At 40.6% G+C, this 58,510-nt stretch overlaps 3 protein-coding genes and 1 long non-coding RNA gene across 8 annotated transcripts; 3 read left to right on the top strand and 1 right to left on the bottom strand.

The window, feature by feature from the left end:
• Window positions 1–698: 698 nt before the first annotated feature.
• On the bottom strand, window positions 699–2,476 carry LOC147137615 (uncharacterized). Its single transcript, XR_015089394.1, has 3 exons — window positions 2,112–2,476; window positions 1,939–2,016; window positions 699–1,231 (listed from the first exon to the last, which is right to left on the bottom strand). It is a non-coding gene; the product is annotated as an uncharacterized LOC147137615 (long non-coding RNA).
• A 5,621-nt stretch (window positions 2,477–8,097) lies between these two features.
• Window positions 8,098–37,898, top strand: grhl1 (grainyhead-like transcription factor 1). Of its 4 annotated transcripts, none has more exons than XM_086048621.1 (16): window positions 8,098–8,316; window positions 19,220–19,409; window positions 19,996–20,069; window positions 21,223–21,356; window positions 21,428–21,660; window positions 22,334–22,416; window positions 23,308–23,461; window positions 23,578–23,689; window positions 23,807–23,901; window positions 26,359–26,602; window positions 26,703–26,830; window positions 29,969–29,997; window positions 30,233–30,318; window positions 35,674–35,759; window positions 35,964–36,028; window positions 36,730–37,898. In XM_086048621.1, exons 2-16 carry the CDS (start codon window positions 19,344–19,346, stop codon window positions 36,842–36,844), a joined length of 1,704 nt encoding a protein of 567 aa, XP_085904747.1. In that variant the 5' UTR covers window positions 8,098–8,316; window positions 19,220–19,343; the 3' UTR covers window positions 36,845–37,898. The 4 variants fall into 4 exon arrangements, with proteins under 4 accessions (XP_085904747.1, XP_085904745.1, XP_085904744.1 ...); XM_086048619.1 differs by lacking the exon at window positions 8,098–8,316 and adding an exon at window positions 15,163–15,357 and having other exon boundaries at window positions 26,359–26,569; XM_086048618.1 differs by lacking the exon at window positions 8,098–8,316 and adding an exon at window positions 15,164–15,357.
• A 7,762-nt stretch (window positions 37,899–45,660) lies between these two features.
• klf11b (Kruppel like factor 11b) lies at window positions 45,661–52,266 on the top strand. The gene is made up of 4 exons (XM_086048624.1): window positions 45,661–45,891; window positions 46,531–46,818; window positions 48,172–49,036; window positions 51,546–52,266. The coding sequence occupies exons 1-4, from the start codon at window positions 45,853–45,855 to the stop codon at window positions 51,845–51,847; spliced, it is 1,494 nt and encodes a 497-aa protein (XP_085904750.1). The 5' UTR covers window positions 45,661–45,852; the 3' UTR covers window positions 51,848–52,266.
• Window positions 52,267–53,722: 1,456 nt separating this feature from the next.
• dnaaf2 (dynein axonemal assembly factor 2) lies at window positions 53,723–58,307 on the top strand. 2 transcript variants are annotated; one of them, XM_086049542.1, is made up of 3 exons: window positions 53,723–53,943; window positions 54,202–56,285; window positions 57,807–58,307. In XM_086049542.1, exons 2-3 carry the CDS (start codon window positions 54,294–54,296, stop codon window positions 58,158–58,160), a joined length of 2,346 nt encoding a protein of 781 aa, XP_085905668.1. In that variant the 5' UTR covers window positions 53,723–53,943; window positions 54,202–54,293; the 3' UTR covers window positions 58,161–58,307. The 2 variants fall into 2 exon arrangements, with proteins under 2 accessions (XP_085905668.1, XP_085905669.1); XM_086049543.1 differs by lacking the exon at window positions 53,723–53,943 and adding an exon at window positions 54,002–54,083.
• Window positions 58,308–58,510: the final 203 nt, after the last annotated feature.

Here is a 58,510-nt window from a genome sequence, read left to right on the forward strand (position 1 = left end):
ATTACTATAATAAATCTAAATTGGGTCCTGGATCACATTTTTGGGGTCACAGAGTGCAATAACTTCTAAATAATTCATTCAATATCAAGGGTGAGGTGGAGTCTACACCTTTTACACACCTAAATGACAAATTTGACTTTTTACTTTGAAAATCTTCTAGAAAATACTGGCAGAATTGACTTTCATTGGACTGTGGACATTGAATATGACTTGTTAAATGTGCACAGAGACTGTTTAACAAATGTCACCTTCTTTCGCTTCATAGATACAAAGTACAGTATCATACGTCTTTTACCCCCTGACATTGTCAAAATCACTCTATTGTGATATCATCGTTGGCTAAATATTGCTCTATTGTAGCAGTCGTTATTCTGCAATTCCTGGACCTATGTCAAAATGGCTGCTGCTTGAAGGGTCACTGAAATGCTATACTGTGTAAAAATATTAGGAAATGCCATCCATGTTTTACACAGCTTTACCTATTCAGAGTCAAGTGATGCTGTAGCCACAACTCGCATCAAACGCAGACTATAAGCCAACTGGACCTCCTCATTAGGTCACACCCCTAAAAGGTATACACTCAACACACAAATATAGTATACCCAAATACAGTATGTGCAGTAGTAGCATTTTACAAAATAAGTTTATTTCTTTACATTCTCTTTCATTGTGTGTGTTTTTTCCATATTACAGCACTCTTTAGTCCTTAAATGTCATTCTTTCTTTCTTTTTTTCTTTCTGTCTTCAAGTTGTCGCTGGTTGAAGTATACAAATGTTATGGCAATAGGCTATACTGTGTGAGATATTTTAGTAAGTTGGAACAGAGGGTTTTTTTTTTTTTTACATTTGAGTCTTGAACTGTTTCGGGAAAACCCTGTAATAAAGTACAATACAGCATTGCTCTGTTGTCAGCAGTTGAGCTCTGATGAGTGCGCTCATACACAAAGTTCATTTGTGTTCTCAGTTATACTGCTCTCATATTGGGAGTAGTGCAAAACAAATGTGAGCTTTTTGCACACTCAGACATCGTGATTCATCTGTGGCGAAAGCTCCTTTCTTCTCGCGGCACGTCACTCTCCCGCACCCTGACTGACTGTTGCCAAGGAGACCAAGGGCAGTTGGGGAAAAAAGAGAAGTCGCTCAGTGCATATACCTTTGCACAGCGAGGTCAGACAGGGAGGATGCCAGAAGAGTGTTGTCACTGCCGAGTAGACAGACTCGTTTCTTTAGTCTGACAAAGAAGAAGAAGATTAAATAGGGCGAGTCAGCGTCTTGTGTTGATTGTGCATTCATTTGTGTGAGCGTGTTTTATGTATGGTCGCCTGCGTGTGTGTGTGTGGGGGGGGGGGTATGTGTGTGGGTGTGTGTGGGTGTGTGTGTGTGTGTGTGTGCAAAAGGTTCAGTTCATTAAAAAATTTAAATGTTAATTTGATTAGTATTCATTAATTTGTTTGAGCGTCGGAATGATTTTTTTTTGCACTCCGCAGGATTTTGCCCTAAAATATCTTTACAATAGCCTTTTCATTTGACCATTTATGACTCAAACATCTTACAAATAGCAGATTAATACTTTAGTTGTTCACAATGGGTAAGCCTACGGAAAATAATTTTCAGACTAAAATCGGGTTCAAATTTCCAGCTCTCTTTCTGTGGATGTGACGTCATGCGCTTTCTCGTCGTTGTCTCACAGTCACGACCGGAAGCTGCCATATTCTACATGTACGTGAAACTGAACGCCAACGATGGATGAAATTGAAAAGTATGATGTTATGAATAAAAGACGTTCCATTCCGTGGTGTTCCATTCAGGCTAAATGTTACGACTGTTAGTTAGTGCGTGCTGTTAGAAGTACAATGACACGGTAGTAGATTTGATTATTTTCTCATTTCAAATAGCGAAGTTGACATGATATTGAAATACCGGTAATAGGAATCCCACCCTAGTCATGCTGATGACTGCAGCCAACATCCCTCCTCCCTGTCTTGTCGTGATAGTCACGTCTTCATGGCGCCATCCCTGTGAACACATAACTGGGGTAGTTTCCATGGTAACTGCCAGCATGCTGCCTTTACCAATGCGGAGGACTCTGAGGTGAATTAGCGTATCCTCACTTTTCCCGAGTTATTCCATTGTAGCCAAAGGTACAATCCTGGTGTATTAATGTGCATTTTAAATCCTTGTTGTTGTTATGAAAAGTGAGTTAGTTGCCATGACTCCCATTGCTTCTTCTTCTTCTTCATCGTCATTGTCTTCTTTAAAATTTTGTCTTAAGAAGATTGGGGAAGACAAAGAAGAAGAAATTCTTCCTCCGGATGTTGTCATGACTCATTACAACATACTTTTGCTTTGGACAACAACAAATTCGCCATTTTTTAACTGGTCGGATTTAGAAGGAAGAAAATGAGCAAAAAACCTCGTAAATAGTGAAGTAAAACTGCCATTGATGATGTTATGGTCACAAATGAAAATCCGCGATAGAGTGAATCTGCAATAATCTAATCATGATGTAGTAAGGGAACATTGTACATGGGAGCATCTGTTTGCAGGAGGAGAATGGGTTTTGCTGCACTTCCTGTCTTTATGTTCTGCTTCCTGTTTCCTCTGCTCTATGGATCCATGCATTCATCTATCCATCCGCTTCATGTTGTCCTGAACCTCGCTTTGATCTTCCAGGCCTCGATTTTAAATATTCAGCACACCTTTCTATAGTGGCAAGTAGTTATATTTTTATTCTAATCTAGAAAATGACACTCACATCACAACAACTTATTGTTAGACAATTTTACAGGGAAGACATATGGCCAAACGTCCATGTTCTCATTCCAGTATATTGCCACACACACACACACACACTTGCACACGCATAGTCGCACACTACTCTGAGCCCCTCTACTTTCATGCAAATGTCTTCCTGTAGGACAGTATGAATAATTCCTTGCCATTCATTAATTAGATTGTGACGTTTAATAAAAGAAAAATGACAGCTGGCTGGCCTCTTTTGCTGGGAGACCTTGTATAAAAGGAGTGCTCTTTTTATTTTATGCATTCACACAAGAACAAGAGTGTGTGTGTGTGTGTGTGTGTGTGCGCGTTTGTGTGTGTGTGTGTGCCTCTGAGCAGACACATTCATGCACTTATGAATATTTCACCATTTTGCAATCCCCATTTGAGTAGTCTCCTCTGGGCTGCACCAACATATTCTGATATACTGTTTTTGTTTTTTTGCTCACACTTTTCATCGAGAAGTGCTATTGATGTTTCCATATGTATAAAGCAGCACTTGCTACCCTCAGGTGAAGGATGTGGCTGCATTCATCATCATCATCATCATCATCATTATCATCATCACCACGGTGCGTCTTCCTTTTATCTGGGTGTGAATGGACTCTTAAAAACCTTGGTGTGATGTCTAAAAATAACTCCCATGCAGATTCAATGAGATCCTATACAAAAGCTATAAAATTAATTCCGCCTTTACAGAGATACTATGGATCACTTTTTCATTCAGCCCGTCAAATGTATTGATTTAATAATATGGTTAAGCTGTTGCAACTTTCATGAAGCTAGTAAGGTATTCAAAATATTTGTGCAGCCATCTTATACCTAATAAAGTGTCCTGATACACGATTAAAAAAAAAAGAAAAAAAAAAAGGAGACTATCCCAGGTGACTTTGGGTGAGAGGCGGGATACATCATGGACTGGCCCCGATTCGATCATAGTGCACATCAGACAAACAAGGGTTGACACTTTGATTCACACCTACAGACAATTTAGTCTTCAATGAACCTGTGGGAGGAAGCCAAAGTATCTGGAGAAAAATCACGCAAACATGGTGAGAACATGAGAGAGTCGAAACCAGAACCTTTTGATAATGAGACAGATGATTGGTTCATTTTGAACACAGCCACAATTCAGTTATTAGAGGGTGTGCACACTTGTGCAACCACATCATCTCAGTAGTTTATTTTTAATTCCCTTCATGCAAGCATAAAAAAATAGTTTTGTTTAACAGGATAAAGGTCATATTAATGGTGGAAAACGTTTTGAAATTATTTATCTCGGTTACTCTTTTACATCACAAAACATTTGAACAGGGTGTGTAGACGTTTTATATTCACTCTGTGTGACCATGTGTATGTATGTGTGCGTGTGTGTGCGCGTCTGTGTGTGCGACTTCTCCACTGGACATGTTGGAACAAATCAGTGAAGACAAACGTTATGCAAACTGTTTCTTTAAAAAAAATAAAAAATAAAAACCAAATTCTTCCACCTCCCTAAAATGAGCCTATACTGTACTCTAGTGGCTAATAGACCACAGTGTCACAAAGACGGAAAATCTCAAATGTATCGAATGTTTACGTGTCGTAGGGAAATGCGGGAAAAAACAACAACAAAAAGGCACCCCAAGTTACTGCCTTACTTACGTTTTCGTTTTATTTATATTAATGGCCTACAAATGTCATTACATCTATCCATTCTTTTTTTTTTTTAACCTCTTATTCAAGGTCAATTTTTTGGGGGCAGCATCTTAAATTTAAGCACAGACTTCCCTGTCCTCTCCCCAGCCACTTCATCCAACACTTTCGAGGGATCCTGAGATGTTCCCGCTTGTATCCATGATCTTACTTTCGGTAACTCAACTTTATTTTAAGAGCACTTTAAAAACAACCATAGCTGCATATTTCGTTCTATACGTAAAGTAAAAACAAGACATAAAAACAGAGACAGTTAAGACAATCAATTTGTAACATAAAAACAGTAAACAATAAAACAGTAAAACAATGACTGATCCAACTTGGCATCGGAGAATGTGTGTGAGACCTTTTTCACAAGATTCAGTTGAGTCAGGCGGCATCTAAAGGTTGCACAAGAATGAAACACTGAAACTCCTCTGTCAGGACCACCAGGAGTCTGTGTTCATCATCTGAAGAGATGCGAAAATCCACGCTAGCCACAAGTTCTGTCTCCTTGAAGTTGTGTATGTTACATGAAGAAACTTCTGCCATGTTGAAAGCATGATGAAGAAGAATTTGGCCTAGCTTCATCTCTTTCTATGAGTTGAGGAGGAGGTCAAGTTGTTTTGTTTCACTAGTTACTGTTGCACAAAAAAAGAGATTGAATTTATTTTAAAGTGAATGAGCATCACAAACTGGAGACAAGTTTGGGACTCATCATGACAACTTCTTTAGATGAAACTCGGCTTATTCTCTCACTCAACCTTTGTAGTAGTTACTTGTTCGTGTCAGTGAAGAGGAGTATTTGTCACATAAATCAGAATGTAGTGACAAGTGTTGATACAATGGGTCTCTTGTCAAACATAAGTTTCGCTGCTCCTTCGTCCCAATCACCTCCAAGCAGCAGCAACGGTTGGCTTAAAGACAACAGAAACTGGTGCACGCTTGTACATGTCCTCTGCTGACTGTATCAACCACAAACAAGTCAAGTCCGACACTGTGTGTGTGCTAACAAGTGTGTGTGGCGACTTTAACTCCACTGGTCACATAAAGACACTTTAAGACAGAAATGTATTCAAATGTTTTTCACAAAGTACCACTTATAAAAATACCACCAGCATGACCAACATTATGATCAAGTAGCATAGCACGCCTAAGTGTTCATCAGCAACAAGATAGTTTGTTTTTATTGCTTAAAAGTATATCGTCCCTGTCCTTTGAAAAACACTGATGTCCATTTTTTTTTCAATTTTTTTATTTTTACGTCAATGGTGTTCCCGCGTTACAGACATCACATTAACGTGAAAAAAAAATGGACAGATTAGATTGAAATTGGATATTCAATATATTTGTAAACCAGTGATATGATTATGCACAGGTTGAACATTAATAAGGTGCTTACATATATAGGAAAATAAAAACTGCACTGAAATGATGATTCAAGCAAAAAGTTCACTAGGATTAAGTGCAAATGTATAGAAATTTAAAGTTAAGTAAAGTGTCCTGATACACGATTAAAAAAAAAAAAAAAAGGAGACATTGCCTGCATAGCATTGCTAAAACAACGACATCCAGTAATAGTCTAAAGTCAACGATTTGTTTCTTTGTGAAAATTACATGTTAAGCAGAATTTAACTATTATTATGCAAAGTAATTGAACAGGTCTTGGATCCCCCACCCAAGTTGTCTTTCCTTAACAGCGGAATCAAAATGTTAATATCATTATTTTTTTTAAATTCGAATTATATGAATTAATCTCGTAAAATATTGATGGCACAAAACAAAGAGCATAGCAGTTTGCTAATGCTCAGTTTTGATTGAGATGAAAGGTATTCATCTAACAATATGTTTATTATCGGCTATTGGTGTTGCACTTTTCAGTGGAGGAGAATTGTCATCAATTTGAGATGTGTATCATGACGAGGGTAATAGTTGAATAAAAGTATCTAGACATTATAAGAAAAAGATCAATAAAAATGCGAAATGTAAATTGCAATAAATGCAAATACATTGACAAAATGCAATAAAATCCTGTGATGGTCTGTCTGGATACTTGTGTTCTGGATATTTGTGTACTGTATGTGCATGCACACATACGGAAGCACTGGGCAAAAGAAGGTAGGAAAGAAGCAATGGAGTAAACAGGCCGTGATTGTTGTTTTTCGCAAGGTGAGTCCTGATGAGTCGTTAGAAGAAACCAAACTTGACGGGTTAGAAAAGAGAGACCTGACGAGGTGAGAAAAAAGTGGCAGAGCTCGTTTCGGCAGTCCATCCCACGCTTTCATCAACGATCACTTTCACAGTTGGGCCATTTGTGAGTCAATATGATGATGTTGATGATTGACGCAGCCATTAAGTGTTTGCTGGAACGGTAAGGACTGATGACTTATAAAGTAGTCAAGCTCTATCTTGTCTCGCTGGACTAAACTTCAAGTGACTTTCTGAAAGTTGCGGACCGCGTATCTGTTAGCTCATCCTACAGTGGTGACTCGATTCACACCATCTCTTAATACTGCCACTATCACGTCCTCTTCATAGAAACTGTCAATACTATACGAAAACGCATATAAATATTCATTATTCAATATACGTATATTCATTCAAAATCAGGACAAAATCATAAAACATTTAAGAGCAAGTCAACCCAAAGATATTTTTTCCCCTAGAATATGTTCCCAGCAGGCCCACTAGTTGAAACAGAGCATTCTGGTTAATATTGTGTTTGAGGAATATGAGAAATCCACCTGCTTTTAGCTATGCCAGGGACGGCCATTTTGTCACTTCTGTCAAGTGAAGATGACATTGAAGTGTCTCTGGGCTCAGATAACGACCAATCATGGCTCACCTGTTTTCTGAAGCTTAGCCATGATTGGTTGTTATCTGAGCCCTGAGCAACTTCAATATCATCTTCAGTTGACAGAAGTGACAAAATGGCCGCCCCCGGAGCTATCTAAAAACGGCTGGATTTCTCATATTCCACAAACGCAATATTAATCAGAATTCCATGTTTAGACAAGTGGGCCTGCATATAACAAATTCTTTTGTGTGTTTGTGCCCTACGACTGGCTGGCAATCAGTCAGTCGAAAATGGATGGATGTTCGCTGGTCAGGTTGAACCTTTTACTTGTACTGAAATGACAGCAAGGTTTGCCCAGATCAAACATTCCGTTTGATGTTTCCTTCGGTTAGTGTAAAAACTGAAGCGGCAACTTTCCCAAGGATTGTGTGTTAAAATAACACCTTGTAGCGTCCACGGTCACACAGGAATGTTGCGCGTTGTGTTTGTCGACATTCCTCTGAGAGCCGGTTGGGCCGCTTCCTTAAAAGAAACTCTCATATAAAAAGTAAGATGTCGCTTCTCGGTGAACAGAGGAAAGCGAGGAAAGATGGAAAGATACTACATGCAAAGAATCGTGTTTTGAGTGTAATTTGATTGCAAACATTGTGGTATTTACCCATGAAAATGTGTGAGCCTGAAGGGACGTGACTTACTAAGATGCTGAAGGAGGAATACGAAGCATTTACGATCACACGCAAACTTAATGACACGTCAATCACCAGTTACCAAGACAACCCTTATGAGTCATAACCCTTGGAGTTTATTACAGTGGATTGCAGTCGTTGTTACATTTTGGTTCATTTACCGTGTCATTTTTCCCACGACAATTGGATGGCGATCATTCCATGGTGCAAAATAGTACAAGCACAAAAAAATGGATCGTTGGACCATTTTACGTCCATTTTTGAGCTCAGGGTGATTCATCAATTGGATCGTCCTTGTTGTGGACACTGTGCGGACCAAGTGTGTCAGTGAGCTGTGGGATCCTCTCACTGTAGAAATGTACAGTTGAAGCCACAAAAGTGAGTCACTCATAGCAATCGGTGCACATTATGATGTTGCTTCCCGAGTTTTGTCACCTTTTCATTTCCATTTACAATTTTTCTCAGTCACCTTGGTACATTTATCAGATCCGAACTGAAATTTACAGAACAGTAAGTGTATTTCTCAAAACAATTCATACAGATAGATAGATAGATAGATAGATAGATAGATAGATAGATAGATAGATAGATAGATAGATAGATAGATAGATAGATAGATAGATAGATAGATAGGTGAACTATTGCCAAAATGTTGTAGGGTATGATGAGAAACTTCAACAGAGAACCGTTACAATACATTTTGATCAACATAACATAGGCAATTGATAATGTCGGAAATAGCAGAGAACTGCACATAATCATTTGTATGTATGCGTCAAAGCACTTGCAAATTTTTCAAAGAAATTAGAAATTGCTTTGCCACACAATAAAGTGAAGACTAAACAAGGAGTTTTGAGGAATTCAATTCTGATCTGAGAAATTTACCAAAGCAATTGAGAAAAACTGTAATATTGAGAATGGAAAGCCACACCTTAGCGTGAATTCTTGTCTCTCAAAATAGCTTTTCATTCCAAGTTTCCAACGCATGAACAGCAAGCTAAAAAAAGAATAAAAGAAACAATCCCCATAAATAATTATTCTGTGCTAAATAGTTTGGATACTTATCAAATAAAATGGGTATAATTTAACTCATTCAGTGCCAAGGACATATCTATGTTTTGACATATAAATATGTCTTCGGGATTGAATGACTTAATCAATCAATATTTATTTAACTCATTCACTGCCAAGGTGAATGAATTTGCCTTTCACAGTCCAGCAATTCAATCCCAGGAATTTTCTTGTATATTTTAAAATATTTTTCAAATGTTAGGGTAACAGAGAAGGTCTGAAAATGTCTGGCACTGAATAAGTTAATTCGGAACATCAAGTTTCCCTAACGACCACAAAAAATGCATATTGTATGTATTGAGTTTGGGCCCAGTTTGTCATGCTATTGAATGAGTATGTGTGTCGAAACGGTCAACTTGTATTGTTTGAATATAGAATTATGACAAAGAAAACAAAAAATATGAATAAAAAAAAACACATTACTTCCAAGAAAAATGGCGCCAATACTTTACTGTGACAATCAATTTTGGTTCCTGGCTTTATATTACGAACATGAGTTGTTGTGAATGGCAGGCAATGTTCACAGCTCACAGGTCAAACATGGTCTTTGTTGTAAAGCAAAACACACACACAAACACTCCATTAAAAATCCCATAGTCCCACAACACTTGAGAACTTCTTAACTGTGTGTGTCTGTTTGCGTGTGTGTGTGTGTGCGCACGTGTGTGTGTGCGCATGTGTGCGTACGTTTATGTGTTAGGGAAAAGAATACGGGTCTGCCGTGCCTTTAGTGCCTCTGATTGTTTTGAGTGTCATCAATGTGAACGGCGAGATAGCATCAAAGCACCTCAGCAAAACACTCCAAAACATTATGAGCATTAGCTGTTTTGGACCTTAAGCTTAAACGGAGAACCGGTGCAAGGGATGATGTAATAGTATTAGTGAGATACAGACATACAAGGCCATGAGACTAGAAGACAGACAAGAAGCAGTTAGGGGGGAGAGCTGACAATCCCACAATGTCAATAAATGGATATTTGCGGATCAGATGTGTGTGTGTGTCGTTGAAATGTGAATAATAATCACTTTAACAAATGCTCTTGAAAGTCAACACACGATTAGAGTGACACCCATCTCCAGTCTGATAATCATCTCCACACACACACTACTGAACTGCTTCTTTATTGTTTATCCAACAAGCACTTTTATGGCTGTATGTAAGTGTGCTGCAGAGCTAACGGTCCCAACACACTTGTACACCTCAAACAGGTCGGGACATGCCGGAGAAGTGGATTTGCATGTTATTTACATCCCGGTTAGAGTGCACAGCCAGGGGAGGGGACATTTAAAAGCAACTGACTTCCAGGATGAGGGTGTAAAGATAAGAAGAAGTGAGGAAAGAGAGCAGGAGAAAAAAGTTGGAATTGCATCACCAAGCACAAAAGAGAGAGATACTGGGAAGATGGAAAATTAGTCATTGGAAATTGCAATGAAACATGTTTGGATGATCCTGTGCAATGCTGCTACATTATACACAATATCAGGGGTCACCGACCTTTTCAAAACTGAGAGCTTTTGAAATAAAAAATGTGCACTTTAATTTAATGTTATTATTAATAAGGAACCAGATAAATATCAACATGCAACAATATTCCTATAAATCTCACATTTTCAGATGATCATTTCTACATTACTATGAAATCACAATATCCCACCACTGCTGAGCTATTTTTAGAACAGACTGCTGATTGCTCCCACATACCATTCTGGGTTAAGAGTAACCCAAACTGAGTGAAATAGCTAACCCAGCACTGAGTCCAAAAGGGGCAGAGCCAATGCGGGTTTTATTTATACCCAGCCCCCATCAACATTTTCTAGGAATGTTACATGAAATTTACTTCACCTTGACAAAACTCCAAAACGGTGATCTGCTTGAGATCACTTCCAATTGCAACCCAATCTGTTAGGTCAAAAATAATTACCGGTACCCCAAACTTGGGTAAAAATAACCCAATCTGCTCAAAATCCACAGCTACCCCCCAAGTGGGTTTGGAAAACTTTTAGCACTTTTAGTGTGTGTGTAAATTGTCCATTGTTGTGAATGTTTGCTTTACGTGCATTACAATTGGCTGATGACCAGTCCCTGGTTCTCACCCAAACTTAGCTGCGATTGGATGAATGCATGAATGTTCTTCGACTTGTAGACCAGAGTATGTTTGTGTTTCTCTGCGAATGCTTACATTTTCAAATAATCATCTCTGCCTCTTCCTGTCATGAGATTTGGCTAATGGCTTCGGGCAGTTAAACAGTTAGGTGCGAAGTATGCTTTACTTTCTGTCACACGGCAATCATGAGTTAAAGCAAAATTACTCTATATGTCTTAATTTTCCTCACTTGTTGATGTTCTAATGCTTGGGATTAATTAGACATAGATAGGTGCAAAAACACCGTAAGCGGACAAGTACATGTAGTGTGTAGGATAAAGAAAGCATAAATATATGGACAAAAGTAATTTGAAAAGGAATTAGCCTACTAAAGAACATATAGAGTTGCAGCTATAAAAGCTGCTGTTCTAGGAAGACATTTAAGATGTTGTTCTCTGTTCAAGTTCAACTGAAAAAACGTGCTGTGTTTGAAGACCTTTGAGACTTCCACACAAGGCTAAAACGCAAAGTGCCTTCATGGACTTGGTGTGCACATGCTGTAACACAAAAGGGACTTCTCTAAACTGTCCCCACAAAGATTGAAGTACAAATTTATATGTCCCAAATGTCTTGGTAAAATGAATTAGGACGCTAGGTGAATTCAAGATTTAATTAAGTGACACCAACTACTGTAGTACAGCTGAACCAATTAGCTGCTGAGCCAAGGGTCAGCTGAGCCAAGGGTCAGCTGAATTTCATAAAAATCTGCATTTTGGCTAATAGTGAAAAAAGAGGCCAAGTACTTGCCAAGTGTTTACAGCCAATCCCAGTTTACTGTAACATTAAGCACAAACCTAAGCCACATAACCTTTCCTTACAAAAGTCAGCTAGCTTAATGCTAACACACGATGCAAATTGCCCTAGCTAATCGCTGACAAAACGAGCATTGGTGTTGCAGTGTTACAATAATACATACATGGTAGACAGACTACTCATAGTCATATACTACACGGTATTGTTTATCATCTGTGAAAAACAACTACTGGTAATATTACTGCGGCCTAGTTGTGACAGTCTTGTGAGTGACATGCTATTGGCCTACTGTATGTTTTTATAAAGTGAAATACTGTAACGTGTTTTGTTTTGTTTTTAATTAAGAATACATAATATACATTTTTATTGGTGTTTTTAGGGGGGCTGGAATGGTTTAATGGCATTTCTGTTCATTTCAATGGGGAAAGCTGATTTGAGATATGAGTGTTTTGATTTACAATGATGCTCATGGAACAAATTAAACGTGTAAGGCAAAGTGCCACTATACTTTGATAGCTTTAATGTGCCCCATTTCCTTAAATATCTGCCATCTTTTGAACAAATGCCAGACCCTAATTTTCCACTAGTTGCGTCACCCAATTAGGAGAAAAGAAACGCTTCCATTTTCATTGCAGAAAAAAAATTAAAAATGGTTTGAAGTGTAATTATCTCCGATTTTATGGTTCACACACCTTTTGGAGTTAACTGCTGAGACCATTTGGCCTCTATTGCTAACCAAAACAGCAGCACCCAAAATATACTGTCACTATTTGTTGAATTACACCCTGTCTTTTTGTGCCTCTGCCAAAATTGGACTATTTTATGTGCAAGTTTTAATATTTGTAACTTCATGTCAGGAAAACTGTAAAACTCATGAAATTAACTCACATGAGATGCACAACAGCACGAAAGCAACCAACATAAAACCACCATTCCCCAGGGTGATAAGATCTACTTTCAAAAGGTATAATTTAGCCTGATGCAAAGCGTTTGCAAGGCAAACAAGGATGAAGCTAGAAAAGTACCTTGGGGCACACCATAAAGGAGAGTTTCACATGAGAGCAACTGAAGAATTGGTGTAAAAAAACAGAATGTAGGAACTAAAACAGTCTGGTGCTTACCTATACATACACACCCAATACTCACGGGGGGACAAGATGCAAAACCATTTAATCCTGCGACGCCTTGGATCAATGTGCTCACTGAGCTTCTCAGTAGCGCTATTTCAGTGCAGCCGTCCCCAAACTTTTTTGGCCTGAGATCAGTTTCAATAGACAATTGACACAAATTAAAAACAAATGATTGAAACTTCAACACACCATTGCCGAATGAAGCTGTTGTCATTAAGATTGTCCCATGAAATTATACTTTGTTCTGAAGTGTGTTAAAAGTCCCCCAATAATTGGGATCCAAAACAGTTTGGGGCCAACAATCTTAAATTTTAAACATGTTCAATATTTACGACCAAAAAGCCTCATGTGTGTGCAGAGAACTAACTACAGAGTCACAGGTGAAAGAACCTGAATCTCAAAATAAAACTTATATCAGACTCTGATGATCCAAAGTTTTTTCTCATTTGGTTTCTCTGTGCAGCCCCGTACCAAATGACCCACAGACCAGCACCAGACCAGTCCACGTCCGTTGTCTTAGGCGAGGAACGGCATTGTAATGACTCAGTTTTGTCACAGGTTTCTGCGCTGAACTATGTCGAGTCAGCATTCAGGCGGACCCGCCACCATCAGCAACAAAACCTCATATTCCCAGTTGTCCCAAACTCCCGCCCCCATCCCCCCGACCTCCTCCCACGTATGTCGTTCTATCCATTCTTACTGTTCCATGTACTCAATGCAAACACAAACAAGCTCCAAGAGAAGCAGGTGTCTTTCCTCTTGGATAAATAAACAGTAAAGCAGGATTCAGGAGATGGAGGTTTGGGAGAGTTTGTCAAGGGGGATTACAGTTAGTTTCTATCCCAATGCGTGTGTGTGCGTGTGTGTGCGGGGCTGTGTGGGCGTGTGTGTGTGTGTGTATGGGAGGCGTCGCTGATAGCATCTCCTAAGACCCCTTTGTCTCCAACAAAGCTGTTTGTTTGCACCTAATGCATTGCTTTTTATCTCCGCCTTTGGGATTTTCATATACTATATTTATTTAGATCGCATTGTGACTCCCTCAATCAGCTGTTTTAGTGGCACGATAATAAACAAATTACCTAGATAGGCGTTTTAGTGCCCCCCTAGCTCACCTCTAGCCCACCCCCTGATTTGGATGCATGCTAATTCACTGTGCAATTTGCAATCTTTCACCAGTCTTGGCTGATTTGCATGCTGCTTTACCTGCAGGTTGATGCTAATCTACACTGCAAAATCGGGGTGCAGAAATTAGACCACTTCCCCTGGATGTACAATTTACACATTCATGTACCCCACTTTGCACTGCAAGGTACCTGTAATTAATGATACCATCCCAGTGTCCAGCTATTTAACACTAAAAGGATGATGATGTAATTTATTGAGTATGCTCTATTTTGGAGTGATTGAAAATGGTGCAAGTTGAAGGCTGATGAAAATTCAAATTTCTTAGAAAATGCACTGGAAAAAGTCATAAACAATACAATATGTATAAATTGACTGGCGACCAGGTTTGTGTACATATCACTCAGCTGGGTAAGGCCGTGACAGGAAAAGCTATACAGAAAACAGATGAATGAATGGAATTGTAAAGCAACATTATAAATTACCATTTGATTGGATTGTAGTTTCTCATAGGTAATGTTTGAATTTCGCAATAAAATCAATTACAGGACTGTTATAAAATAAATTGAATAAATGTATAGTTTCCTGGCAGTCTCTTGGACGTCACCCTATTGTTGTTGTTTTTAATATTGAATTGGTATAAGTAATTATTATAACATGCTTCATTTGTGCCAACTCTTGGCTAATGTAGTAGTACACTTATGAAACAACTATTAAAAGTGGATGTAAGACCATATTTTTTTTTTCAAATAACATTTTGCTTCTGTAATGATGTTTATTCATACTTAATAAATAACTTTAAAGATGACTATAACATTAAACAAAAACATGGTTAAATCTCAGTTGATATTATTACTGCTGGTTCACTGTTATGAATCAAGTAGGCAGCCTGCTCAGCCAATTGGGGCCTTGGAAAGTGTAATTGACAGCGCGGCCCCGCCCCCCGGACACCTGTAATCCAATCCGTGTCGCCTTCACAGGTAAAACCGGCCTCGATTTCTAAGTAATGCCCCCCCAAAAAAGCGAGTCGAGCCGACAAAACCCGTTCTGCTCCGCCGGGGACACCTTGTTTGTTGCCGCTGCCCTCATCCAAACGTTCGCGGCGCCGTTTTTCCACGCTTAAAAGAAGACGGATCGGATTTTCAGTACCAACTAGAAAGTCCAGTTCGACCGACCGAGATGTCACAGGAGCATGACAAGTAAGTTGTCCTGGCCTCGCCACTCTCAAGCCCTCACAACAAACCGACTCACACTAAATAGCCACACTTAATTACGACTTTTGTGGACTTTTCACCTCTTTTTCCCCTTCGTCCCGCGTTGGAGTTTAAACGTCCATTTTGGTTTCCCTCTGACCAGCTGCTTCTCCTTTTGACGTTTTTTTTCTTATTATTTTATAAAATTTCCCCTGAACGCACCACGGCTGTAGAAATGTCATTTCAGGATTATTTCAATTTTATATTGTTGCTAATGGTAAGTTTTTTGATGCAGACATCTCCTGTCATGTGTTGAAAGTGATTCACCTGTCATGTTGGAGCCTGTACAGGTGGATCAGCACCTGTCGTCAGAGCACAGGCGTCAGTTAGATAGAATCATAAGAATAAAGAAAAAAAAGAGGATTGTCCCGTGAGGATGATGGCTGTTTTGTTCATTTTGGGTTGTTTGATTTTGCCCAGAGCGCTAAACAGTTGGGCTCCATTATGTGTTTAGTCCTAATGATGTTTGTTCAGGAATAAACTGCAGCGGGGGTGATGTCAAGTGTCCTCATATCTCATGTGTAAAAAGTCATCAGCTTCTTACTGCTACATGCAAAAATAAAGTAGCAGTGTTTTAAACTTAATGACAAAGATGCTTAGTTCATCATTTTAATATTTTTTTTCCTCATGAGGGCAATGACAAGGAAACTTTTAGGAATGAAATTGTACACCTGCTAGGCGTTGGCTCTACTACAACAATGTAAGCAAGCACGGGGATCGTTGGAGATGAGTTTTCCCAAACTTTGTAGTCATCTAATTATTTAATTGATTGGAAACCACTATAGTGACACATCCACACTAATTGTTTTGCTTGTGAATGACATTTTCCCAAGAGTTTTATTGCCCCTAAATAATGCTTCTTATCAGGTTGCTGTTTAATGAAAGGCACAATTAGATCTAGGATTACTAATGATCACTTTGCATGAACAATTGAGAGGGAAAAGGGCGCATTTGTTGTAGATACTATGCATAGAAACTGAGCCACACGATCGTTTGTTTGCGGTGTTGTTCAAGATTGTTCACAGCAGGGGGTTGAGGGACCTTTATCCTGTCAGGGGCCGTTTTTGATTGATACAACAATCATAAACATTATTTTGGATTATGACTGTTTTGGGGGCTAAATGTTTTTGGACTGGGCAGTACATTGGACTAGTGGTTAGCATGTTGGTCTCTCAGTCGAGAGATCTTGGCTTAGAATCATTCGCTGGTTATCTGCAGGCATGCCTGCTTGTTCCCAAATTCCCCAAATTGCATTTTAGGTGCACTGAAGACTCTAAATCAGGGGTATCAAACTCATTTCTGCCACTTGTCACATCTTAGTTATGCTTTCCCCACAGGGGGTTGTTCGGACTATGAAATCTTACAAATGCGTGATGGCCTCATCGTACTTTGAAAAATTGATTGATAGCTAGGAAGGAAAAGTTTGGTTTGGTTCAGTTTATTTAAAAAACAGGTTTGGTAATAAAACTGCTTGCTGTATATCAGTGTTATCAAAAGTGAAGACAATTGCCATTTTGGTAAAAGTTTTGCATGTGAATGTGAGTGTGAATGTCTGTATTGACCCTGCGATTGACTGATGGCCAGCCTCTTGCTCAAAATCAGTTTCCATCTCACCTTTAACCCGAATGAGGCCAAGCGCAATAGAAAATAGATGAATGGCTGCCTTTGTCCCTTCATTCTGTGTCACTGCTATTTTACAGAACAGCAAAATGGAGAAAAAAAAGGGGGAAAACTTCAGTTTTTCAAGTTAGTATGAAAAGGTGGCGTTTGGTTAATAAGATGGGGTTGAAGTCAGGGTTTTCAAGTTTTTTTACACACCAAATTCATCAGTCAGCTGGGATAGGCTTTAGCTCAAAGGAAATGGACAGATGGATGTTTTTTGATTTTTTTTTTTTTTTTTTTTTTTTTTTTTAACAACAGTTCTCATAATCGCTTTTAATTTTTTTTGGGCAGGCCTGATCAAATGCTCTTGGGGGCAGCAAGTTCTCCACCCCTGCTGCTAATGTTAAACTTAACGAGAACTCTACTAATAATGTCACCACGGCCTCGTCATTACCGTTAACATAAGTAAATATATGCTGTGCAAACATGCCTGAGCCAATAGTGAAAAGTCCAATATTTTCCTACATGTTGATAGGTGTTTTATTTTCCTCTCGATTTGGAGAAGTTTAGGGCTTAGAGGCTCACAGTGATGACACAACAAGCCACAGGGGCTCGCACGCTATCCGAATATTCAGCAGTTGTGTTTACAAAGCAGCAGAGGGGCGGAGCAGGTCAAAGACGCTGGGGCTCATCGAAACGTACAGTAGTTGTCATTTTCCAGTATGTCTTCATCTTCTAAAAACAAAAGTTGTTAGAACGCAAGAATGTGGCCAGGTCGGATGCGTCACCTGCGGTAGGCGTGTGGGCCAATGAGGCGGCGGCGCCCCAGTTGTCACACTGGACAAGCCTGTAGAGCATCTTTTCTCAAGGTGCATCGGCTGTTCCACAACTGAGATTTGTTGCACAATCACAGAAGAGCCTGAACAACTGGTCCTGCAGATAAAGAACGCTTTCTCTTCCAAGTGTGGCTGTTTTGAGACAAAGTTGTGATTGACACGATGTTTTATTTTCAGTACATGCTTAATCCTCAAGAAAGTGGAGGAGGATAGGCTCAATAATTCATTAAATATTCAGTCTCAACTCATTTGCTGTCTATAGACATTCATGGGGGAAGTTGAGCCATGTCCGCACTGTCGCAGCATTATTCTGCTCAATACAACAATCCACTCCCATCCCATCCATCCAATTTCTATAGTGTTTGTCCTCATTGGGGTCGCAAGTAACTGGAGCCTGTCCCAGGTGACTTTGGGCCAGTGGCAGTGCACTCCCTGGACTGGTCGCCAGCCAATCACAGGGCACGCATATAGATCAATAACCATTAAGTCATGCTCATACCAATGGTGAAAAAATTGTAATGTTTTAGAATTGGATGTAAAAATAACTGAGATAATGATGCATAGGTGTACACACCCTGTTACAACTGTGAATGTGGCTGTGTTTAATTAACCAATCACATTCAAAAGACAGTCAGCACACAGCTCTCATCCTTTACAGTGTCTCTGCTTAACCCCACATAAAGTTCAGATGCTCCAGTAGGCTTTTCCTGACATTGCATGGTTCACAGAAAGTTTCCACATCGTTAGAAAAATGCCATTTTTCAAAGGGAACGGTACAAAATTATTTTCAGGGCATTAAATATACCATGGAACACAGTTATGGCAGTTGTCATCAAATGGAGAAAATATGCCACAACAGTTACATTAACAAGAATTGGACATCACTCTAAATCGAATGCGATTGGTTAATTATGAACAGAGCCACTTATGTAGTTTTAAGAGGGTGTGCACACTTATACAACCACATTTTTACTTCTCATTTCATTTTTTTCGCTTGAGTTATACAGGTTATTAGTCACGTAGCGGTGGACATTTTTTCGAACATTTTTCAAAATCATGGTCTCATTTTTTTATACCACAGAATTTGAGCAGGGATGTGTAGACATTTAATATCCACTGTGTGTGCTCTATATACTGAACTCACTAATTAAAATATACACATATTCTGCATATAAATAAGAGAGAAAAGAAAAATTGATAACCATACATTCTGTGACATTTTTGTTTGGTGGTGTGCTGTGAGATTTTTCTGATGTGAAATATGTGCCTTGGTTCATTAAAAGTTCAATAAAACACTACTCTCGTTGTTGCTAGCCGATGCCGGGCAGATCCATCTGTTCTGACTAAGTGTTGTCATCTTTGCTTTTCAGCAAGCGTGCCGTCCTGGTCCTGCAGAATGACCCCAACTATGGCGGCCAGCGTCGCCCCTTCACCACGGAGGATGAAGCCTGGAAGTCATTCCTGGAGAACCCCCTGACGGCAGCCACCAAGGCCATGATGAGCATCAACGGGGACGAGGACAGCGCCGCCGCTCTGGGTCTGCTCTACGACTACTATAAGGTATGCTCAATGGGCCATTCGCAGAACTTTCCATAAAAAAATTAATTGTGCATCAGGATAGTATTCGCAGCCTTAATTTTTACAAATGATAACCTTATTGCAAAATATATTAAATTAATTTATTTCCCCTCTAAATTCTACAGACAACAACCCATAATAAATTGGCTGGCCAATTTAATCAGACTATATTAGCTATTTTAAAATGAGCATAAATTGGCTGATCTTTATTTTAATTTTTTTAATCTTATTTCCTGTGAAAAAAACTAACATTGAAGCCATGATTATCTAAATAATGATTATGAAATTGGGTTGCCAAAGGAGGACATTAGTAACAGTTCAGGTCTGCAACTTGTCGTGCCGCAGCTCAGGTGACACAATCACAGTGGTCGTGTGTTCAATGAAAAGTGAACAGACAGAGGGGAGGGGGATGAAGTAATCGGCCCTTTGCAGGTTCATCATAAGTGGCGTGTGTGGCGCAACATCTGTGAGGCAGAGCGCGTACCACGGCGCATGTAACTTAAGATGGCAGCCTGTCGGGATGTGATGTGGTCAGACGCTCAGCGGCTGTGTTTACCCTCCCATACAGGTGCCCCGGGAAAAAAGAACAATAACCCAGGGAAAGCCAGATGCGTTGGTCTCTGATGTGGATCCCAACAAAAGGTAAGACCTGACGTATAACGGCACTGGGCTACCGTGGAGGGACTGTTGCATTCTCTCTGTTTTGTGTGTGGCGTCTTCTAACCCATTCAAACGGCTTAACAAAGGATTCTGAATTCTGTAATTATTTGGGAAATGCTTTAGGTAAAAGTTTCAAAACAGAACAAGATTCAAGTTTCTAGCTTTCCTTCCTTTATTCCTTCCATACCCATCTTGTTTCCTTCCATACTTTCTTTCTTCTTTCAATAATATAGTTGAACTCTTTGAGTGCCATTGACGTAAAAAGGAATCCTAATGAGGATCACCATTGACGTCAATTGCCATCAACTATGTTTTTTTTTTCATGGGAATGGGTAGAGAAAAGTCATAGCCAACTCTGGTTTGATTATTAAGTATAAAACAATAACTATGGCCAGCAGATCATAGCATTAGATCTTTTTTGCATAAGCTTACGATGTGTCACAACAATGTGTAAGCTAGTAAAATATGGCGGACTCCCGGAAATGCAACCGTTACAAGCAGCTTGTATTTGATCAAAGTGTTTGTCACGTTAAATCTACTGCAAAGAGTGCCACAAAAAAGAGAAAATATGATAGTGGTTATTTAAACACATAAATGCACACACACACACACTACTAAATACTACTACTACTACTAAATAGTGTGCAAATAGTCTGTAAAGTTTGTCAAATGTCAAATTGTTACACTGGCGATTCCGTGTAAATACATTATTTTACCATCAAAAGCACATTTTCATTGTTGTTTTTGGTATTTCATAGGTGTCTCTTATGGAAAAAATATTAGCATCAAAGTCATTGTTGTGTATAAAATATATATTTTCACCCCAAAACATTTTTTTGGTCCAAAATAGGTGATTTGGGTGAAACCAATCCGTGTTTTAGTGCTGATTGCTACATAATGGAATAAAGTAGAAACAAACTTATTTTTGTGATGCTAGAGAGTCCAATCATTTATTTCGTAATATCTGTGTTTAAACAGCCATAAAACACAATATTCTGTGAGCCATGAAAGATCAGTCAGAATGCTCTAAATTGGCTGGCACTCAAGAGCTTCTCTTTTTTGAAAATGTCAAAAAGTTCAAAAGTGTATACCTTCTTTTTGCCCTCCCTGTATCTAACGTATTTTGTTTCTACAGACACCAACTTCAGGCAGCACATGGCATCACTGCGCTTCCAGAGACCAGCATGGAGAACAGGATCCAAGTCCTCAAGGGGCCCTTCAACATTCTCCAGCTGGCCCAGGACAAGAGGAGTCAGTTCCCATCACCGGGTAGGTGTCGGAGCACCTTTAAAACACCCTCTTCTTCCGCTCTCGTCGTCTCACTGTCGTCCTTCCTTCAGACACGACCGTCACAGTGTCCATCGCCGCCCTGCAGAACTACCCGCACGTCAAGACCGAAGTGCCCATTCATAGTTTGACCGTGCCCAGCAGCTGCGCCGAAACCGAGAGCCACGTGGGCGTCTTCGACCGCCCGCAGCTGGCCCACAATTCGGTGCAGTTCAGCCCCAGCACGCAGTCCCGCACGCCCCCGGACTCCACCTTCTCGGAGAGTTTCAAGGACGGTTCCCAGGAGGTGAGTGGAATCCCCTTATTGCCCTCCCCCTCTTCTTCTTCATTCTCAGATCTGGCTCATCAAACAATAGCATTTTCACCCGATACCATGGAGCCGACCGTGGGCTCGGCCTCCTTTGGTTTAATTTGAACGCGGCAAAATAGCAGCCAGTGTTTTATTATGCCATTGTCTCAGCAACACAACGTGCTGTGCTGTTTCCTCAACAATAGCCAAAGGCCCTTACTCTAACCTCCTCTTTTTAGCCTAGAGGGATGTTTGTCACAGAAAAGAAAAGAGTAATCCAACTAAACTATGTAGAGGGAGGTTAGCGCCAGTGGGAAAAAAAAAAATAACGCTTCAAAGGATGAGGTTGAAAGATGATTGATTGGGAAAGTAATTAGCAAAAACTGTGACGACAAGAGGAAGACACAATGAGCACAACTGGGAGGCAGATGTGCTAACAACTGGTGTGATGTTGGCGGCTGATGTCATTTAAAAAAAATAATTTTTGAATATTATAACATGACAAAAAAAACCCTGAATTCACCATCTAACAAAATTAGAATATTACTAAGAGAGAAAAAACATTTTTTTAAAGAAGAAAACAAGTCAGAATTGGCTTTCTGGAGTATTTTCTTCCTATGGGTGTTTATGAATCAGTATGATGAGTTTCACTTTTTTTGTCTTTTTACAGGTGTTTTCGTTCCCGAGTGAACTGCAATTACGTATGGGCTCCATGACGCCTGAGGACTACACTCAGTTTGACACGGTGCCGGGGTAAGTCACGCGGCTGCCGGAGACAGAACCCTGCCCCTCATTTGGAACACGGCACAAGTGTTAATTACACCCGCACGCTTGCACACATCATTAACGGCAAGTAATAGCGTTGCCATTTGCGTAGTAGGAAGTAGTATCAAAGTGAGACATCTCGCCTGCGAAACTACGATGTCACAATTGAACCAAGTTTAGCCTGGGTTGTTAGTGGAAGTTACGGCGAGTCCTCACTGCATGTGCATGTTCAGGCTCACCCTGGTGCATTTCTTTCAAAATCAATATTTGCAAGCCATTTATTTTTAATGGTAATGTTGTTAGATTAGTTTGAAATGATATTACATCTTTTTGGGATTATAGTTTTGTGTTATATTTAGGGTTTAAACTCTTAATGTAGGCCAGCGGTTGTCTGACTTTTTCCACCAAATAACTCCTAAGAGTTCTAAAAGTACCACCATTATGACCAACGTTAAAATACAGAAGCGCAGTAGGGCTGTTCATCAAAATAAACTTAGGTTTTATCCCTAAAAAGTATATTTAATATTATTGTAAACAAGAGTAACATCACGCACAGTTTGAACATTAGCACTGTTTTTTTAAATAATAATTCAACTAAAATGTATTGCACGTAAAAATTCATAAAATTGTTCTGTGATTTTTTTTTTTGTCTTTTTCTTGAAAACAGTCTTTAAAAAATAAATGCAAATGTATGTAACTTCAAAGTTAAATGTAACTGAACTACAGTAAAAGATAAGTTAAAAAAAAAATATATAATATAATTGAACTGTGCTTCGACAGTGATTCTTAGTCATACTGTTAGAGGGGACCCACGTATTGCTCACTGCTACAGAAAATCGCTACATGAATCACATTTCCCTTGTTACGTCTCTATCATAGGAATAATTTCGAGTACACCCTTGAAGCATCCAAGTCTCTGCGTCAGAAGACAGGCGACGGGACTATGACGTATCTGAACAAGGGCCAATTTTACCCCATCACCCTGCGCGAGATTGACAACAAAGGCCTGCAGCAACCAATCACCAAAGTCAGGGTGAGAAGTGACGAGCTCCAGCCCGATTTGTACTACTTTCATCATCGCAAAAGGACCCACGAAGCCGATAGAGGCGGTACTTGAGGATATACTGAAGACTGCTTGTGCTATCACAGAGTGTGGTGATGGTCGTATTCGGAGAGGAGAAGTGCAGAGAAGACCAGCTGAAACACTGGAAGTACTGGCACTCGAGGCAACACACTGCCAAGCAGAGGTGTCTCGACATTGGTACATTTCTATTTGTTAATCAATCGCTCAATAGATAACTTTAGATTTCCTGCACATCTAATGAGATCCCATGCAAGAGCTAGATCAAACTTTCCAAAAATGTTTCTGCCATCACAGCTGACTACAAGGAGAGCTTCAACACCATTGGCAACATCGAGGAGATTTCCTACAACGCCATCTCCTTCACCTGGGACACAAACGAAGAGGCCAAAGTAAGATAACTATATAAATATACATGCGCATGCACTCTAAATAACGTTATACTCCAGTTCATAGAGTAGACAGAAAATAGACTGGCACACCAAAATAGGAGCAAACCAAAAAAGTGAAAAGGGAAAAAAACAATGACAGTGTGTCCTGGTGGTCTGTGGCAGATAACAAACATGATGAATAAATAAATATTGTTCAATTATGCTACAGCAGTAGCCATAGAACTAGAGCAAGAAGAAAGTATTATACTGATGTATAATGACATTGGTGAATTGTAGGACACTCAGTATGTAGAATGAACAAAAATCGAAAATGAAAGTAAAATGTGTTGAAAATATTTTAAACAGTTAAATAAGGAAGAAGGTGTAACCTTTTTTTTAATACAACCCTAATAATGGGCGATAAGGGGGAAACCCAGAAAGAGAAAAATAGACAAAAGAAAACAAGGACGACCTAAAATTAAACATAAAAATGGAAATCTCCATTGGCGGGAAAAAAAAAAGTGTGACAAGCTTGCATGGAAGAAAACAAAAAATGCCTAAAACAAAGAAAATGCGGGACAAACATGATCCCTTTTACCAAACATTTATATACGGCTGCAAAGGAATGAGGAAACTCAGCGGGTGGGCTGAGGCGGAGGCTCCTTTTTCAATGGAGACGATGAAGGTGAAGACTCTTTCTCGTTTGCTCGCCCTCCCGTGGCCCTGACGTGTTGTTTCGCTGTCACTTTTGAGTGGCAAGATGAACGATATAATTGGGCCTCCAAAGAGCCTGGCGGTTCACACGCGCGCACACATAGACCAGGATGTGACTCTAACAGTCTCATGACTCCAGGCTGGTGCCCATAGGATGTTCATCCTTGTGTGTGCATTTGTGGTTTTTGTCATCAGTTTGTTTGAGGAAGATGATGTTTACTTGAAATAGTTTGCCCTGCAGCATTTTTGCATGAGGGATGACACCTCTATCCATTTTTATCTGGCAGAATGTTAACCTGGCATTTGGCTATGTCCGAAATAGATGCGAAACAATGAAGTACGGTAGTTTTCAATTAAACACCTGATTGTTTAAATGATTTTCAACAATTACAAGTAGTGCCCAAATAATCTCTTAGGATAATCACAGTGATTGTATGTTAAAAGTGGTCGTCTCACTAAGTAGAAAGCTGACCTCCGTCCGAGGTTGAACAGTCCTAGTATGAATTAAATTGTGCACCTTCATAATGCTAGAATTTTGTCATTGTAAATTTTGTCACAATGATGTGAACAAAAATAGTGAAAATGGACGAAAGAAAATAAGTCAAAATGACAACAACAACAAAGACAACATGAGACAGGGCAGGAAGTGAGGAAAGAAAAGGCAAAGAAAAAAGAAAATGTGGTACATTCATGCATGATGGGGGTGGGGTTAAACCAGGAAAATAATGTAAACAATTAAATGAGGATTTAAACAATAACCTAAAATATAAAACTAATAATGTATCGTAAAAATCATTTAGTGACAGGGGAAAAGTGTATCAAAGAACGTGTGGATAAAATACACAAAAGAAAATAGTGAAAGTTAAAATTCTGATTGAGAGATTCTAATAAGTATAATAAATCAAGAAAACAAATAAACAATCTCCAGTATTTTTTATCATTTGACTCAGGTGTGTTTAGTTTTTGTTATTTCTTAAGAGGAGAGCACAATGGTTATCTTTTCAAACTGATAGTGGTACAAAATACAGAGCAGGCCTCCTCTTGTCCTTGTCCTCTGTACTATAAACATATTTGAAGGCAATTAAATCCATTTTTGCCCCAGGAACCAGAATCAAACAGATTCTCCCTTGGTCCATGAACTACCAAAAACGGTTATGCTGTTTTTGCCTAATCATAAACTGCAATGTAACTCAACCTACTTTTTGTACTGTAGTTCTATTTACCTAATGTACATACATTTTCTTTTCTTTTTTTTTTAATGCAAAAAGATGACAAGTGTTTGTTTCAATCATCTATTTGCATGTTTTTTTCTTATGCAGCATTTTTTAAATTTATCCTTTGGTGTTAAATAAGTGCGAGGCTATGTTGACTACATTCGCCCACTAGAGGGAGGCACAGATCACCAAACATTAGATAAGAAGCTTGCTGCCTTCATTCAGTCATGCTGCTGCTGCCATGAGCATATCTATAAAAAGCAGCAGTTATATAATCTTATATGTAATTTATTCTATTTATTTGGGTCTTTTTTACCAGACAAGGCAGACTTGACAAAATGAAGCTTGTCCTAAGATGACCCCATAGCAATATTTTTGTATTAGACATGGCTTTGGCTTGAGGAAAAAAGAGTAAAAAGGGGATTTTTTCAGAGGATAACAGGTTGCCTTAAAAAAAAAAAAAAAAAAAAAAAAATCAATGGGCGGAGGGTCTCGAATGTAGCATTGTGTCTTGGATCAACGCATGATCCCTTCAAAATGCCTTCCTCAGATCTTCATCTCGGTCAACTGCCTGAGCACGGACTTCTCCTCTCAGAAAGGCGTGAAGGGCCTCCCGCTCAACCTGCAGATCGACACATACAGCTACAACAACCGCAGCAACAAGCCAATCCACCGGGCCTTCTGCCAGATCAAGGTCTTCTGCGACAAGGGGGCAGAGAGGAAGATCCGAGACGAGGAGAGGAAGCAGTCGCGCAGGAAAGGCAAGGTGGCCGACCTCAACCCGGGCCTGTCCTGTGAGTGGCGACGCCTCGGAATTTTACGAGGCAACCGTGTGGCATGTTGGTGCTGTAAAAAGACTTTAATCCGCTCCTCATTTTATGACCGTTTTTACAGTCGTGGATGTCAAAGTACCCATCCTGCAGAAACGCAACGACGTGACCATCTTCAAGATGATGAATGATCTCGAGACCCAGCCGGTGCTCTTCATACCTGACATTCACTTCTCTACCTTCCAGCGGCATGTGAGTTGTCGCACAAAACACACGCGCACACGCACGTTCATGCCTCACAGAGAGCCGCGCATCCACCCACTCATGGGTCATGGTGACCTGCTCAATTTCCTGGCAGGAACACAGGTTGTTTAGTTGCAGATGCCAGTTGTAGGAAGTAGCAAAATACAAATATTTTTGTGTAAGTGGAGTTTTCACACATCTATACTTGAGTATAAATTTGTTTGACAACTTTTGACTTTTCCGCAGCTATCCGCACTGTCTACTCATCACCTGATCAAAATAGCCTTGTTACTTTTTTCAAACTACACAGATGACAACACGACGTAAAAAAGATGTAAATGGAGTAACTCAGTCAACTGCGGTTGAGATGTTGGGGTTCTTAGTGATAAGCCCCGACCGATTAATCGGCCAATAGACATACAGTAATGGGCCAATATTGGCTCGTTTAAAAAGTGCAAAAATTGACCAAATATTATTAATTATTTATGCATTGTTTGCTTGTTTTACACTAACACATTACAGGTGTCAAACCCAAGGCCCAGGGGCCATATCCGGCCCGCCACATCGTTTTATGTGGCCTGCAAAAGCAAAAAAAGGTTTTTTGTTACCCTTTTTACGGTAACTTAAACAATAATTGAACATACTATTATGCTTGATTTCTGATTTCAAAACTAGTAATCCATCCATTTTTGTGATAATAGGCTGAGACGATTGAACGTTTATTTGGTTTCACCATCATAACTCCTGCATTACAACAAAAGTAAAAGATATTGACATTCAAACATTCCCCTAACCCAATATATCGGCTGTTTTTCTTCTCTCGCTGTTGTGAAGTTGAATAAATACCAAAGGCCAAAGTACTGTAAAAGGGTAAAATTAAAAAAAAAAAGTAAAATCATTTACAGACAGAACACTGTCTGTAATTGATACCGTTATTGTTGTGAGTATTAAAGGACCAAAAAATAAGTTATTTTCTTCATTGTATTATTTAATTAATTGTCTGAATCATCGGTTATCAGAATTCTATTTTGCCTAATATTGGAAATTGGCATCGGTTGGGCCCCACTTTTTTTAGGGGGGGGGGGGCGGGGATGCCAGGGAGCGTTAATGACTGCCAACACATTTGGAGAAGCAGAATGTTCCCCAATTATGGCCTTCTGGGAAATGAGGAATGATTAGTGGCAAATGTGTTGTTTTGTGCCACCCCAGTCCGCTTCTGGCTTGTTTTATTTGCAAAGTTCTAGCCATGGTGGAACTTAAATATATGTTAAGAGCACACATCACGCACGCTTAAGTTCTGATTGTTATTAGTGTTGGCATAAAGCAGCCACTGGCCTGTCAGATGAGACGTGTTCACTGTGGACTCTGACCAGGTTGACCACGTCACTCCGCATGCAAGTGTGTATGTGCATTTATAATTGATATAGGTGGTGATAGTGAACAAACCCTTGTATGTCATAATATGAGACGGGGATTAATCATTTCAAAGATTGTCTCTGTAAATTAGATTAAAAAGGAACATATGTTGATGGCAAAGTTAAAGTGCGTGCATCCTAAATATTTATATTTTAATGAAGGAATGAGGCCGAGGTTTTCTAAATCCCTTCAGGGCCATATAAAATATATGATGAAATATATGAACCATCAAACAAATATTTATAATTGTATAATGTGAGTATCTGTGGGTTTAAATGTTTTATTGATTTTTATAACAGTTCCTCTGAGGTTTTATTTCCCGATTGAAACTGCTTTGTTTTTCATTGTTCTTCAGATACTTATATTATTATTCATATACAATACATTTATATGTACAATATATGCATTGGACAGGGCTAGCCCACAAGTAGCGAAAATTCGCGTATAACTGCCGGCTATTATAATTGCATTGGAATCTGCACAGGGTGATTCAAAAAAGAATATGCCAAAAACATCACGTGATATTTCAAAAGTGAATGAATTCATGAATAAAAAAATGCATGGATAATAAAATTATGAGTTTTCCCCTTTCCAAATTGCAGCCCTTGCGATTTGAAAATTGCATTGTACTGAATTGCGATGTCTATTTGAATTTGATTAATTAAGTATTGTTCTATTATAAAGCGTTTTTATTTTGCTGATGATTTTTTTCCTGGAATTTAATTAACTTGAATAGTTTGAGCTTTGGGGAGCTTTTACATGTTATCTGTTAATAAACATGACAAAAGCTACAAATACTTTGCTTCTCTAGTCTTTGAACAATGTCTTTGAAGGAAATGCAACATGTACAGTACGGACAAGTTCATTCATATTGTAAAATGATTATGTGCTTCCAACAAGAAACTCAACACATCCTCTAAAACTGAGCCATATGCTTATTTATCATCAATGGAACTGTAATCCCACTGAATGGAATCGGTCCTCTTCAAAATGTACCATACTTGAATTGTATCAAATGCATCGACATACATACGTATCGAATCATATTTTATTTGAACGATGCACACCCTTACAAGTCAAAGCCCAAAAATTGACTTGATGATGGCTCGTGCCTTCGAATTTTTTTTTCTTGCAGGAGCACATTCAAACGTGTCCGATTGGTAACAGCGAAAATGCCCACCTTACCCACCATTGACAAATGTGTGTAAACTTTGAGTGCATCCTACTGGTTAAACAATAATCTGCGTGTTGGTGCCAAAAAACAGCCCCTCTCCCCCCCACGGCAAACATTTACTTTGGTTATTTTTGGTGCTGCCGCTAACTTTGAACCTGGCTATCACTTTCTGATAAACTCTCAAGCTTACTGGGTTCGTTTTTCCCAGAATAGCAGTCTAATAACAGCAACACCTGCAATCAATACGGTGGAAGGAAAGCAACCCTTCACAAGCATTTTTTATTTATTTATATGAAACATTTGTTGGGCCCTCCGTTCCCGGTTGTGGTTTCCCTCCATTTCCAGGATCTCGGTCGACATTTAGACCCGTATCACCCCTGTAACTGGGTCAACCCCGTGAATTTGTCGGCCTTCTCTGAACCGACCAGCCCTGACATGTAGCGCTTTCCCAACGTTGCGCCGGTCGCTCTGAAACCTCAATGTCAGCAACGGGCCATTTCTGGTACCTCCTGTTCAGCCTTGTGGTGTTAATGTCCGTCTGTCTGTGTGTCTTGCAGCCTTTTGCGGCGGAAGATGGAGAAGACAGGTGAGCCCCGATTTCACACTCGCTCTGTTCACATTTGGTTTCACTTTTGCCACCGTGGCGACCTTTCGACACCTTCTCAGTAAAAAGACGCTAAGGGAAAAATGTTGTTTTTTTTAGGAAAGTCTTGAAGGCATTGCATACCCACGTGTTTTTTTCTCCAGTGTCTTTTACTGCCTGTTAACTGGCTGTTAAGACCTCGTAAGTGCTGATTTATGTGCCCGTTTGTCCCACGCAGCTCTGGCATGAAGAGGTTGCCCTTTAGCGATGATGAGTTCGGGTCACCGCCCAATAAGATGGCCAGGGCAGAAGAACCCAAGAAAGGTATGAATGTGTGTGTATGTATTCTGTAATATAATGTGTGTGCGGTGTAGTACTATGAGGGACAAGGGAGGGTCTTGCTGGGGGGGGGGGGGGGGGGGGGGGACGTGTGAACGCTAGTACACGTGCTTGTCAGCTTGCTCTGGTAGCCTCCTATCAATTTCAACCACACGCACACACACGGAGGCCTTCACTCGTTGGCTTCCAACAAAATACCATTTGCACACAGACACACGCAAACAAACTTGTGCCCTTTACCCTAGATCAGAGCTAGTATGGCTTGAGGGCCAAATGCGGTCCAATGTGTTCTTTAATCGCCAACCGAGCATTTACGTTAAGAGTCCTGTAATATTGTTGCGTTAATTTAGTTGTGTTTCTGAAAATGGATTCCTAATAAGAATAAGATAAGTTTCGCCAAACAATACATATCCAAGAAAATAATTTTCTCCAAAGCCAGATATGTCCAAAATTCTCACATAAGGGTGGCTCTCAGAAAGTATGGTCCAGCGGAATGTTCAAATGCCGACCCACTTTGAGAGTCAATATTTTTTCCCCTTTACAATCAATCATTAGATGTCACTGCCTACAATATTGCAAACATAATGCAGAGATAAAATAAACAATTTGACTGAGATCTTTGCAATTGTTTGTATGTAATTGTATTTTGAGTGGTGATAAATAGCCGTCATGACCACTTCCTCTTCATGACATGCCAACACCCATGTAATTAACAGCCCTTTAGACCCTTATAGGGGAAGTCAACCCAAACATATTTTTTTCAAGAATATGTTCTATGCAAGCCCACTAGTTGAAACAAGGCATTCTGATAAATATTGCGTTTGTGGAATAAGAGGTAATCCACTCGTTTTTTAGCCATCTCTGTGGGCGGCCATTTTGTCCCTTCTGTTGACTGAAAATGACATTGCGACTGCTCAGTGCTCAGCTAACGACCAATCATGGCTCAGCTTCAGAAAACAGGTGAGCCTTGATTGGTCATTATCTGAGCCTTGAGCAGTTGTGATGTCATTTTCAGTCGACAGAAATGACAAAATGGCCGCTCGCTGAGATGGCTAAAAGGGGTGGATTTTGCTGCTTAATATTAACTCTTGTTTCAACTAATGGGCCTGCTGGGAACATATTCTCGAAAAAAATATGTTTGGGTTGATTTTCCTTTTAAAATACATTAGTTTCAAAAACAGGTGTCACCAATTACTGGCAAAATGTCATTGCAACAGAATTTTGTTGAATCAAGTCCCATGCTGTTCATAATGTGACAATATGTCGGCAGAAAAACTTTTGTTACGTGTGTTAACTTCTGTGCCCATGAGGTTCCTCCGAGAATTTATTTTGGTAAGGTACTGTATACTTCCAGTGGAACAATTTAAGTTCAACCAAAATGCAATGGGTTATATAAGATGAGATGTTAACATTTTTTTGAACTCGGACTAAACTACATATTGAGCATGGTGTCCAGTTTTATTGGTAAAACACGTACAATAAAATAGATTGATTATATTTTTTCATACTAGTTGATTGCACTATTTCCTCAGTGTATTCTTGTGCGGGAATCTTCAGGATTTGAAAGGCGCACAGTTCAGCTGCAGGAATTTCATATTTTGCGAAGCGAATGGCTAGTAGGTTCTAATGTCCACATGATCACAATTCGGAGGTAATTTTCTACGTGTTGGTCATTTTTGCCAGTTTATGAACTTAATATTTTTGGAAGAAGAAAGGGAAGCTGTTCAAAGTGCAAAAATAATGCATTGAAAAATATTTTTTACTTAACAATCTCTTGCGAATAGAGAGCTGAATGAATTATCTTTTTTTTATTCAGAGGACGCTGGAGGAATGTTTGAGTTAACACATATATCATTTTAACTTGGTTTTCAACAAGTCCATTTTTGGGCTCTCATGTCACACTCCTGGACCATAATTTCTGAGAACCACCCATAACTATAAAATTACACTTTGTGAATACAAATTAATAACAGGTGGGTGTCCTAGAATTACAGTCTCTTGAACTAACCCTTAACCTTAACTGCAATTAATTGAAATGATCTGGGGGGGGGGGGGGGAAACTTTTTTTTTTTCATTGAGTTTTACATAGGTGTTGTTTTCGTTATGCGGGGTATATACATCAAATGATGCCTAGCTTGGTAGGTGTGGCCTTATTTTGGTGTAAATTGCATTAGTCAGCTTTTACACTTGAATGCATCATTTATTCATTATTATTCAATTATTTAAAATATTACTCTATCTTATTGTTGTGCTTTTATATTGGATTTTTTGAAACACCTCTTCCCATATAATATGCAGCAGTCACGGGTGACATCACACGTGATATCAGCATCAGCATATCTACCGAGACTTCATCATGTTTGTTTTTTTTCTTCTTGTTTGGCTGTTCAGAGAAAAACATTGACAGGAAGTTCTGCGAAATTAGCTGGCGTTAATACACGCTGTGTTACTTATTTTGAAAGTCAGTATTGTTTTCAGTACAGTGGTTAAGTCAAGTCTATTTTTTTTACTTTACTACGTGCAATAATTTTCTTTATGTATGTCATCTAAACCAGGAGTCACCAACCCCGGTCCTCGAGGGCACCTGTCCTGCAGGTTTTCAATCTCTCCCTGCTGTAACACACCTGTTAAAATGATCAGGGTCGTTATCAGGCTTCTCAAGAGCTTGCTGATGAGCTGATCATTTGAATCAGGTGTGTTACAGCATGGAGAGATTGAAAACCTGCAGGACAGGTGCCCTCGATGTCCGGAGTTGGTGACTACTAGTCCAAACACTGTATTGTAATTATTTAATTTCATTACTTTTTGCATTTGCGTATTATCTTTAAGAACGGTTTGATTTTAAACATTTATTCGGGTACAATTTTTGTGCCGGTGGCCTGCGTAATATATTTTTTAGGAATAAAACCTACTACGCTGCTGTATTTTAATTCTGTTCATTATGCTATCGCAATGGGAGCTGCGTATTTTGTAAGGTGATACTTAACTGGGAAAAAAAAAAAAAAAAAGCGTGAGGAAGTGCGAGAAAATAGCTTAACATTTTTGTCGGGGTGAATGTAAGATAACAATTGCTGTGTAATGGGAACGTTTCAGTAGGAACAAGAGCATTTACATCGCTGATTCCCATCATGAGGTTCAGAGAAAAAAACATGAAAGGGTCACAAGACACTTTGTTTACCCCACATAATTTGTTTTTAACTTTTTCCTCAGCTAATCAGGCCGCTAAACATTTCCACCCAAAATCCAATAGATGCAACTAAAGTCTACTTTATTAGGATTTACAATAAAGCTCCTTTTGGAGAAACATGGCCTCAAATGTCTTTTAATCATTCACAGATTAAAAGGAATTGAAGGTTATTTAAAGAAAACAAAAACTCCCGCGTGGACGGTTCAACCGGTCCGCCAGCTCCAAGCAATGATGTTGTTGTCGAACAGAGCTGTCAATCATTTGCAGCGCTGCCTCATAAAATGACGCCAAGCACATTTTTACATGGCGACTCAAGACCGATCATGAGAGAAAACAAACAAATGCTCATTGAATTACATTACTACCTCCAAACACCACCACCAGAAATGACTCATGCAAGCGCACCCTAAATGCATCTTTAAAAAGAACCTGCTGATGGACGACGTGCAGTGTTTACATGACGTTTCTGATCAAATAAATGCAATAAACCAAATTTAGGGAGGAATGAGAGTCTGCTATTATGTGTCTTTGTATGTTTGCAGTCATGTATGAAGATTACAGTGTGTGCGTGTGCTGTGTCTGGGCCCCACCTTTTTTTTTTTTTTTTTTTTTTTTTTTTTTTTTTTTTTTAAGTTGGAATAATGCCTCTGCAGCCTGGAGTCAGTTAAAAAAAAAAAAAGAAGCGAAGGTATTTTGCATGGCCATGTCACTTGAGATGTCTGTGTCAGATGTACGGTTGTTGTTTCTTGCGTCATAATGTTGCCAAAAGCGACATGTTGACATGGCATTACAGATATGGAAAGCCCTCAAGGGTTTTAATATGAGATGTGAATTAAGGTGATTTAGCCATTTCTACTGTGCAGTGGAGATTTTTGACATCCATCCATCCAGCCAATTTCTTATACCGCTTAGCCTTTATCACTAAACTCCCTCAGAGGTTTTTGGTCGATTACATCATCATATAGGGCTGAACTTGTTAAAGGGTTTGATATCAGCTATGAGGCCATGTGGTTTGTTACATTTTTTTTTTTAACCTTATAAAACATTGTTTTGTCAAATATAGCATGTTGACACAAATAATGACACTTTAAGGGCTTTAATAATCGGTAGAGGCCAATGTGCTTTTCACAATTTAGATGAATGAAGAGATTAGAACTTTTTGCGCCAAAAAAACAGTTTATGTCCTATTACGGCACCATATAAATTTATATCGACCATAGCTTGGCACTTGACCCTTTTTTGCCGGTCCGGCCGCGACCCTCCATCCTTGACCTGGAGTCCCCTTCCGGCCGCGACCCTGCGGTCATATTCATAAACATTGTCGGCCGCAGCCCCGTTCCGCCCCCCGACCCCCCAAAAAAAAAAAAAAAAAAAACCTCTGTGATTGATGAAATTTGGCCGCCTCGCGAGCACATCACACGCATGAGGGCCAATTAGTGGGCCGGACTAAAATCAATTTCCGGCCATGCTTAGTCCAGCCCTTTTTTAAAAATTTGTCAGCCCCCACCCCGTGCCCCAAAAATGGGCATTCGGAGGGTCCGACCCGTCCGGCCCAGGGACGGACTGCCCAGCTCTGATATTGACAGATCTAGAAAGCATCCATTAGCATTTTCATATGAGGTATGAGTAGTATGTGGTTTGATGGAAATTTAGTTTTGACCTTGCTTTTGCTTAATTGTCATTTTGATACAAGTTATTACAGAACCTAAAAGTCCTAGCTTTAATATAAATGGATGACTTGATTGATTAAATAATATTGTTGTTGTTTTATTTTTTTGCTGTACTTTTGACTTTTGTGTGCACATAACCTTTGTCCTAATCTATTATGGTTATGACTCTTTAATAGTCTATATTTACAGATCTTGAAGCTCTCATTCAGGATTGTTATATTAGGCGTGGGTCATTGTGGTTTGTTACATATTATATTTTTGACCTTGTTACTAGTACTGTGGGGTTTTTTTTCCCCTCACTCTTGATTTTTCTTTTCCCCCAAACCTTCGCTTCGTTTGGGGTCTAATATGTCACTTTACAAGTGTAAAAAGGCATAATAAACACACATTCGGAATGTCCTCATGAAGCACTTTAAATTGAGGCATTGCTTGACGGGTGAGCTGCCTATAACTGGTGGACCTTTTTGTGTGTGCCCATCACAGTCCTGTTGTACGTACGCAAGGAGACGGAGGAGGTGTTCGATGCTGTCATGTTGAAAAATCCCACACTGAAAGGCCTGGTGGATGCCGTAAGTATTATTTTAAAGTGGAAAAAACCTGGCCAGATGAACTCAGGGACCTTTGTGTTTAATCAGTGGCAGATGGAGACATCTCCGTCTGCATGTTTGGGACGACATAGCAGCTAAATGAGCTATGACGGGACGCCCACCTGGTCCACTCGGGTCCATAGTGGGAAGCGTTTAAGGAAATATGACACCGTTTTGTGTTTTCAGATTTCAGAGAAGTACGACTTGCCATTGGACAAGGTTGGAAAAGTCTATAAGAAGTGCAAGAAAGGGTACGTATGAGTCACTATGGGCAAACCTGACCGACAGGTACTTTTTGTTTTTCATTTCTTGTCTCTCACGTCACATATCAGGCATGTCCTCCTCCTGTGGGAGGTTTCACTTTCTGACTGCAGCTGAAGCAGAGAGCTTGTTCAACTGTCATACAGTCAATGGTAGAGCTAGGGCCTATTGTGTATCCAAACCTTTACAAATTTTAAAAGGCTTGCTTTTGATTGACGCTGTCAAATAAGGATTCATTGAAATATTTTTAGTGCGCGGAACAAGACTCGCACTTTTATTCAGATCCCATTTTGTGCGCTTGTAACAACATAAAATGTCAAACTTGAATTTCGATGCAATTCCCCCTCATAGATTCAGTGGGCCTCATTCACCATTAAATGCATAGAAATGTTCTTACTCTGTACACAAGTTGATCGGAAGTGCAAAATCCCCGGCGGATTGATAACACTTGCATACCGGTCAATTTTGTTGCCACCACCATGTGTATGTTCATGAATTCAAATTCATTCCAAGTGACCGCTTCTGCCTGCAGAGCTTCAATCTGTATGAACCGCGCTACTATATCCCTATATACATCGTGGTCATTTTATTTGGAAAACAATGCCTAAAATATCCATCCTTTTGTCCATTTATTTGGCGAGATGTCAAGTTTGATCTGACGACTACTAAAAACCCTGGCCCTGTTTTTCAGGATTCTGGTGCACATGGATGACAACATCATCAAGCACTACTCCAATGAAGACACCTTCCAGATCTCCATGGAGGAGATGGGCGGCATGTACAAGCTCACCCTCACGGAAATCTGATTGGACGCAGCAGCAGCAGCAGCAGCAGGAGGAGGAAGAGAAGGAGGAGGATGAAGGGTTTACACAGTGCATTGATGATGGACTTGTATCATATTACAAGGCAAAACAAAAAAGAAGTGGTATTTAACAAGCCATATAGCTCTTAATGTGCCTCATTGTCGATTGATTCTGAGGAATGTCAGAAGTTTTTTTTTTTTTTTTTCCCCCCTTGTCCCCTGTGTGTGTTTTGTCCAAAGCTTCTGTGGCGCTGCTATACCTCACTCCTATTGCAAAAAGCAGCAGTGTTCCTCATTATCCTGACATATTGTGAGGAGAAACAGCTCATCTTAATCAAGCCATAGCACTGATGATTACAACCGGTTATGATGAATAGTTACTGTATAGCTCGTAAAATGAGCACACGGTTGGAGAGGGCGAAAGAAAAACCCTGAATATTCAACGTATTAAGATAATAATTTAAAAAAAAACATGGCAGTATTTAGCACGTAAAAATCACCTTTGTACAATTAGGATTGACCTACTGTACTGTATGTGCATTTTTTAAGAGTAAGACACTTGTTGTTTGAGAGTCAAATGGCTTAAAATTCTGACCAGTCGATATAATAGCCTCTAGTATTGTTAAATAGAAGGCTAAACTGCATCATCCCTTGAGAATGATTCTGAAATCTTAATTAATTGGTATAGTAAAGTTGCCATACTGTTCTGGAAGTGCAATATGATATTTGGATTCAGAAAAAACAAAACCAAGACAACAGCATGAAAATAATGTACATAACCTTTCAAAAACATGCTTACATCATCTGATCCTCTTTGTATCGCAGTACTTACTTGTGTATATATTTATTAATAAGAGAACGGTTGTGGGTTTTTTTTTTTGCTTTGTGTACTGTATTCAAATGGCTGTTACGCCTAATATAATGTTTTTATATGGATTTGTTATTGCATTGCGTGTCAAGGGAAAAGAGGTTTTTCATTTTGATGGCGGCTCTACTTTTTATTTTTTATTTTTTGAATGCACAATAGCGCTCAATAAAAGCTCGCTTGTGCTGCTGTCTTCCTGTCTTCAAGTCATATGACGGATGCGTACAGTGTGTGTGTGTTCAAATGTGCAGGAGCAGATGTCTGCATGGGCTCAGGCTCAACACTGCGGGGATGCCGGATTCAGGAAGCATGCACGGGTGCTGACACCACATGGATGCCATTTTCTGTGCTGGCCCTTTAAATAATATTCTTTTTAAAAGCTCTCCTAAGCCGTGCGTTACATTGGTTGAACTACAAATGAGAAGTCACTGTGAAATGCCAATGAAAGGACTCAAGGATTAAAATGCTGATAAATATGTAACATATATGCAAATACGTGCCCAAGAGCATGTGAGAATTTGTGGAATCACATTACATTTTAATCGCATTTGTCAGCCCATTTCATGTAAACGTATTTATACAATACAATACAATAACAGCTACAGCTGTAACAAAGCACTTTACATACAACAACAAAATGGCCATAATGCAACAAGTGAAATCAATAATTTAACACAAAACACTATATACAATAGACACCGGAAAAAGACGAAAATTTGTCAGTCTCAGGTCAGATCACATCACTTTGTCAAAATTAAACCCATAAATGTTTTTTTTTGTTGTGGTAACTAGTTCACTTAAGGTGTGCGCTGGTGTGATGAACATGCCAGTGTTGATCACAATTGTCATGGGTGTGCCTCATGTGTGTGTGTGCCCAGAGTACATGTAGGCAGCGTGATACAAGATGACGGTGGTGACAGTCAAGTGCGGAGGATGTCTCATGTAGATATTTAACCAAGCACACGTGCCCAAAATTACCATACTGCCCCCCCCCCTCCACATTATTTTCATCCCTTTAGGATAAAGCCATCTGCTCTCAGTCTTTGATTCTGTCGCGTTCCCTCGCTCCGCATGCCGCTCTTCCTCCCCCTCTCTCCAGACACTGTGCCAACTTTCCTCACTTGTCCTCATTTCACCTCACATTTTCTGTTTCTGTGCTCGAAAGCCAGCCAACTCTTTGCTTTTGATATATTCAGAAGAAAAAATAGGGGGAAATCCGGGAGCAGCTGAGGAATTTTTTTTTGTCCTTAGACAACTCAAAAACTCAAAAAATTCTTAATGTACGGAAGCACGTTGGTCTTGTTGTAAGCATGTCTGCCGACGAGTCAAGAATAGAGCTCCTGAGTTCAAAGGTCGGTTCGTGTGTGGGGTATTGTGGGGTTTTTTTCCCACTATGCCTCTCGCTCGTGACCCCAAGGAGGATTAGTGCTTTAAAAAATGTACTCTATGTTTTTATGTATTTGTCTGTGCTTTGTGTCTGTGGGGACTTCAAGAGGTAAATGAAGAATCCTGTCATTTTGCTCTGATTTCTACACTCGCAGCTACGGGCCATATATTTTTTTCCATTGCGTTGTTGTTGTATTTTTATACCATGATTTCTGTGTATATTTATTTATTATTCATTTATTATTACTACAGACAGTGCCTGCTTAGAGTGCAATTATACACACTTGCCATGTATTGATTAACCTCACTTGGGTTGTTTTCATTTTCAACGTATGCTTTTTCCATTCAGATTCAATTTCAGTACTTTTACATTTGTAACCACTTACTAAACATCTACTCACTTTTTACTGTATACATTTGCATTTAAGCTGCTCGAATCATACCTTGAATGCAACACATATAGTATCTTTTTCACCTATAAGTAATAAAAATATGATAGTAAATGCAAACACAGTTCAAAATATTAATAGTAAAAATTAATCATTTGTTAGATTTTTATACTAAATGTTTTATTGCACCAATCAATCATGCATGTTTAAATTAATCGAAGAAGAAAAAAACGGCAAATTGTGCCTAATACAGGTTACACTATAGTCAGTTCTGCTTGCAAACCCAGTAATATTTTATTATTGATATCATTCAAATTAGCGCTCAAACATTTCTTGTAACAATAATCTCAGACGGCGTTATACTGACTGTGACACTCCCGGAAGGACCCTATTGTCTGTGGGTGAGTCACTTTCACAGAAACGCTCTTAGAGGTAGAAAACTGAAAATGTCCTGCTGGGAGCCGATGAACTCGCTGTGTACACACTTGTTATGACATAACACACGCTCTCCTTTGTTTCTTGTGTGCACTGAAAATAGCAGCGATTGTCTCCGGTGATGTGCAGCATAGTGGAAATGGACTCAGTCACACCGCGGCTGCATTGTGATCGAACACCAATATGATGGCAATTGCACAGATCTTGCAGCCCACAGCAGCAGCAGCATCATTAGGCGGCGCACATGCTCAGTGCGTCTCCAGGGGAGGCTCCACCGTAGGGAGCCCGGTAACTCTGCCTCCTGCTCCTCAAGTTACCATGACAACAGACAGCCAGCCAGCAAGCCAGCAAGCAAGCTGGCAATCAGTGTCTCCTAGCAGCATATTGGCCTCAGTGACTCCCGCTGACCAATCAGGAAGCGGCGGCGTGTGGTGGAATGTGTTGTTGTTGCTCATGTGTGGGAGAGGAAAGGGGGCTGGGCTACGTCTGCTGAGCTACACAAAGCATCCACCATGTTCACGACAATGACATCACCGCCACTGCTGCACTTCAGCAAGTACATTATTGGCTCTCGCGTAATATGAGCTTGACTCCGGTTTGACTTGATGAGCTTACCGAAGGAAGGTTTTCTTGGTCGACAAGCTGAAAGTCAAGGTTGTTGTCAAGGCTCTCATATACAGTAATAATGATAGTAATGATATCATAACAATAATAAAATATGTTAATGTAGTGATATATTTTGTAATATTTATGAATTAAGGGTTGGATTCAGCAACAGGTGTATTTTTTTCCTGAAACATCATAGCTATACAACGCAAGGTCAAATCCATATTGCGCAAACTTTTATAGGTCAAACTTCAAAACAACAAATTGAAAATATCTCTAAAACCTGCTGTGCTAGAAAAAAAAGTGAAGACATTTTTGAAATAAGCATCCAAAATACCTTTCGGGACACATAAAGCCATCTCTGATTATGACGGACTGTTAAAATGTACTGACACGCCCACATCTGCTGCTTAGACAGTGACACAACATCTTAATTGAATTGTTGTCACTTAGAGATATTGATAGATGTATATGTGTACATATGTATAGCCATGATATGACATTGGCGTTCAGAAGAATTTGATCCAAGTGCAGCATACAGGCTGAACTCAAGGGGTTTCAGGGACTAACCCTTGAGGTACCCCACATGTAATGGGCATTCAATCAAATTTAAAACTTCCAGTGGTCACAAAAAATAAAGACTCAATCTTGTCCATAGGTGTGTATGGGAGAGTGAATGCTTATTTGTCAGTATTTGCCCTGCAATGAATACGTTTTTTGATATGTGGGGTGCGAAACGATTCAAAGACGGTTCTATTTGAAAGTGAAACTGTTCGATTTATGTCCTAAATGTAGACAGTGAACACTCCTCGATCACAGGTTCCAGGTTCAAGATTCCGCCATTTTGCATATTTTTGGGCGACACTAAACAACTCTTTTGGTCTAACTCTCATTTATATTAGATGTAATCCTACTCTCGACCACAAGATGTAAATTTGAAAGAAGAACAAACCATGAAATATTCAAAAACAGCTTGGTTTTATATTTGAACGTCATCTGTGGTAATCCTGCTTTTTACGCCTACCGGTTCCGATTCTTAACCAATTCATTGTGCGCCGTTCGAAACTTCGAAACTGCATATGTTGGGGCTATCATAAAGTGAGGGCCCCCTGTACATGGATGACGTACAAGTGAAACCGTTGTCTTCGGTCGCCTGTCAGAGAACTGCAGGAGCTGTTTGTGAAATATGGCCTGGGGTGGTATATTTAACCCTGCTCGGGCAACTCCCCCTTCCCTCCTTCCATATCCTCAATGACTCCTGGACTTCCTGGATGGGGGGGTGGGGCGGGGTTACACGGGAGGAGGTGTGCGTGCGGAGGCCCGACTAGGGCCCGTATAACCTTTCCTCCAGATTCCCTAACTAAGTTGAAGCGGACTTCCCCACTCTGGAGCGCAAACAGCAGTCGGGAGCAGGCTGCCTTTCGCGCGTCTACTCTACCACCCCCACCCTGCACCGCATGCACTCGCTCACTCCTCCCGTTCCTCTGCAATGCCACACACTGCCCTCATTGCACCCTACAGTCATGCTAAGACTGTATGGGACACACACACACACGGAGACAAGGAGACACGGGTCTGCAGTGGTGGGAAGCAGCACACACCTACTTCTGCTGCATGCTAACGCTAATTCAGCAGTGTACATTCCAACAGGGCGGTCAGAAAATGTTTTTTTTTCCTTTTTTACGGATTTAATCCCTTATGATAATCACATTGGGTGTGCTATAGAGGTGCAACGATTAATTGAAAACTTATTATCGGTAATTATTTTTGATAATCGTTCCCGAGACCTAAAATTGCCCAAATCCTCAGAATTTCAGCCTCTCAGAGTAAATATTCTCAGATTTCTTTTGTACTCTATGAAAGAAGACTGATTAGCAGTGTGCTGAATCAAAATAAGACGTTCGCAAACATCTGCTTTTACTTTAGAAAACAATGACCAACATTTTTGCCTATTTTCTGACATGTTATGGACAAAACCAGAAATGGAATCTTCAAGGCCTACATACACCAATCTGACGTCGTGAAGCGTCGTGGCATCTGATTGCGCCGTCTGATTGGTGTAGTGACCACCGTCGTAGCGTCGTAACCCATCAGGAAGCGTCTGGTGGGCGTTTACGTATGTTGAATCGGCGTCGTGAGTCGTGACATTTGGTCACTCTGATTGGCTGTTAGCTAGCAAATCAGCGCTCGGAGCACCAACGGGAAGTGACAAATTTGGATAAACGGTGAGCACGCCTTTGCTGCCTTCATCTTCTTACAAGTACAAGAGAGACAGTTGACAATTTAAGTATTTCACGATACTGTGTCAAGAGCATGAGGGTGTACTTCATTGATTAATCGACAGAGTAAAATAATTGTAGGTTGTAGCCCTAGTGTACTACTATCCAGCCATATCCGACCATTTTCTATGGATGTTCCTCCAGTGGTGCGAATTAATGAAGTACAATACAATACAATACAATTTTATTTATATAGCACATTTCACAACAGCTACAGCTGTAACAAAGCACTTTACACAGAACAACAAAATAGCCATAAGTGAAATCAATAATTTAACACAAAACACTATACAGTATACAATGGACACCGGAAAAACAGCCGAAAATGTGTCAGTCTCAGGTCAGATCAAAAGTCAACGAATAGAAATATGTCTTCAAACGGGTTTTAAAAATGGACAGAGAGGAGGTTAACTTATCTGTAAATATTCTCATTCCTCCAGGCCATTGAATCAATCACATCTGGACAATTCAAGTTGTCGTTTCAGCCTCCTCAGAGTAGGCTTACAGTAGGATACAAATGGTTTGTTTCCGTCTCTTATTGTGGTCGTAGTGTAAAATGCACTGTGTCATGCTGAAAATTGGTTATCATTTCAGTGACCTACTCAAACATGGGAAAGTCCAAGGGGAAATTAAAAAAAATACCCACTCATTCATTTTCTATGACACTCGTCCTCATTTGGTTCACGGGTGAGCTGGTGCCTTTCCCAGATGACATTGGGTGAGAGGTGAGGTACCCCCTGGACTAGCAGCCAATCAATCCCAGAGTACATAACAGACAAAGAATTATTCACACCTTTGGACAATTTTAAGTCTTCAATGAACATAGCATTTCTGTTTTTGGACTGTGGGAGGAAGACAAAGAAAATCCATACTAGCACAGGTAAAACATCCACAAAGAAAGGCCTGAGATGAAATTCAGACCCAAAACTGAATGCGCCTATTTTTTCTTTATTAAATAAACTTCAACAGTTGATATTCTTGGCTGGATTTTTTTTCTTTCACAGTTGGCCTTGTGACACATGCTCCTTTCATTTGCACAGTGCCAGTGATATAATGTCATATGTAGGTCAATACTAAATTTGCTTCTTGCATATGCATTTTTGTGAAAACAAAGTCCCCTTGTACTATCATTGGAAATACGTTTAAGAATGTTTTCATTATCTAGATAAGAAATTATGTTGCTTTTGGTTATCAGTTGTGGAATGTAGGTTTGGAGGTCTTTTCGTGCATTGAGATTGAGTCTTCAGTCTTCAGTTTAGCAACTGAGAGACAAGTCACTGATATGGCCTCATGAATTGATGCAACACGTCACTTGAATGTAAGGGTGGGAAAAAGTCTGTGGGCCACTAAATCCTGGAGAGCATTCGATTCTCGCAGACATACAACTCTAAAAACAGATAAAACCTTGGAGTATCTGTAACAAAAGCCTCAAAATACACGTTCTCATAATATATAATATTAATATACATATTTTAGATCATTTCATCATATTCACTTTAAAAGACAAGATCCGTACACCACAATGGAAATATAAGGAAGAATAAAAACAATTTCTCTTCAAATTTTAAAGTATGATTTTTTTAATCAAAGGACAATCGTTTTCTTTTTGAATCCACCATCTATCAGCAGATGTACAAACACCTTAAAACAAATAACAGGCGCGCGCTTCATCCGACGCTAATGTTGCATTCAAAGACAATCGGAAACAGCAGGTGTCGTAGTTCCTGCATTTTCGTTGCGTTCGAGTCAACAGCTGTGTTGTGAAACACGTGGCTGTGCATAAAATAGTTTCCTGTCTAAATCACCCCCGTAACATAATCGATCATTTGCGCCGAATAATCTGTCCACAGCTATGGTGTTTTTCCCATGCCATGTGTTTAAGTAACTGACCTGAATACACGTTTTGACATTTAAATCGCGTGACGTGTTGTACAATAAGGTGGTCATATCACGCAGGGATAGCTTTGAATTGTGTAACGATGTTATTTAGTTGAGGTTACTTGGAAGAAAGACTATTTTAATACATTATACAGTCATTTACTTTGCCTGCCTGCATTAAAAAAACAGATCAGTACTTTCTACTCCTTAATGTGTTAATATTGGATTCGTCAGTTTTTTCAACTTCTGATGACGACATGACAAAAAAAAAAAACATTTGAGATTTTTTTTAACATCTTCTGACGATCTAACATTCTACTCAAATAAATACATAAAACAGATTAAAAATGAACAAAAACGATTAGAAAATATATATGTTTTATATGTTTACCAGAAAACAAACAAAGCAAACAACATAAATAAGAGATACATGATGGAGAATAAATGAAAAAGGGTCAAATGCATGAATAAGAACCCCAAATTAATAGTAACTTAAAGAAAACAACCCAAAAATAAAGGTACGTAATAGAAAATGAATGAAAGAAAACCAAAAAAATCTAAAAGATAAAAAGAAAAAACGCAGGGGGGAGACTTAAAATTGATCAAATAAAAACGGGTATTGCATTATGTCGATCCACTTGCGTTTACAATTCGACATTATCCTTTCTTAATGTGCGACACTGTGCTATACGTGCAACGTCTTTGAATTCCCACAGTCCACGAAGGCAGCATACACTCGATCGACCTTTCGCCTAGTTTAACGGATAGCAGTTCACCGGGTTTACTCTGACACTGCTGACTCGCGAGGCCACGCCCACCAACGGCCACGCACCCCGTTTCCTCCAACCGCCCGCTGAGCATGCACTGTCCACGCGCACGCTGCCCGCCGATTGGCTGAGGCGCTGCACACACACGATTGCGATTGGCCGAGTGTTGCCACCCGCCCGGTGCGCGTTGCGAGTTTTGTTTTTCTTTTTTCTCTCCGCCCCCTGTTTTACTCACACAGCTGAGAGAAAAGAGGGAGCCAGTCCGAGAGTGGTGGAAAAAAAAAAGAAGCAACCTCAGTCAGCCCTGCCTCAGAACAAGCAGCGGCACCGGGAAGCGCCGTTTCTTTGTTCACTTAACTGGGCTTTGACCAGCAAGAAAAAGTGACATTTGAACGTTTTGTTCACGCATGCCATCCCGGAAGTATATCGAAATGGACCCTCGCGGGGTAAGACACATTTCTTTCCCCTCTATAGTTGTTTTAACCGTTGTGAGGTCTTTATTTTTGTACCCTAACTTGTTAATGAGCGTTTGATTGTCATGACTTGCTTAACCGTCAACGTGACGCAACGTGCGGTCATTTTTGAAGAATGACAGCATCCTTTTAGCGCGAAATCGCACCTTACGTCACTTTTTTTTCGGTGCACAGTTCGTCATCTTTTTTTATTCAGACTTTTCATTTGTGGCATTGTCAATCAAACATATAACTTTTTCTTTTTCCATGATCGTGTGTCTGCATGTAAGCCTATGTAGAGTGCTTATTTACTGTAAGAAGGCATAACAGGTATGAGCAAGCTTCCAGAGGCAAACTTGCTTTATGGGGATTTCACATGGCTCATCTGGGCAGCACGTCACTCTTTGGTCTATATTTGGCCATGGGAGGTGTCCTGGCTCCAAATGTGGGGCAGTGCATGCTGGGCCAGGGTGTAGTCACTCAACAGCCCTACACCCTCTCACTTGGTTTCCTAGTTGAGATGCAGGAAACAGTGATTGAGCAGCCAGTCTTACCCATTGTCAGTCCGGTTATTTCCGCGCCGTGATGCGACCTGAGTCAGACATTGATCGTTTACGCCGCTCTTTCCTTCAGAACAAGTCCGCCGATCAGTGCGGGTCCTACGCAAAGCGGAGGAGGCATGACACCACCGAGCAGCTCGTCCCCGGTGGCAACAGCAGATGCTCTCCCGGTCTGGAGTACACGGACCTGGAGGCCGCTGAGGCGCTGGTGTGCATGAGCTCCTGGGGCCACTTTGTTGGTGGCAACAGGCCCAATCCCTGCAAGCCCCGACCCCTGACCCCGGCCTCGGACTCTTGCGACTCCATCCTACCACCCGAGCTCCCGGAGCCCTCGAAAGACTTTGTGTCCCTTTCCTCTCTGGTAAGATTCCCACCACTGACCATGTGTTCCCGAACTCCGCGACACATAATTGGTTGTTTTTTCTGGGTGGATAAATAGCCTTAAGATTACGTTTGATGTAATACAGTGAACCCCTGTATATTCTGGTGGCATATTGGTGTCAGGAAACAATTTGGACTGAGTTGAGGAGCTTCGTTCAGAAAAACAAAACTAGTCATTTGCTGCCACCTTGTGGCCTCTATAGACAAGTAGGAACATTTTTAAGTGGAATCAATTACTCAGCAGACAAAGCTGATTTTGGAGCCGATCACGATCATCAAGTTAAGAAAAAAAAAAAAGATAACCGAACACCGATGCGATCAAAAGATGTACCAATTTTGCCAGTCTATTGAAACAACTTGTTCATTTACTGCTAAGTCGACTCGCGCTGTTCACAAGGGAGTGGGACTGGACCAGCCCCCGAAAAGCCAAAATTCGCACATAATTGATGCCCACTGAAATGCAATGGAAAAAAATGATACCAATTAAACACAAAAAAAAAATTCCTCCAAACTCTGATAAACATCCACTACATGGAAAATGGAGGGGTAAAACCCAATCAATGACGTCAGTGATTGAATGGCAAATAATGACGTTACAACAGATCACAGATTTTGCATATAATGCGAAATATCTGCCGATGCGGTCCGGCCTATCAGATCTTTGTAAAATCTAGTACACACCACATTTTGACTGAAGTTATCTGGGATAGCAAAGGAGGTCAAGATGGGATAGAAAATGGATGGATTTGGGTCATTTTGGGTTGAAAAAGTTTGGGGGAAGAGCAGTGACCAGTAACCAGCTTTGGGAAATCATCCAATTTCACCTAATAAGTCTTAAAAAATGTATATATTTCAAATAATATATGTTTGGTCAATTATCTATGCCAGTGACTTATAGTGGCAGGCAGAACAATTAACTAATTCACTGCCATAGACACATTCACTTGCCTTTTCAAAGTCCAGCCATACAATCCCAGAAATGTATTTATATTTTTCTCAGTTTTTTTTTTTGAAAATGTTTGGCAATAAATGAGTTAAATATATCTCCCACAACTGGTAGGAGGTATATAATTAACCCACCATCTTTGTGGTGTGGGGTAGTTCACCTAATTGGCTCAAGTAAGGTTGTGAAATACTTGAGTCAACTAAGAATTTTCAGGAATTTTTCGATATCCCTCAGCGCACCTGATGAGCTCTCATGGTACACTGGTTGCAAATCATTGCTTTCGACAAATCCTCCTTTTGCGTGCAGGATCGTAAAAATCTGTTCTGTCAAACTTCTTACGACTTGTGTTGAGGCCTCCCCTGATTGTTATCTTTGCTCTCATCACAGTGTATGACTCCGCCTCACAGCCCCAGCTTTGCCGAGACCTTATCCTCCAGCAGCGGCGCGTCCTCGCAATGCGCTGCCTCCTCTGTGGCCAAGAGCCCGCCCTCGCTCGCCCCTCCCTGCAGGTCCATGGCGACGAGCGTAATCCGACACACGGCGGACAGCTCCCCGTGCCAATACCACATTCCGGTGGCCCCCAATTTAGAGAAGGCGACGGCCCGCCAGCAGCAGCAGCAGCGGCAGCCTAGCATCACGCCTCCTTCTCCTCTTCTTGCGCTTCCTGACACACCCTCGACAACAGAGGCCGGTCCTCCCAAGCCTTCTTTGGACAATGTCCCCGCACCCATTCCTGTTAACAGGCAACCTCAAAACAGCCTCACCGCTCAGGCGACCCTGACCCCGCCTCCAGTCACCAGCCCTCAAATCATCTGCCAGATGTTCCCCTTTAGCGGCCAATCAGGTATAATATCAGCCTTAATCCCCAGCGCAGTCCAGACGTCCTCCGCCGGGGCCCGCACCGCCTCCGCGCCCATTCTGCCCCAGCCTGCCTCCGCCAACCCCGCCGCAGTGCAGCAGTCCCTCATCGTGGGCTCGGCGGTGCCTCAGGGCACGGTCATGCTGGTCCTCCCCCAGTCCTCGGTCCCCCAGGCCCCTCATGGCCCCCAGACTGTCATGACGCTGGGCAACACCAAACTGCTCCCGCTGGCACCGGCTCCCGTCTACGTGCCCACGGGGCCCGGCGGCAGCAGCGGCGCCGCCACGAAGATGGACTTTTCCCGCCGGAGAAACTACGTGTGCAACTTCCCCGGCTGCAGGAAGACGTACTTCAAAAGCTCGCACCTCAAGGCTCATCTTCGCACGCACACGGGTGAGCATTTGTTGGCCCGTCGTTGATTACTCACAAGGATGGGGAATTCAGTGCGGCAGCCGCAACGTCCTGTTTGTAAGAATTTCACAGTGGAGGAGAGTGATCTCACCAGTTGTTTCCCCAACCGCGATTGCGCCAAGGCACATATTTTACACACCAAACAAAAATGTTAAAAAGTTAATACACCAAACCGTTGCAACCTGCGGAGGAAGGGACCTAACCCCACTATGAATTTTGAAAAAAAAAAAAAGTCAATAGTTTATATTAGAAATATACCACAAATTATCATCCTAAACTCAGACGATCCAGATGATTTGATTTTGAGAAAAATGCTCCTGAAGTGCATGTGTCCATGCATATGCAGTGAAGACTCTCCATAACGTCCACTAACAACCCAGGCTAAACTTAGCTCCTCCCTGACATTAAAAGAGATGCATCACTTCAACATAGTTCCTAATAGCAATAATAATATTAATCTGGATTTATATAGTGTTTTTTTTCAGATACTCAATGACAAGAAAAAAAGAGATACAACAATAAAACAAAACGATAACTGACAACAGAAATGAAAGAAAAGCCGGTTTGAACAGGTGGGTTTTGAGAAGCGATTTGATGTTTCTAATGAGTCTCTAGTTCCTGATGGATCGTGGGAATGAGTTCCGGAGGGTGGGGGCAGCGGCGGCGAAGGCTCGGTCCCCCAAGGTACAGCACTTTGTGCGGGTGATGGGTGAGAGGAAGTTGGAGTCAGCAGAACGATAGGTGTGGGTGGTACAGTGGTATTGCAGGAAGTTGGGAGACATACGGAGGGGCCAGGTTATGGATGGTCAACAGAAGAACTTTGTATTGGATACGATATTCGATGGGGAGCTGTTGTAGTGTAGGGGGGGTGATATGTTCCTTGGAATGGGTGTGTGTGGAGGTGGGCAGCAGAATTCTGGACATATTGCAATTTTTGGAAATGAGTGGAGGGAAGTCTATTGCAGTAATCGAGTCTGGAAGTAATATGAAAGAATGAATGATCGGCTGTGGTATGGGAGAGGGAGGGACAGAGGCGTACAATGTTCCAGAGGTAAAGTAACGATGTTTTAGTGATGTGGTTGATATGGGATTGGAATGAGAGGGTAGAGTCCATTATGATACCAAGGTTGCAAACGGAGGGGCAGGGGGTGACCTTGTGACCGTCGGGAGATGGTGTCCCAAACACCAATTACTACTTCCTACTAGCCAGTGCTTTGGTGCCATCTTGTGTGTATTTTAGAATATTAGCGTGACAGCACAAAAGCTGAGAGTAGAAGAGATTTTCAGTGAATAGTAGAGTACAATAAACCTCCGTTGTGGGGGTTACATTCCAGACCACCCTGCAATAAGTGAAGTCCACAATATAGAAACACTCAACTTAAATACTCCCGAGGCATGTTTTTTTTTAATAGTATTTACAGCACTTGGTTTTTTAAAGTTTTTAACCACTTTTGAAAATAATGCAAACACATTTAACATATTTACAGAGTGCAAGAGCAATGGATAACACATAAATATTATACAGTGTACCAGTCCCGCTATATTTACAGTAATCAAATCCTGTTTTTTTTCCAAACTAACAACGCATTCAGTAATTTTCAATAAAAACTAGGCTGTGCGTTTAAAGGGGAGTTCAACCCAAACTTATTTTTTTTCCAGAATATGTTCTATACGGCATTCTGATAAATATTGCGTTTGTGTAAAAGAAGTTAAGCAGCAAAATGCACCCGGTTTTAGCCATCTCAAGGGGCGGCCATTTTGTCCCTTCTGCCGACTGAAGATGACATCGAAGTTGCTCAGGGCTCAGATAACCACCAAACATGGCTCACCTGTTTTCTGAAGCTGAGCCATGATTGGTCATTATCTGAGCCCTGAGCAACTTCGCTGTCATCTTCAGTCGACAGAAGTGACAAAATGGCAGCCGCCTGAATGAGCTAAAAATGGCTAGATTTCTCATATTACACGAACGCAATATTAATCAGAATGCCGTGTTTAGAATAGTAGGCCTGCATAGAACATATTCTGGTAAAAAATGTTTGGGTTGACTTTAACTTGTTAACCTGTTCTTCTTTCAAATTAAACTGTCTCAAAGTAACTTGTATGCCACCGTCTAGTGGTCATTAGCGGAATTACACCCCTAATAGATGAGCGTTGGACCAAAATAGAGTTATTAACTGGGGGACCGCAAACCTTGAACCAGCAATGGAGGAGGTTTTACTGTATAGACTCCACAGAGGGGGGAAAAAAAACAAGAATCCGTGAATAGTGAACTGCAAATAGGCTGGGGTTTCACTGTATGCCTGCTTGTCATTATGTTGCTGGCATAGATAGATCAGCAACAATAGATCACATGCAAATATATTGAACTAAAAGTTAAATACAACTGAACTGCACTTAGGCTATGATTTTGTGGTACCCATACCACAATTTTAGAATCACAGCTCTACACATTGATGTGTTATGACTGCTAAACTGTTTTTTTTTTTTGTAGGTGAGAAGCCGTTCAGCTGCAGCTGGGAGGGCTGCGACAAAAGGTTCGCCCGGTCCGACGAGCTCTCCCGCCACCGGCGGACGCACACCGGCGAAAAGAAGTTTGTGTGCCCCGTGTGTGACCGACGATTCATGCGCAGCGATCACCTCACCAAACACGCCCGGCGCCATATGACCACCAAGAAAATTCCCACCTGGCAGGCTGACGTTCGCAACTTGAACAAGATGGCAGCCGGCAAGAACCCTCCCGCCAAACCCAGCCTGGCCACAATAAGCATGCTGGTACCTGCCGGCTCTCAGTAGGCAAGGACACTTAACCAATGCAGGGAGCGGCCCGGCACATACGGCCGTCTTGACTCACGGGAATAAAAGAAAAAAAAATACATGCACTGGACCTTTACATCTCTACTGCTCATTTGTACATTTACACAAAAGGATTCTTTTTGTTTAATGGATGCACTCTTTGCCAAAGCCTTTGTACGACTTTGAATTTCGTATTTTCCACCCTTCTGCAACATTTTTTATTTGTTGTGACACATATGTGAATGTTTTGTTGCGTGTCCTATTTGAGGAACGTGTTGACATATACATAAACAATGTAAATATTCATATGTAATCAACATTACTATGATAATACCTTTATGATTACCGCGTACCTCTATATGTAACTTTCATATTATTTAATACATATTTGTAATTAAAAAGATGACTCATTTACTGTTCACTTTGTCTTTGTTGTTCTTTTCAACTTTGAGTCATTACTTTTCCAGTATCTAATCCAGGAAAAACAAGGTGTGGGCTCTGTTGAGTCAGCGATCTTCCAAAAAAGACACAGAGTGGTGCCTTCCCACCTCCTGCTTGTCACACCATTCGCCCTCGCCGCCCTTTTTTGGTCTGAAGCTCGCACGCGCATCCTCCCGAATGTGCTGAAGAGAATGTGGGACAGCTTCCTTTCTGGCCCAGCGATTGGTTTATCGGCGCTATAAAAGCTTGGTTTCGTAAGACCACGCACAGACGTCATGTCTTGTTTATTCACCAGGCTGCCAGACTTCTCAATGAGTCAGGGCAGACTAAAAATGTTGAGTGTGCTCTCTCCTTTTTTGCGCGCCACTGATCTCATTCACTTTTGGTCACATGGGGCAAAGCGAAAGATATTGCTTGATAAAGCTCACCTTGACATATGATGATTGAAAACTCGTTATGATACATTATGGACACTTTGATTCCACTGATTTAAATGTGACATACTGTACAAAAAAGGGGCAGCACTGTTGAGTAGTGGATAGAATTTATGCCTCACAGCCTGAGGTTGTGAGTTCTTCACGCTAGCATCCTGTTCCACCAGGTACTCCAACTTCCTCCCATATTCCATAATCAAGTATGGTAGGTTAATTGAAGACTAAATTGTCTGAATACGAGTGTAAATTATTGTTTTCTATATGTTCCCTGCTGCAAGTGGCTGTTGACCAGTCCAGGGTGTCCCCCGCCATCCCCTCACCCAAAATCAGCCAGGATAGGCTCCAACTTTCCGTTTCCCTAATAGGACAAGCACTATTCTGTAATAACATCCTGTCATTTTCGATACTGCTTATTCTCGTTACGGTTACCTAACTATTATATAGTTATCATAATTTGATATTTTTATGTAATGAAAATATAACTTATATAAGGCAACTTGCATCCAGTGTGCCAGCATTGGCTTAGCAGTTCACACAACCTCTATGCTTCTGGTAGTGGTTTGACTTAGCAACAGCGCCCTCCTTCCAATCAGAGAGAGAGAAAAATGAACTGTTGGGGGCGCGACCAATCACATCTCTTGCCTCCATACCCGCCCCTTTGCCTTACTGACCGACTTACTTGCGGTTGGGTTAGTCCTCACGTGCGCGGTCAATAGCGACATCTAGCGGCTTAATTGAAACATTACCCTAACTTCTTGTTAAAAAAGAAAAAAGAATCAAGCAAATAAAAAACAGGAATGAAACAGAACATTGTTGCTTAAAATGTCCCATAAATGTACGTTAAATCAATAGTTTTACGTGTAAACGAGAGGTCACGTGACCCACAATCGATTCGTTCGGCGGTAAAAAAAAACGTAAATGACTATTAATTTAGAAATATTATTCATGCCTCTTTGTGTAGACAAAACACACGAGCACATATATGGAATTTGTAGGGTAAAAAAACCCCAATTATTTCCATTTTTAAATTGAATGTTTCTTCTTCGTATCTATTGGTTGCTATGGTTACAGTACACGCATGACTAGTACATTTAGAGAAAAGAATGGAGAATGGAGAAATTAGACCCTGATTGTGTAAGGTCCTCCATAGTATATAACGGCAAACGTTCTGAATTCCGAATGAAGACATACCGGATGCATTAAATTCGGCAAACATGTACGGTAAGTTCAAACGACATTGAATGTAGCTATTGTTCATTTTAGCAAACTTGCAGCATTGTTCGTCACGAGCGTAACTCTCTTTAGATCAATTAATAGTTAATCAAAGCCTCTATCATCAACATATTCGTTGCTGTTTACAGGTTAGCATAAAAAACGAACAAACAAAACCGCGATAATTTATGGTATAGCCTAATAGTTTTGGGGACGGGGGTATAATGATACCTAACTAATGGCAAACATGTTCATTTCTTGTTGCAGGTGATCTGAGGGCAAAACCTTCACAGGTGTGGTAATATAATATCCTCTTAAATTTTATTTCCCTGGGTTCTCTGTGACTGCTCTACTTCATCATGGAGATTGGAGAAAAGCTAAAAGAGCTCAACATGACAACAGATGAAATAAAGAGATTAACAAAGGCATTTAAAGACGAGAAATTCAGGGAGATGCTGAATGATTACGCCCAGGAGATAGCGGATCCGGAGAATAGGAGAATCTATGAGGAGGAGATTGCTATACTGGAGAAGGAAAGGGGAAACAACATAGAGTTCATCCACCCGAAGCCATTCAGGGCCCTTAGGACCAGTGTGAACCGCAAGCAGAAGTGCTATATCAACATCTGCGCTAATGACAAAGTTGGGAAGCCTGAGTGTAAGTGGGGGGTGTCTGAGGACGGTCGCAGAGGGCAGTGCTGGTCACTGCCTCACAATCTGCACCCAGGAAGGCAAGACACCGATCCAAAAGGGAACAAAATCATGATCTATGATGTCATTTTCCACCCTGACACCCTTCACATAGCAAACAAAAAGGCAGAATTCATGCGAATGGTGACCAGCACGGCCATTCAGGGAATCCAGGATGCCTTTAAAGTGACGCTGGACAAAAACAATGTGAGGGAGATGAACACAAAATACAAGGGCACGCCTCAGCCTTGTGTCATCCGTAAAGCCATCCCTGGATATACAGCCAAGCCTCCTGAAGATCATCCACTTGCCTTCCCATACCCAGATGAACAAAAAACAAAACCTAGCCACGATCCCATACCTAAGAGCTTCCAAATTAAGAATGAGAAAAGCAAAGTGCCCACCGAGCCAAGCTACACCGTGAAATACAGATCGTTCATCGACCTACAGGACTTCAGATGCTCCAGGGACTCCGGAAAGAGCCCCAGGCCCAAAGAGATCATCGTCACTATCGACCTACCGCTGCTGAAGTCGGTGGCAGACGCCAACCTGGAAGTGAAGGAGAAAAGTCTGCTGCTGGAGTCTGAGACGCCCGCCTACAGGCTGGAGCTGCCTCTGTCCTACCCAGTGGACGAGGAGCGAGGAGAAGCCAAGTTCAGCAAGCAGAGAGGACAACTGATGGTCACGCTGCCCGTCCTTCCCTCCAATGAGGTGATGGAGCTTTGCTGGAGTAATAACGGGACGGAATGTGGCACGGAGGAGCAGGAGATGGAAGCTGAAGAAAGTCAAGTAGTTGAAGAAGAGACGATTAAAGGCCAGGACAGTGTTGACGGTGAGGAAAGTGGGATGGGCCATCAGCAAGAAGATATCGGTGAGGAGGAGAAGTTGAACGGTCAACAACTTGCGGAGGAGGAAAAAGGAGCTGAAGAAAAGAGAAGAGAGAATTCACAGGAAAATGGAGAACAGAATGTTCTTTACAATAAAGAAGGTTTGGTCAACCTCATTGAAAACAAAAAGAAGGATCCAGCGAGAGAAGAAGATGCGCCGCAGAGAAATGATTCCAATCAAGAAAACCCAGCAAGTTTTGATCTGCTCCAGATTTCAACTGTGCTCCCCGCTCAACCTTCTAGTGGTGTGGAAAATGTGGACTCGTGTTCAGACTCAAGAGTCCAAGTGGAGGATGGTGTTGAGAAACCTGAGATGGGCAATCAGCAAGAAGATGTCGATATTAGTGAGGAGGAGCACTTGACGGAGAAGAGAACATGTGAAGAACTTGTGGTGGAGGACGCAAAAGAAACTGGAGAACAGGATGACATTCGCGTTAAAAAAAGTCAGGTCAACCTCACTGATAATGAAAGTAAGTGTCCTGTGAGGGAAGAGGAGCAGGTGGCAGGGAAAAGACGCGGGGAGGATACACAAGAAAGTGGAGAACAGGATGTACTGTGCCTTGAAGAAAGTCAGTCCAACCTCAGTGAAAATAAAAGTAAGACTCAAGTGAGGGATGAAGATGCACCGGAAAGACGACACACTCAAATAAACCCAGCAAGTGTTGATCCACTTCAGATTTCTGCGGCACGAGAAGATGCATATTTACAGCCAAGTATCCAAGTGAAGAACGAAAATATGAAAGAAGCTGCAGAGACCGAAGAGAAGGATGTTAAGGTGAGTCCCGACAATCTGTGTGGCATTCATTCCTTTCATTTTCATTCAGCAAAGAAAAATGAACTAGAAAAGTGCCACATTTCAATTTGAATTGGATTTGATTTAAAGATTTGTTAATCCAGAAGGCATTTTATATCATGGACAATTGTGTATTTTTTTTTTAGAGCAGAATACAGTTTTCCAAGTACTACCATGGTGAAATTGAAATAAAGTGGCATTAAGTGTTCATCAAAAAGGAGGCATAGGTTTTATTCCTAAGAAGTATGTTTATGACTTGTGTTATGTTTATGATTGATGCAACATTATATAGTTTAAAAATTAACACTAGGATTTTATAGGCAAAAACTTGATAAATGATGGTTCAATAAGTTTAATTTAAAAATACCTAAATAAGTATTTGAAAGCAAACAGCTCTAAAAGATAAAATGCAAATATATTGTACCTCAAAAGTTAAATACAACTGAACTGAACAAATGTGCTGTATTGTATTTAAAAACTCTGAGTTTCTCAGGGCTCAGGTAATGACCGATCACAGCTCACCTGTTTTCTGAAGCTAAACCATGATTGGTCGTTATCTGAGCCTTGAGCAACTGTGATGTCATCCGCCGACAGAAGTGATAAAATGGCCGCCCCCTGAGGTGGCTAAAAAAAGGGTGAATTTTGCTGCTTAACTCATATTCCACAAACGCAACATTAATCAGAATGCCATGTTTAGACTAGTGAAGGTGCATAGAACATGTTATTGCAAAAGTTTTTCGGGGGTTGACGTCCTCTTTAAACCACGCTCTTAAGTTTGAATAATTAATAAATAAACATTTTTGAGAATCACTGATTTAAAGAGAGATTTTCTAGGTATATATTTTCAAAAAGAGCCTATTTGTGAGATTGCTCTTTACTTTTAACTCCAAAATGCAGCCTATAGTACATTACATGAACTGCTGCGCTCAAAGCGATTTCCGGCTAACGTCAACCTGAACAAATAAATATTAGAATCAGAAAGTGGGGCACAATTTTCAGTTGTTTTTTTGTTGTTGTTTTTTAAACTGAAATATGAGAACTCTGGTATCTTTATTTCATTGTTTGTGTTTCATTAAACCATTTCATTTTTAGACTGCCAATTGAAAATGGAAAGAACAAATGAGACAAATTCCTGACAACTGAAAGAACACCGTGATTCAGCATTTCCACCACCAACAGTTGCCTTTATGGACGCAGTGGTCCAATTAATCACTGGGTGTAACATCCACTTTGACAACACACACACCTACAAAAAGACACCTCCTAAACATAACAATAGCAGGTGGCGCCACTAAAGTGTGAGATCTGATGACACCGTGTCTCCCACAACAGCACAGCTCACCCTTTGAAGATGCCAGGCAGATACAAAGGGAACTTAGGGAAGGGAACAATAAGATGTTTGCAAACCAATACTGTCACCTAGTGGCATTGTATATGGCTGGAATTACCCAGTCCAAAAAAAACCCACAATAATAAAGTAATATGTTTTTTTGTCTTTATTAGATGGGACTACAGAAGGACAAACCATCTGGTGAAGCCCGCCCAAAAGAAATAAGCTTGAAAAACACCAAAGAAACAAGCGAGACTCCGGAGGAAGCTTCTTACATGGGAGGAGGCGACAAAGCCAGCCACATACCTGAGGAAAGCACCCAAATCTCGACAAAGGATGAGGTGAGGATGAAGGAAGAGGAGGATCGGCCGGAAAAGGAGCTCATCCAAAAACCAGAACCAGAAGAGAAGCCGCCGCCTGTTTCACTGAGGGAAATTGACCAAGACGGAAACGTGACCGTGTTCAATGATCACGCCACATCAGCGGGATTCCTCTTCCAGAACTCGCTCATGTATGAACTTGACTGAGACTGAAGAATTGCTAGATTGTTCAACACATTTTTTGTATCACAAAAACCTGGCATCCGAACAGGAGTTTGTAGACTTTCGCTATCAACTGTGTCAGTTTTAGATAAATCTCCAACAGGAAGTGACAAATAAACGGCTTGAAGCAAACACTCTTGTCTGTTATTGGAAGAGTTGTATGAGTGACAACAGGTGTTTAAGGAATACCTAAAAAAAAAAGTTTTTAAACATTTTGTAAGTGTGGAAGGGGTAAAATTATATTCAAATTGTTTCATTTTGTTAATGGTCTGCCTTAGGGCTGAACAATGAATAAAATTGAGATGACATCACAATGAAGTAGAATGCAATTTTCA

This window comes from Filicampus tigris, chromosome 13 (genome assembly GCF_054856515.1).
Source record: "Filicampus tigris isolate MCC_2025a chromosome 13, RoL_Ftig_1.0, whole genome shotgun sequence".
Lineage (NCBI taxonomy): Eukaryota > Metazoa > Chordata > Actinopteri > Syngnathiformes > Syngnathidae > Filicampus > Filicampus tigris.

What these genes read in the sequence shown, in the direction of transcription:
- grhl1 (XM_086048618.1), top strand. Translation starts at nt 15,338, where the DNA reads ATGTCACAGGAGCATGACAA. An exon ending in TCTCTACCTTCCAGCGGCAT is followed by an intron (nt 26,831 to 29,968) that starts GTGAGTTGTCGC and finishes TGTGTCTTGCAG; the next exon opens with CCTTTTGCGGCGGAAGATGG. An exon ending in GGCAGAAGAACCCAAGAAAG is followed by an intron (nt 30,319 to 35,673) that starts GTATGAATGTGT and finishes TGCCCATCACAG; the next exon opens with TCCTGTTGTACGTACGCAAG.
- klf11b (XM_086048624.1), top strand. Translation starts at nt 45,853, where the DNA reads ATGCCATCCCGGAAGTATATCGAAATGGACCCTCGCGGG. An exon ending in TCGAAATGGACCCTCGCGGG is followed by an intron (nt 45,892 to 46,530) that starts GTAAGACACATT and finishes TCTTTCCTTCAG; the next exon opens with AACAAGTCCGCCGATCAGTG. An exon ending in TCATCTTCGCACGCACACGG is followed by an intron (nt 49,037 to 51,545) that starts GTGAGCATTTGT and finishes TTTTTTTTGTAG; the next exon opens with GTGAGAAGCCGTTCAGCTGC.
- dnaaf2 (XM_086049542.1), top strand. Translation starts at nt 54,294, where the DNA reads ATGGAGATTGGAGAAAAGCTAAAAGAGCTCAACATGACAACAGATGAA. An exon ending in CCGAAGAGAAGGATGTTAAG is followed by an intron (nt 56,286 to 57,806) that starts GTGAGTCCCGAC and finishes TGTCTTTATTAG; the next exon opens with ATGGGACTACAGAAGGACAA.